This window comes from Nycticebus coucang, chromosome 6, assembly GCF_027406575.1.
Source record: "Nycticebus coucang isolate mNycCou1 chromosome 6, mNycCou1.pri, whole genome shotgun sequence".
NCBI lineage: Eukaryota > Metazoa > Chordata > Mammalia > Primates > Lorisidae > Nycticebus > Nycticebus coucang.
Window position 1 is genome coordinate 124644819 of NC_069785.1, and position 70953 is coordinate 124715771.

At 50.3% G+C, this 70953-nt stretch overlaps 1 protein-coding gene across 3 annotated transcripts; it reads right to left on the reverse strand.

Annotated features, from left to right (window-relative positions):
- Nucleotides 1-28410: 28410 nt before the first annotated feature.
- Nucleotides 28411-54758, reverse strand: TRIM29 (tripartite motif containing 29). 3 transcript variants are annotated; one of them, XM_053594970.1, is made up of 10 exons: nt 53789-54758; nt 45302-45397; nt 44496-44729; nt 43144-43342; nt 40140-40241; nt 37819-37911; nt 35697-35795; nt 34217-34315; nt 32758-32834; nt 28411-29589 (listed from the first exon to the last, which is right to left on the reverse strand). In XM_053594970.1, the coding sequence occupies exons 1-10, from the start codon at nt 54590-54592 to the stop codon at nt 29527-29529; spliced, it is 1866 nt and encodes a 621-aa protein (XP_053450945.1). In that variant the 5' UTR covers nt 54593-54758; the 3' UTR covers nt 28411-29526. The 3 variants fall into 3 exon arrangements, with proteins under 3 accessions (XP_053450945.1, XP_053450944.1, XP_053450946.1); XM_053594969.1 differs by having other exon boundaries at nt 34217-34318; XM_053594971.1 differs by lacking the exon at nt 34217-34315 and having other exon boundaries at nt 53789-54753.
- Between the last annotated feature and the right edge of the window lie 16195 nt (nt 54759-70953).

Below are 70953 nucleotides of genomic sequence, written 5' to 3' on the forward strand. Positions count from 1 at the left end.
GCCCAAGTGCAAAGGTTCATGCCTGTGATTCTAGTCCTTTGGGAAACCGAGATGGGAGGATTGCTTGAGGCCAGGAGTTCAAGACCGGGTTGGGCAATAGAGAGACTCCTGACTCTACAAAAAATAAAATCTCAGTATCACAAAAGACAAAGAAAGGCTGTGGAATGTTTCAGATTAAAGGAGGCTAAAGAGACAGGAAAACCAAATGTAACATCTGACCCTAGACTGAATCCTGAACTGAATGGGGAAATGCTATAAAGAGCATTGTTAGATTAAGCAAAAAATTTCAATATGGGTAATTATAACTATAATATGGACAACAGATTAAATACTGTATTGATGTAAATCTATAAAATTGATTATGGTACGAAAGAGAATATCTCTAGTCTTAGAAAATACATGCTCAAGTATTTAAGGATAAAGATACATGTAACTTACCCTAAATGGTTCAGGAAAAAAATGTATAAACAGTAAGTGTACATGTAGTATTTGTATATAGTCACAGGAGAGATGAGCAAGAATAATAATAAATAATAAATGAAGTAAACTATAAACAATAGATAAACCTCGGTGAAGTGTTTGAATGTTCTTGTACTATTTTTAGTTTTGCAATTTTTTGTTAAGTTTGAAGTTCTTTCCATATAAAATGCTTTAAAATTCCTATACACTTGTCTCTTACTCAACCATGTTCAGATGCATTGGTAGGACACTTTAGATTCTTCCAGCAACTCTATAAGATCAGCAGGGCAGGCATTGTTACAGCACACATTCTACGGATGAGAAAGTTAAGGCACAAAGATGCTGGATAACTTGCCAAGGATCACGTCCCAGCAAACAGAGCTTGGACCTTCTCCTCCAGAAACAAGGTTAAGCTTTCTACTGAGACAACTACATCTATTCTCCTAATCCTTTCAGAATTCACATGCAGTTCCTACTGGTAATCTCTCTAGAAGTTCGTGAGTTCCATAATTTGACTTGCATGAGTTTATTAGCTTTGGAAACCCCATTCAACAGTTTCTTCACCAATCCCCTTCCCGAATGTTGCTGCCCCAGAGTTACAGCTGTTCTTCCGTGCTGATCCAGCAGGGGTACGCACCTTCACTCACAGCTCTTTGCACATGTTATAGTTCTTCCCCACTCGCTTCTGTTTGTCTCCTGGAAGGACAGGGACCAAGTATTGTTCCTCTGACTCTGAGCCCTTAGCTCTGCATCTGACTCTGTGAATGTGTGATGACTCAATGACTATGGAGCTGAATAAAACCTCCTCTTATTTGACCTTAACTCACCTCAATCAAGTCTCAAAGTGAAGCTTTCATTGTGGAGTTGGAATTAAGTAGGATTGAAGTTAACACTGTCTGGTTCAGCACCTGTGGCTCAAGCAGCTAAGGTGCCAGCCACGTACACCTGAGCTGGCGGGTGCGAATCCAGCCCAGGCCCACCAAACAACAATGACGACTGCAACCAAAAAAAATAGCCAGGCATTGTGGAGGGCACCTGTAGTCCCAGCTACTTGGGAGGCAGAGGCAGGAGAATCTCTTGAGCCCAGGAGTTGGAGGTTGCTGTGAGCTGTGGTGCCACAGCACTCTACCCAGGGCGACAGCTTGAGGCTCTGTCTCAAAAAAAAAAAAAATGTTAACACTGTCCTGGATGACGTAAGTCTCTGTCTCCTTCTCTTTTTTCCAAAGCCTAAAAGATCAAGAGAACGTGCAGGTTGCAAGGAAGCAGCGTGGTATTTTTTCCTAATACAATAAGGAAGCGCTTCTTCTTGAAAGTGGTCTGGAGGGGGTGGGGAGCAATCTCCAACATAAAGGAAGCAACACATTGGGCCAAGTTTAGGGGATGGAATGGACAGAGGACTAGGGGGGGTGGGAGGGGGTTAGCAGGGACCTACTACTGAGTCAGAGGTTCCAGATCAATTCCAGGTTCAACCTTAAGGAATGTGAGCATTTTTGTGGCTCACCATGCCACATAGTTCGGTGATCACCTCCCCTGTGTCAGTAGGCTTTGTGCCCCCATTTCAGGAAACCTGATTCATCACGCTCAGGGGACAGAGGGCTATGATCTCTCCAGCATAGCTCTGTGCAAAGTATGAGAAAATGGAACTTCCGAATAAACCCCTGGATTTGAGGCAAGGCTGAAATCTTATTTGAAGGGATTTGCTTTCGATTTCATTTTTTTAAAAGCATTTTTAATAACAAGTCCATTCAATCAAAAAAGGGTATTTGACTGCTTGGAACAGCAGTGGGATCTCCCTCGATGTAATTTGGATCCTTTCCTAAACCCGCTTCGTTTGATTCTGCCAGCTCAGATCTCTGCTCTGTGGGTAACTCAGAAAGCCTTGTTGTCAGCGGTGTGGAAGAAATTCAGTTAGGAGTGTCCCTAAAGACCCCTCCAATCCCTTCCCTGCAAAACAGAGTAAATTCCCATTCTTTGGACAACACCACCAAGTGACATCACACAGACTCAGTGAATGTTGGAAGGGGAAGGACTGGAGGGTCACATGGGCTCAGTCCCTCTCAAGACATTGAGACTCTTACAGCCCATTGGCCGGCCCACTGATGGAGAATGGAACATTCTGTCTCTTAGAGTTGACTACCATCCTTCCTCCTTCTAGAGCAGGAGTCTAGACAAGGGTGATATGCCCCTGAGGTGCATCCCCAGAATTCCTGGGGTGGGGGATCACAGAAGCAGCCCTGAGGAGCATACTTAGGTCTGATGGGCAGGTCCTGGGACTCTCATTAAAACTCCCAAGAAAACCAGGGAGATGACAGGTGCTGCACATCTCTGGAGTTGGGGTGCTCCAAGAGGGCAGGGAAGACAGACTCAAGTCAGAGAGCTGAAGTCCCTGGAGCTTCAACAGATCTGAGATAAACACACGGATTCCTTCATTTCAGAAGGAGCTGCAATCTAAGCCTGCAAACACTCCCTGGAGGGAAGGAGAGAACAGCAGAGGCTGCTGCAGGAAAACAAAAATGGCGGTGGGGAGAGCCGCATCCCTGAAGCAGGCCCCTGCGTGGTGACACTAGGGTGGGCAGATGAGGCAAGGCTGGTACTTAACATTGCAAAAAGCCTGCCTTTCTATAACTTTGCTCATTGCTACAAATATGTGACACGTTCAGTTCAATGCTTTCCTAGAAATGTTTGAAGCCTAGTAGAGTTGAGGTAATCAGGTAATCACATTGACTATCTCCAGTACAGTGACAATGACAGATTGAGGACCTGATCTAAGCTGATGACATCTAAAATTCAGTACATTCTCAACACAGCAGCTAGAAGAATCCTATAAGATGCTATAGACTGTATCCATCTTCTGTTCAAACCTCCCTGTGGCTTCCCATTGCACTGAGAAAAGCTTAAAATGGCTGACAAGCCTGGCCTGGTCTGGCACCACTTACCTCTCATCCCCCTCAGCTGTCCCCCTCTCTCACTCCATTCCAGCCTTCAGGCCTCCCTCCACCAAGCCCCATCTTGCAGCATGCCAGACCCACCCATTTTGCATTCACTGTTCCTTCTGCCCAGATCTTTTCCCAGATTCCCCAAGTCTAGCCCTCACTCCCTAAGCTCTTTGGTGAAGCATCACCTTCTCAGAAACGTCCCCTCTGACTAGTCCCCACCCTCCCAACGTCCCTGCCCTAATACAGAACTTGTTATCAGCTGACTAATGGTTTAGATCTGCTTATTATCTGGTGGTCCCCTGCAGAAAATAAAACCCTTGCTAAGACTGGGATTTTTTGTCCTTTTCACCCACCCCTCACTCATGAAGACGTAGCATGGTGCCTGCTATGCAGTAAATTCTCCAGAAAGACTTGTTGGATGGATGAAGGTGAAGGAGTTGAAGACCACCAGCTCTCAGCTTGACTGATCCATGGGCCTGAGTCCCAAATGGAGCCCCTTTCGAACAGGGCTCCAGTTCCCAGTTTTGCATGGCTCTGACTGTCACACCTGCTTTCTGTCCTCTCCCACCGCCTGGCTCAACTTTGTCCCTTCCCATGAGACCAGGAGGGCCAAACACGTGGGCCTAACCTCTGCTCTTCCCAGAGCAGTGGATCCACCTGTCTCCATAACAACCTTCCTTGATTTGGAGACTCTTAATTAGCTCCCAGTCTCTCATAGCCTCTCTCGGGCCAAGCTATTCTAACATTTTAAAAAATACATGTTGTACTATTATTTTCAGGCAAATAGACAATCTGTATGATCAAAAAAGATGATCCTGTAGCCATAAGAAAAGCCACCTCCAATGGAAGGTGCAAGGGACCAGAAGACAGGATTTCTTCTCAGCCCTGGGCCTGCCTCCAAGCCTCAGACATGGGGCAGACTTGGCCCGAGGTCTCCTCCCAACCAATCACCATCATGCCAGAATGGGATGGGATTCCCAAACTGGGTGGGATTCCAGGCTGTTCCCTAATCAAAGGAAGGTATGCTTTCAGAACCACATGTGAGGACCCAAAAGGGACCAAATGGGACACCTGTCCCATTCTTCCAAGGCAATTCTTTCAAGGCTCACTGATGTTAACATCCGGAGCTAGCGTCTGAACAGCCCCACACAGACCCAAGTATTTCTCAGAGCAATCAAGCAAAACAGGAACCCCAGCCGTCTGGCTCTTGAAATTTTCAAGGAGGGGGCACCCCGCAGCTTGGAAGACACACATTAAGGCAGGTTTCACATTTACCCCAAGTTGTGGCAGCACTGGTAGGCCTTCCCTGGGATGGTCTGAGTGTGAACCAGGCAGATTCCCACCCGCTGCCTGCCCTCCTCTTAGCCAGTGGTCCCAGCAGTTCTGGAAGCCTGTAGGAGCGAGGGAGGCCTGCCTGGATGCCGAGGAGGGAGAGCAAATCCCGGCTGAGCTATGTTCCCAATCACTTTGGGCCAAATTCAGCTGAAATGAAACACTTTTCAAAAACAATTTCTGGGTAAGTGGTGGAGAAAATAAGAACACTCTGAACACGGCGGGCGGAGGGGGGAGAAAGGAGCAGTCACCCAAGTGCAGAGATGGGTATTGGCCCATGAGGCGGATGGAGCCAGGACGCAGCTCTTGTTCCTCACACACCTGCACACAGAGGCATTCGGCTGGGACAATGACTTCTGTGGGTTGTCATGACGATGAAATTGAAACTGGGATAAACAATAGCCACTCAGCCAGCAACCTAACCTCTGAGCTGACCTGTCATTTTGAGAGCAGTCGCCTGGGCCTCTTGCAGACATCAGGAGATGAGCATCTCTTGGGCCATTGATAACAGGTGGCTAAACACGAAGCTGGAAATCAACTGGGCCTTTTTTGTCCTTTCTTAAGCTAAACCAGGGCCTTGAGTAGCATCCTGTATAAGGTCTCCAGAGCCTGTATAAGCTCAACAAAGCACAAAAAGTTAATGCAATGGGCCCAAAGACACACAGCGTGTCAAGAAAAAAGGCTAAGAACTATTACCCCATCCTAAATGCAACATCTCTTGGAATCATTGCTCGCTCACTGGGGGTAGCACTTCTAAAGCTCAACAGGGCGTCTTGGCTTTCCTTACCAAATGGACCGAGGCAAAATTTAATTATTGTCTCTGTTAGAACTTGCAAATCCCCTTGCAGTTCTAAGGCAGATGCAAATGCACAGTTTCTGTGGACTCCAGTCCACCCTCCCTTCCATCCCTGGTTGCTTTAGACACATCTGCAGAAGCTGAGCACCTGGAAAGAGAATAGAATATGCCCCAAAGGGCTCACCATGACTTTAAAAAATAGTATTGTTATTTATATTTAATAGCAACTTCAGAAAAAGCAGCAGATCCGAGGGCACGTCAGAAATGTAAATGCTAACTGATTGCTATTCTTACAGAAACTTTGAATTCACAAGTTTAATCATCCACATTAGCATAATTTGGGCGACTTTAGTCCATAACCTTATCCTGGAGTTGATTATTTATGGCGCCCTGAACAGAAGTCGAAAATTAACTTTGATTTAATGTAACAATTCCATCCCCAATATAATTCATAATGCAGATAAGTTTGTCAAAAATAAATCAGACCGCTCACCCACCTCAGAGCGGGAAACCAAGAAAGGAATAGAAAGAGAATCCCTAATCTTTGGTTTCTGAGCTGCCTCTCCCTTCCCCTGCTCAGGTCTGCTTGTGTTCAGGGACTAGCTCAGAAAGAGACTGCAAGCTTTAGGGTGGAGAAGAATCTGTGGATCAGACAGGCCGGGAGAGGGCGAGGGTTCCCTTGGGATGGACCTCGTGCTTTTCGAGAGTTTTATCCAAGTAAGCAGCTTTGTAACAAGATGGAATGTAAAAGTTATCACAGGGAGCTGGTCCGATGGGAGAGTTGTGTGGAGAGCATGATATAATACATTCATCTTGCATGTGTTTGAAGTTTATCAGTTTACAGTTTGTGTGTACCTATGTTATTTCATTTAATCCTCACCATGATAGATAGGGCAGCTAGAAACTGAGTCCTGGGGAAACGAAGCAACTTGTCCCAAGGCTTGTAAAAGGCTGTAAATGGCCTAGGAAAGCAGAGTCCTTATGGACACCAACAAGGGCTTGGGGTGATGACGAGAGATAAACATTCCCAGAGAAGGCAGGAACAATTCTCAAGATGTCATCAGTTTCCCAATTTCCAGGAGCTCAGAAGTGGCATTTATTACCCCTGCAGGAAAAACTCAGAAAATATAAGTTCACACATAGGGCAAAAAGTGCCCTAAGGAATCTCTTCTAGAGGATGAGATCATAATCATCCTAGGATGGTGGTCAGACTTCACCACTACATGTAAATTTGCCTCTGCAATGTACCAAGTTGTCTGCCAAGGCAGAAATCTCTTTCCATTAGCAGTACCAAGGAGCCAGACTGGCACTGCTGTGGCACTCTTCCTCCCTGCTAGCTCTGTCTGGACTGTTGAAGCCACCCAGCCATGCCAAGTTGTAGTGGCAACAGGTTTGCCTGCCAGTAAACAACATCCTCTACCTCCTTCCCGTAAGCACCTACAGGCTGACAATGCCAATTCTCCCTTTTCTTTGCCAGGCGGAGCTAATGCTACTTCATCATGGGCAGCAGAGCAGTGTGCCAACAGCCAGAGCCTTGCCCAGTGGCTGGCAGGAAAGTGACCACACTCAGACTGTGCCATTTGGCTCATTGGCTTCTGCTCTGGAAAAAACTGGCTGAGAAGAAGTAAAAGCTGTTGGCATAACATAAAGTGTGGGTTCTCTCGGTCCCAAGTCAACAGGGATAATCATGAGCTAGCACATCTTCTGAGTGCATGTGTGTGTGTGTGTACACGCACACTCATGTGCACACAAGCACACATAGGCATCGTCACCTCAGTTACATATATTTTTTTTTTTGTAGAGACAGAGTCTCACTTTACTTTACCGCCTTCGGTAGAGTGCCATGATGTCACAGGACTCACAGCAACCTTTAGCTCTTGGGCTTCCACGATTCTCCTGCCTCATCTTCCCAAGCAGCTGGGACTACAGGCGCCCGCCACAACGCCCGGTTATTTTTTTTTTCTTTTTTTTTTTTGGTTGCAGTTCAGCAGGGGCTGGGTTTGAACCCATCACCCTTGGTATCACTGAGCCCCAGGCGCCACCCACAGTTACATATTTTTAACAGTTTTAAAATTAGAACAGAACCAGGCCAAAAGGTTCATTGTGAAAGAGAAAACACCAGGGCCTTGGATAAAATTATAACTGACCTTAGACTGTATCACCATGATACTGGAACAATAAATTGATTCATTCAATTAGAACAATCAATTGATCCAATTCAAATAAGCACCTGATCCCACCAATGGGAAAAAATGCCAGTTGTTAGAGTTTTTGTTGACCAGACACTCAAGGAGTTGACTGAACTGATGTTTTACCAACTAAAGGTCATGATACTAGATAGCAGTGACTTCCAACCTGTACACCATGGAACACCAGTGTGCCGTGAGAGGATCTTAGGTGTGCCGTAAACATTTATAAAAATCATTAATTAAATTATTTTGAAAGAAGTTCAGAGCACAGTTAGGTATATTCCATTTTTTACTCCTTTTTTAGGTCAACATAATTAAGTGTACTGTGGAAGTTTAACTATAGGTTCAAGTGTGCCGTAAGATAAAGAAGGTTGAAAAATCCTGCTATATAGATACAGCTTTTGACTCACCTCTTTCTGGATGTCTTTTTGCTGAAATAAAGGATATGGCATTCTGGTTTCTCCTGTTTCCATTTCTGGATATAAAATATTAATATCAATAACAGCACTAACAACAGTGGGTATGTGTGCCTGCGAAAACTTCCACTACAAGCCAAGCACTCTATTGTGGACTCCATACACGGTCTTTCAAATAATCCACAAACCAGTCTTATGAAATCAGTGTTGTTGTGGTCATCCTGACTTTAAATATAAAACTGAGGTTCAGAGCAGTTTAATAATCTTCCCAAGGTCCCCCAGCTAGTTAGTGACATATCCAAGGCCTACCGTGTTTTCCTCTTCTCTACACCTGCTCACATATATTGTCTCCCCAGCTAGAATGCAAACTCCATGACCCAGGGGACCTTGTCTATTTTGTTTGCTCCTGGATTACCACATCTAAACCAGCTCCAGTACAGAGGCACAAAAAAAGATTCTCAATAAATAACTGTTGAATGAATGAACAAATGAATGAAATCAGCCTCACCTTACCTGTGTCACCAAACCAAACAACCCTGACCTGAAGCTTCAACACAGACAGTATCCGAGGATAGGTATTGAGGTGTGGCACTCCCAGAGGACAAGGGTGGGGTGCGCCCACACTCCCTGCTGTTGTCAGGGACAGGATGGTGAGACTTTCCCCCACCGAATCAATACAGGTTTCCCATCAGTCACTTTTCTCCCTAACAGGCCCCTGTGCTGGAACACCCTGGGCCTCTCAGCACCTGCTGTCATGGCATAGGCATTCATACTCCATCTTGACAATCATCAGAGCTGGGCAGTGGATGGTCTTGGTGTCTCAACAATCCAGCTGGACAAGTTTCTACCTGAACTTTGGCTCTGTTAGTGACTGGGTGGAGGAGCCTGAAAAAGGATCTGGGTAAAGGAAAGTACTTTCACATTTCTGATTCCCAACCACACAGGGCAAGGAGAAAGGGAGTGCTGCTGCTGATGAAAAACATCACTGAGCACATACGTTCTTTAAATTTCTAGAAGCTCGAGTCTCCCATTCATCCTCTCGCTTTCAGGCATGTCTGCACATGACTCACCTAAGACAGACCTGCTCTTCTGTGGCTCAGAAGATGTGCTAGCTCATGATTATCCCTGTTGACTTGGGACCGAGAGAACCCACACACAAAGCTCCTGGGATATCACATCTGCTCTGCTAGATTCAGAACTGCAATCCATCCAGTGGGCAAAGCCCACCAGAATGCAGGAACTCAGCAGTCAGAGGATTCTTTCCTGGGCACAAGACACAAGCCCCAATTCTCAACCTGCCCTCTCAAATATATGTCTCGTTGCTACTGTTTGTCTCAAAGACCCTGGCCCTGTTCACCTCTTGTTCCTTGCTCCTCCTGCGAGGGACATGACAAACTATATAAATAAGAAGGTGAGCTGAACCTGTTCCTTAGCATGGATAGACACTTGCCAGGGGATAAGTATAGGAGTGAGTAGTAGCTTGCAAGATTAATACTTTGGGCTCACAAAATGCTTTTGGTTTGCCAAAGCATTTTCACACTTGAGACTTACCACTGTGTGATAAGGGATGCTGTTATAAGACCACATTACAGATAAGAAAACAAAGGCTGAGCCAAGGCCTCAATAGCCACCTTCCCTAGCTTCTCACTGGGGTTCTGGGTGCTAAGAGGGCATCTTGATAGAGCACTTGTGGAAGCTCTGGGAGGCTGGGATGGGCGAAGAGCCTACAGGGGTTCATTTCGTGTGCTTACTCGACTGGGCCTTGAGGTGTTTCTCCATGAGATTAGCATTTGAATGGGAAGACTGTACACAACAGATGGCACTCCCTGATGTGGGTGGCCCTCATCAGAACAGTTGTAGACCTAAATAGAACAAAAAGGCTGACCCTCCAAAAATAAGGAGGGAATTCCTGCTGCCTGGCTGCCTTCCGGCTGGGACGTGGGTATTCTCCTGTCTTGAACTGAAACATCAGCTTTTCCTGGGTCTCAGGACTGCTGACCTTAGGACAGAGCTGTGCCCTCATCTCTGCTGGGTCTCCAGCTAGCTGACTGCATATCGTGGGACTTGTCAACCTCCGTAATTGCATAAGCCAACTCCATAGACTACATCTTTTTCTTTATACACAAACGGATACACATCTTATTGGTTCTGTTTCTCTGGAGAACCTTGACCCCAGATGAGCTCTGAAGGGGAGACAAACTTGAGAGCTGGGCAGAGCCAAAACAAGCAGGCCTCTGGTCCTGGCATCCTACTCTACCACACCAACTCCTTGGAAGCTGCCATTTCTTCCACAAAGCATTTCTTCAGAGGTACCAGGCACTCTTGGGGTACGGGTAGCAGTGAACAGAATAGACAAAAAAATCAATAACAAGGAAATGAGGTAGTATATTATGAGTGAGAAATGCCATTAAAGACGAGAAAGTAGATTAGTATGAGGGGTCAGATGCATTGAGAGGGCAAAGGATAGGGTCGAGCAGGGAATGAAAGATCTCAGAAGGGACATGAGGTTTGCATGAAGATTGGAAGGAGGTGAGAGAGTGAGCCAAGCAGATATCTGGGGGGAAATCATCTCAGAGGGCACAGCCAGTGCAAAGGCCCCCAGAGGAAAGATGCCTGGTGTGTCCAAGGACCCACAAAGAGGCCAGTGTGGCTAGAGCAGTGGGAGTAAAGAAGGGAAGAGCCTCAGGAGGTGGGCAAGACATAGCTCGAGGCTGGGTCATATTTCTTGCTGAGGAGTGGCATGGTCGGATTTAGGCTTTAAAAGGATCCCCTCTGGCTAGATAGAAGCAGGGAGACCAGTTAGGAAGGTTTTGTCAAAATCCAGTCCAGACGTGCTGGTGGCCCCTGCCCAAGGTTGGTGTCATTGCTCAGATCCTGATAGAGTTATCCAAAGGGGGAGTCGCTCCCAGAGCTAAGCAAGCAAGTTACAGGGTCTTGGGCCCTTCTGCGTCTGTGCAGGGAAGTGCCCTGAGGACAACTTCTCCCTTAGGAGAAGGGAGAAATGCCCAGTCATAACTAGGAACAGTCTTGTTCCAGAGGGGTCTCAGGAGAATAATGAAAGATCATGTTCTAACGACTTCCCCAATATGTAGGGGAGTCATTAAGGACTGATGCCACCATACACATCTTAGAACTGGAACTGGAACCAGAAAGGAACAGGATAATGGCCTCTCTCATGAGTACTGTCAGTGGTGTGCTGGTAAAAGCGTAACAACTGTTTTCCAGAGAAAACATGAGTGTGTGAGTCTTTGTGTGTCTGTGTCTGTTTCTGTGTGGCATTTTACTGATAGAAAGAACAGGTGTCATATATTTTACAAATAACGACAAAATATATGACACCCTGTAAATTCCATATAAAGATCTAATTCTCACAAAATGTTTTAGTTGAGTTTTGCAGAACTCCTGTATTTGTAGCCAACCAATGGTTGCAACTAACAAACAAGTATGTTTCCCATACGAATGTTGGTTGATATTTTCATTTACATTAACCAGTAAAAAGAAAGCAAAACCATGACAATATTTGTTGGAATTTCCTTTGTTCATTAATGATGTGAGCAACTTTTGCTGTATCAGATAGTAAGTTTTTACTAATAAGAATTCTTACTATAAGAATTTGTCCATTTGGGGTGCTATTTACAATCCAAGGACTACAGATACAGCACACTTTCAAGTTTAATCTGCATTAAATGAACAGAACAATGAATGAAGTCCTGGTATATGTTATTTGCCAATTTATGTGTTGTGAATATTCCCACTCTGGCTCCTTGCAAGCCACTAAGCTGACATTATTGAATGTGGAGTTGGGAAGAAATGCTTAGTAGTAAACCATCTTGTAGAATTTCCAGCAGACAGATGCAATAGATAGAAATAAGCTCAAGAGTACAGGTAATAGTAAAATATTGTAAAATAATTAGGAAGTAATGAGTTTTGCGTATTTATTACCTCAGTGTTTAATATAACTTATTTAATTGTAGTTTATATAATTTAATTTTTTATAATGGCTGTGTTTATCAACAAACTCACAAAACCAGTGGAAGTTTAACATTACTCTGTGAGCTGATAGAAGCCAGTTCTAGTGCCCCCTATGAGTTCTGACAATTAAATTAATAAACTTGCCACCATGCATTTACATTGGCAGCACTATACAAACAATTAGGTAAGGTTTCATATCCTTGGTATATCAGTGTCTCATAGCTGTGTTCTTGTTGACATGTGACAGTGTCTTGTTGAGTGGTGTGCATTATTGTTGTATGTTTTTGTGTGCTGTTGCAAGAATGTCAGAGCTTGAGGGCAGTGCCTGTGGCTCAGTGGATAAGGTGCTGGCCCCATATACCAAGGGTGGTAGGTTCAAAGTCGGCCCCAGCCAAACTGCAACAACAACAATAAAAAAAAATAGCCAGGCATTGTGGCAGGCACCTGTAGTCCCAGCTGCTCATGAGGCTGAGGCAAGAGAATTGCCTAAGCCCAGGCATTGGAGGTTGCTGTGAGCTGTGTGACACCACAGCACTCTACCAAGGGGGATAAAGTGAGACTCTGTCTCTACAAAACAACAAAAAAAAGAATGTCAGACTTTGAATCAGAGCAAAATTTCTTGTTAGATTTGTCAAGAGTAGAAGTGAAATCAGGGACGTGTTAGTCCAAGTTTATGGGAAGAATGCCATGAAGAAAATGTCAGTGTACAAATGAATTAAACATTTTTCTGAAGGAAGAGACAGTGTCATCAATGAAGAGAGGTCAGGGTGGCCTATAATGAGCAGAACTGATAAAAACATTGCAAACATTCATCAAATTGCGTGTCAAAATTGTCAGCTGACTGTGAGAAGCATAACAGACCAAGTAAATGTTGATGGAGAAAAGTGAGGAAAATCTTAACTGAAAATCTTGGCATGAGAAAGGTGTGTGCAAAAATTATAGTTAAGGAACTCACCTACGAACAAAAGCAAAGGAGAGTCAAAGTTTGCCAAGACCTTTTGGAGAGGCAAAGGATGTTTTGGGTCATGTTATCAGTGGTGATGAAACATTCGTGTACCAACATGACTCTGAAACAAAGCATCAAAGTACGCAATGGAAGTCAGCCAATTCTCCATGATCAAAAAACTCCTGTCAGTTCAAATCAATAGTCAAAATAATGTTGCTAACCATTTTTGTTCTCAGAGGGATCGTTCATTATGAATTTGTACCAACTGGACAAACAATTAACCAAGTTTACTATTTGGCAGTGCTGAAAAGGCTGCATGAAAACGTTAGACAAAAATGACCTGAACTTTTCACCAACTCATGGCTCTTGCATCACAACAATGCACCAGCTCACATGGCACTGCCTGGAGGGAGCTTTTAGTTAGAACACAAAGAACTGTAGTGGAACACCCTCCCTACTCTTCTAGTCTGGCCCCCAAAGACTTTTTTCTTTACCCAAAGATAAAGGAAATATTGAAAGGAGGACATTTTGATGACATTCAACACATCAAGGGTAATATGACCACAACTCTGATGGCCATTCCATAAAGAGCTCGAAAACTGCTTTGAAGGGTGGACTAGACCCTGGTGTTGGTGCATAGCTTCCCAAGGGCAGTTCTTTGAAGGTGACTTTGAATATTGCTAAATAATATTTATCAATGAGGTACGTAGCACTTTTTCTAGGATAAGTTCGTGAATTTCATTGTCAAGTGTTGTATAGATCACTTTCAGGGAAATCGGCCATCTTCCCCACTTAGAGACTGGAAAGTTACCACTGCCAAAGAATGGGGAAACTGAGGCTCTAAGGGGTGAGGTGAGTTGTCCAAGGCAGCCAGTAGCTGGTGTCCTGGAGCAAGGGTGGCTTCAGGGTGTAGGGGTGCGGGATGGGGATCTGAGAGACCAGAGGAAGCAGTTTCATAGGAGGACAGTGGGGTGGGGTGGGGGGGTGAATAGAAGTTCCTGGGTGTGAGGAGTGGTCCATCCCACTCCTGCCACCATCTGCTGCCTCCACCCTGTCTGGACCAGCCTCTCAGAACAGGATCTTGGTGAATCTTCACAGAGAAGCAACCACCCCTGAGTGGCATAGGCTGTGGCTGATTAACAAATTAGCTACAAATCATGCACCAATCAACGTAAATAACAAGTTTGTCCACAGGATGGAAAATCTGCCAGTTCCAGCCTCCACAGCTGGGTTTGTCAAAGAGTCAGCGGGTGGAGCTCTGGCCACAGGGACTCAGATCAAGTCTCTGGGCCCCACTGCCCAATGGGCTAGTGTTTCATTGTCCCAGAAATTAGGGAGAGGCCAAGAGAGGGGCTGAGAGACAGGAGCTGGCCACCCAAAGATCCCTGCAGCCTCTCCCATTAAGTCCCAGAGATCTGTTCCTGGCTCCCCAAGTTCCTTCTCTAACCACCAGTGCCTTCAAAATACCTACTTGGCCCTCTGGCCAGGCCTACCCAGGTCCTGATGTAGAGGAAGGAACAGGATGTAGTCCGAACAGCCAGGGAAGCTGAGCAGTAGCCTTGAGTGTGGTCACTTTGAATTTGGCCCAGCTCGGAAGGCGAGGGTAGAGCAGGCCTCCTGAGGTTCCGGGTGCTGGAAGAGGTGAGGACAGCTGGAAAAGGTGGGAGAGCATAGCCAGGAACTAACCAGAGCCACAACTAAGCCACACCCCAGCTTCTGTGCCAGGAGGGAGAGCCGGCCCAGCCCAGAGCTGTCTTCTCTGAATCCATTAGCTGCGTGACCTTGAGTAAGTTAAAGAACGTCTCGGAGTTTCCATTCTATCCATGTTATAAAATGAGCTAATAGTACAATAAACCCTTGGGTTTTATAAATTTAATATTTTGCTACTTGTTTCCTGCTATTTGACGACCTGCCTATTTGCCGACACCACCCACCCAAAGGCTCTATCTGCCTCCCAGAAGCCCCTGGTCTGGTGCCTCACCAGTCTTGGGGAAAGCTTGGGAAGGAGAATCTAGTATCTGCTTCTGCCTGCTGACCCCCTGCACCCCCAGCCAGAAGCCCACGCCCAGGGGGACTTGGATCCTGGGTTGCTGTGACAAAGTACCAGGACCTCTACATGGGGTCTGTGTGGCCCTGCGAGGGCAGCTCTGCCCACAGACCTGGTGCCCAGGCATTAATGACCCTAGGTGTCTCGGAGTCCCAAGACCCAGGCTCAAATGCTGGTTCCACCACTGAACGGGTTACATGACCACAACAGGTGATGCATGGCCTTTCCACCCAGAATTGCCTTTTTCATACGGGCAGAAAGAGGACCTCGGGGACTCAGGGCAGATCACCTGAGCCCACAGGGTTGAGCGCCTCAACCACTGCCTTCCCCACCTTCCCCCAAGTTCCCCAGCTGCACTTGACAAGACAGCGTGAGATCCTCAGCCCCAGAAAGGAGCTGAAATTAGGCCCCGCTCAGCCTTGGGCAACTGGGAAGACAGAGCCGGTGGGAGGTGAGTGGCAGCAGGGAGAGGGGGAGGAGAAGACAGATAAAGGGGGTTGCAGACAGTGCGGGAAGGCAGAAAGGGATAGGGAGCGCTGACGCAGCACGTGCTGCTGCCATTCCTACCATAAATCACTCTCAGGGTGACCAGCAGCCTTGCCCAGGAGGGAGAAGAGCCAATCCCAGATTCTGAGCCCAGAACGTCACTTTTGGGGGTTGGGGCCTCGGAGCAGCTCTTTTGTTCCTGCTGGGGACCTCAGTCTGTCCCACTGCATAACAGGGAACTCTCTACCCTCCTCTGGAGCCCTGAGGTCCCGCGCAGAGGTGCATGGATTAGGAATGTTAATATTATTATTACATAATTACTGTTAATAAAAATACATCACACAGAACTCAGAAACATGCCTGCTCTGGGGTGTAATAACTAACGTTTATTTATGTGGCACCTCACAGCATGAATACCACACTGGTATATTTTTCTCATTTGATTCCCACAACGCAGTAATGCAGGTAAGGCAAAGATTTTTCCCCTTGTTTATTTTATAAACCAGGGATTACAGGTTCAAACAGGTAAAAAAGTCATCGTGGGCCAGGCAATGACTGGCTGGAGGGAGCTGCAGCCTGACCATTACCCCTTCCCAAAGGACCTGGGAATAGATCTAGGGACCCGGGAGGGTGGGATATCACAGGACTTTGGGGGCCAGGTTTGCCACCCAGCTGTGTGACCTCAGCTACCTCCTCAGGATAAAGGAGATCACACTACAAACAGTGCCACCTCTGAGGTTGTTGGCGTGCATGAAAAGAGATAATGGATGTAAAGGGCTTACAAACTCCTAGCAGTGAGTAAATACTCCATAGACACTGGCAATCGTCTCATCATCACTGAGGTTTGAGGAAAAGGACTTGCCCTGCTGTCTTGCCACCACTCTGGAGGCCACGAAGAAGACTTGGTGACCTCCCAGCTCTTCCCCTTTTCCCCCAGGGGCCCCCTCGCTGTGCAGCCTGTCAGCTTCCAGCCCCTGCCACTGACCTCACCCAAGTGTTAGCTGAGGGCCATCAGACGGGGACTATCCTGAGCTGAAGCTGAGTGGTAGCAGAGCCGGGCCTGGTGGGTTACAAGGCTCTGCTCTGGCCCAGGGAACTGACCTGGGCCCAAGACAGGTGCAGGACAGAGGATTTGCTTCTCACCAAAGCCACTATCTATGGGGAAGCTTGGGGCAGTTGAGGATCTGACACCGAACTCGGCCTCAGTAACAGCAGGTGGGTTAATGATAACCAGAGTGGGGGCTGAAGGTGGTTATCTGGGTGAAGTGTCCCCTCCCTTCCCTGTGGAGACCAGAACCAGCCCCAGGAGCAGGACCAGGAGGCAGAGCCACCCAAAAGCTGGGCTTTTCTCCTTCATGTGAACATTCCTGCAATAGGAGCCTCTCATCAGGCGGACAGTAGGGTACACATGGAGGTCACAAGAGCGTTTGGAGACTGCTCCCACCTCCCCAGAGCAGCCTTCCATGATGCTCCTCACCTGCTGCTATGAGCCCTCCGAGACCGGCCCACTCCCCTCCATGGCTGCCTGAACGCCTGGCCTCCCTGACATGCCACTGCCTGGTAACCCCCTCCAGGACCCTCTCAGCCCCTGTGCGGCAGGAGGGCGTCACATGCCCCTGGGAAGCATCAGCTCGCGTGCGGCCTCCTCCTGCATCCTCACCCCCCATTGGTGAGCAAGTCAGGTGACATTTGGAGGCTCTGAGGTCTCCCCTGTTAAGTGGTATGATTTAGCCTGGGTTCTGTGTTTTGATTTTGCCCAGCTGTGTCTGTGTGCATTCAGATTAATCCTGTTAGCTGGCAGGAATGGGGCTACCTGCTGCTTATCAAGAGTGCTTGTGCGATTCCTGTTTGATATGCAGCCACCTTCCTGGGCAGAGAAGCTCCCAGACCCTTCATCCAACAACGGCCTCAGGGAGAGGCAGAAGGCTCTGCTGAAGGGTCGTTCTGGTCACCACACTGGGCCTTGTGAAGGTGGTGTAGGGTCCAGCAGCCCACAGCCCCATCCACTGGCCTGCACCCCTCCCCCTCCCCAGGGCTCCGCTTCCATCAAAGGCCTTTGATCAGCTGTGCCTGGGAGTCTAGAAGGCTCCAGAATTGTGGGTGCAGTTGCTCTAAAGCCAGCAGAAGGCAGGCTGACTTTTTCACTTGCTTGAGTCATGTGGGTACCAGGTTGGAGGGAAGAAAAGTTACAGTCCTGGCCTGTCACAGTCAGCAGCAGGCCCTCAGGGGCGTCCCTGGACTCTCGGTTTTCTCCCCTGAAAGATGGGGCTATCTATGTGGAAGTTTGTCCTAAAGGCGAATGGAGGTCATTCGTTGGCAGTGCTTTGAGAGGTGCCCACGTGGGCTCGCAGTTATCAGGCACAAGGCAACAAGGATGGCACGGTGGCACACATTTGGAGAAAGTCACCAAGACACATGGCCTCTGTTTCTTCATCTGTGAAATGGGTATAATACCCCCCCTCATCTACTCACCGTTGCTGCAGAGACCAGGGCCAAGTGAGGTCAATTTTCACCCCCATCTGCACCTTCACCATGTGCTTTCAACTCAGTTTCTACTTTCATGCCAGGCACCCCAGTGAAGAAGTCCTCCTCATACCACTGACAGGAGCCTGAGGCCAGAGAGTTAGTGACCACTGCAGTCATCCCCAGCTCTACTGCCTCCAAACCTGTGCCCAGGAGGGACATTGGGTAGGTCAAGCTCTGTCCATTCACACACGATCACATGGTGGTGTGGCAGGCCACTGGAGAAGGGACACTCATCCTCCAGCCAGGCAGCACCCCCACCAGAGCTTGCCCCATCCCAACACTGATGAGCGCTCTCCTGCCAAGGCGATGGGTGCAGCCCCGGGGTTGGTGGTTCAGCCCTTTCCCCTCCCAAGAACACCTCTTCCCCAGGATTCTTCCACTTGGGAATGTTTTCCTGCGCAAGGTCACCAACCACTTCACCTGCACCCTGAGACTCCCCAGCCTCTACCTCTGCCCACACCTCACCCACCTTGCCCACACATCTCCTAGTTGCCTAGGCTGGCCTTGAACTCCTGGGCTCAAGCAATCCTCCTGCCTCCTGAATAGCTGGAGCTATAGGTGCCTGCCATCAGATTTTATTTTTCTTTTTTTTGAGAGAGAGAGGGTCTTGCTCTGTCATCCTTGGCTAGAATGCAGTGACATCATAACTCACTATAGCCTCAAACTCCTGAGGCTCCAGTGATCCTCCTGCCTCAGCCTCCCAAGTAGTGGGGACTACAGATGTATGCCACCATGCCCAGTTAATTTTTCTATTTTTGCTCAGTCTTGTCTCCAACTCCTGTTTTTAATGAATATATTTCTCTTTCTCTTTTTCTAAGCAGCTTAGTTGAGATATAATTCACATACCATATAATTTACCCCTTTTACCCCTTTACGGTGTACAATTCAGTGGTTTTTAGCATATCCATAAATATGTGAAACCATCGCCACAGCCAATTTTAGAACATTTTTTGAGACAGTCTTACTATGTCGCCCTCAGTAGAGTACTGTGGTATCACAGCTCACAGCAACCTCAAACTCTTGGGCTTAAGTAATTCTCTTACCTCAGCCTCCCAAGTAGCTGGGACTACAGGTGCCCACCACAACATCCGGCTATTTTTTGATTATAGTTGTCGTTGTTGTTTGGCAGGCCCAGGCTGGATTTGAACCCAACAGCTCCACTGACTGTGGCTGGCACCCTAGCTGCTGAACTACAGGCGTCGAGCCAATTTTAGAACATTTTCATCCTCTCAAAGAATCTCCTTCCCATTTAGCTATCATACCTCTGTTCTCCTAACCTACACGCCAATGCCTGACCCTAAGCAACCACCCTCTTTCTGTCTCTATAGTTTCCTTTATTCTGGACTTTCATATAAATGGAATCCTATACTGGCCTCTCGTGAACTTCTTTCACTGATAATGTTTGCACATGCGCCCAAGTCGCAGGTGGACGTACGTCCCTCTTTGCTGTGGCTGAGTTACACTGTATGGTGTGCCACATTCCCTTCACCCACCGGAGGACATCTGGGTTGTTTCCACTTTGAGGCTCTTATGAATAACATTGCTAGGATCATGTCTGCACAAGTTTTTGTGCAGATAGAGGCTCTCAATTCTGAGTATATTCCTAGGAGTAGAATTGCTGGGTCATGTTTAACTATTCGAGCAACTGCCAGACTGTTTTCCAAAGTGGCTGCACCATTTTATGTTACCACCAACTTTCTACGCGGGCTCCAAGTTCTCCGCGTCCTCACACTCTGGCGTCTGCCTTTTTGATCATCACCATCCTACTGAGTGTGAAGTGGAAATCCATAGCGGGTTTGATTTACATTTTCCGATGACTAATGATGTGAAACATCTTTTCATTTACTTTTTGGCCATTTGGGTGTTTTCCTCGGAGGAATGTATATTCAGGTCCTTTGCCCATTTTCTAATTGGGTTATTTGTCTTTTGTAATTATTGAACGAGTGTTCTTTACATATTCTAGGTACAAGTCCTTCAGCGCAGATTTGAATACCTAATGAGGCCAGCCTCATGTGCCAAGGGGAGGACCATGGCTCTAGAATTAGACTGAACTGGATTCTCCACTACCAAGCGTCTGTACTAAAAATTAGCCAGATGTCATGGCACACGCCGGTAGTCCCAGCCACTCAGAAGGCTGAGGCAGGAGGACCACTTGAACCTAGAAGTTTAGCGTTCCTGTGAGCTATGAAGATGCCACTGCATTTTAACCAGGGACAGAGCAAGACTCTGTCTTAAAAAAAAAAAAAAAGCCTGGTGCAGAGTCAGGGCAACTTGAGTTTCAATCCTGCCTCTGCAACTTACTTTACCACCCTGGCCTCAACTTGCATTTCTGTAAAATGGAGACAGTGATATTTACCTTACTGGCCAATGTGTCATAAGGCTTAAAAGGGTAATTCAAGTCAGTTCCAAAAAGTTAAACAATTCCATTTATGTGACTTTTTTTTTTTTTTTTGAGACAGAGTCTCACTTTATCACCCTCAGTAGCATGCTGTGGCATCATAGCTCACAGCAACCTCAAACTCCTGGGCTCAAGTGATCCTCTTGCCTCAGCCTCTGAAGTGGCTGGGACTACAAGCACCTGCCACAATGCCCAGCTATTTTTAGAGATGGGGTCTCTCTTTATCTCAGGCTGGTCTCGAAATCGTGAGCTCAGGCAATCCACCCATCTCGGCCTCCCAGAGTAATAGGATTACAGGCGTGAGCCACCTCACCCAGCCTATATGACATTCTTGAGATGACAAAATTGTAGAAATGGAGAACAGATTAAGGGTCATCAGCCATCAGGAGGGGAGAAGAGGATGACAGGAGGGATCCTTGCAGTGAGGGCACTGTCCGTATCTCGACCACATCGGTGTCAGTATTGTGGTCACAATCTAGTGCTACAGTTTTGCAAGGTGTTAACACTGGGAGAACTGGGTAAAGGGGACACGGCGTCTCTGTTATTTCTTACAACTGCACGTGACTCTACAATGAACAAAATAAAATGCTTAATTTTTTCAAAAGAGAGTTGCTGAAATAACGTCAGGTGTAGACGTTATTTCAGCAACTCTGAAACATTAGCTATTCTGGGTCCCCGTCCCCTGGCTTCCCCTATGAGCAGGTGCTGCCTGGGAATCAGCATCACATGACACCCACATGGCGACAGGGGCTGGGTAAGAAGAGCCCGACTCTGTGTTTGGCACATTTCATTTCTGTGCCCGCCCTGAGTGCTGAATAACTATGAGAGGGAGGGAAGGAAGGAACGAGCAAGGGAATGAATGAATGACTATTACTGCAAGAGAACTATTGGCCTCTCAGGAAATGAAATGGGCTTAAAGCAGCTGGGGATAGATGCGGGGACGATTTTGCTTTCTGAAATCGACCAGCTCAGGCCTCGCCTTGCCTCGTCCACTGTGACTGTGCTCCTTGTCAGGGGCAGGCTGCGTGCCTTCGAGGACAGCAGAGTGACGCACTTTAATTAGTGCAAGAGTAAATTACATCGGAGGAAGAGAGCCCGGACTTCTCCCGACGGCACGGGGAAAATGGAAGCCTAGCATTTTCAATTTAAGGTTTAGTTAGATAATGCCTATTGGTGCCAGTAGATTACAGAGTGGATATTAAATCCTGCAGGATTTGGAATCGGAGCATACAAGTGGAATTGTTAAATAGGGGAAGCAGCTGGAAGGAGCTGCCCGCTGTCCTCCACTAAGCAGAGGGCCTCTCTGAAGGAGCGTCCAGCCCGGTGCTGGGTCCTAATGTGCCCACTGATGGCTCCAGAGGGGTAGGTGATCACGGGGCTGGAATCACTTTCCTTTCCAGCTCCCTGAGCAAAGTCCTCCCATATTATGAATAGGAAAAGAAAGGTGCACCAAATATAGGTTTTAGCCATCAGAATAGATACCTACACTTCAGTCTCACCCAGCCCTCTCTCCACCCAGCCAACTCCTATGCTACCTTCAAAACAACTCACATATCTTTTTCCAGGAAACCCTTCCTAACTACTCACTTGGCCCAGAGGACACCAGGCTTCCCCTAGCATTGAGTTTACCATCGGTTATTATAATCACCAACTTGTTCTCTTCCTCACTTTTTGAAAGGGATAACTGTGACTTACTCTCCTAACCCTTGCTCCCAGGCACAAAGGCGTTCCCAATAAATGTACAGTGGAGATGGAGGTTTACATCATATTTGTATTTATTTTTTCCATAGTTGATGCATTTTGAACATGAGATACTTTCACAGTTTTCTAGACTCAAGTGGTACAAAGGGGTCCTCGAGGCCAGGCGCAGTGGCTCACACTGGTAATCTCAGCACTCTGGGAGGCCTGAGCTCACGAGTTCCAGACCAATGAGCCAGAGCAAGACCCTGTCTCTAAGAAAAAAGCCAGGCACCTGTAGTCCCAGCGACCTGGGACTTAATCTCTTAAGCCCAAGAGTTTGAGGTTGCTGTGAGCTGGGATGCCACAGCACTCTACCAAGAGTGACAAAGTGAGATTCAGTCTCAAAAAAAGAAAAAGGGGAGGGTCTTTGAGGGGAGGGTCTCTCCCGCCTTGTCTTGCAGCTCCCCACTCCTCTCTGGGGAGCCCAGTCTCCTGTGTACCCATCCAGGAGGCTTTATCCTCATGCAAGCAAATGTGGATGTGCCCTTCTCCTGTAACAAAATAGCGGCTGTTGTACGTATTATTTGCTCATCACTATCTTCGTTCCACAACCTTTCTTGGAGACCACTCTTATCAGCACACAGAGAAGGTCTTCATGTCCCCAGGTCCCGCTAAGGGAAGGGAAACCTGCAGGGAGGGGCTGCTGTTCCCTCTGATGAGTGTGTAGCGTTACAGCGTCTCTGTGGCACCCCCAGACCAGCAGTCTTGGGGTGGCTGAAAAGAGCAGCTTGAGAAGTGGGAGTGCAAATGCAGGACTTGGAAGCCTTGGGCTGAGCCCAAGAGACAACGATAGGGATGATCAGCCTTGCCTGGGGCCTGGAAGATGTCTCCGGCAGGCCCAGCCTGAAGGCTCAGTTGGGCTCAGTGGAGGAGGATAGAGAAGCTTATTAGTTTAAGCAGGATGAAATGTGTAAATTAATTACCCTGGCCACCCGTGCATGTAGCGGCTGGCCTGCGAGTTAGGAGGAAAAGCTTTAGCTTCCATCCCTCCTGCAGTGTGGCTCCCCTGCCAGATGTAGTCCGGAGGACCCGCAGCCATATGCCCATTCCTGAAGAAGAGACCCAGGGACTTAGGCTCGGGCTATGCCAGGGAACCAGCCCCAGGCAGTCTGGAGGAGATGAGCAGTGCCTCCCACAGATGGAGGTTGGACTCCACCACTGCCACCACCAAGGAGAGCAGGGTCAGAGGACTGCATACAAGGCAGGGCAATGGCCCCTGTTCTCACCATGTGCCCGGCACCATGGCCACCCTTTGCTTGCTTTCATTTAATCCTCACCAGAAAACCCATGCAGTCACTATTATTAGCCCCATTTGGCCGATGAGGAAACTGAGAATCGGGAAGAATGAACAACTTCTTCTGATGCGGCTGCTCCCTGGCGGAATCAAGACTCAGGTCCTACAAACTTTGCATTTCTCTGAGTTTGGTTCCATTGTCATGTTAAGACCCTCAGTGTCTCCCTCTGGGACACAGGCAAGGGGCGACTCTTGGGGGATCATGTCACCCCCAAGAGTCTTCCTTGCTTCTATCCCCACCTCACAGAGGAAATCCCTCCTCCTTAGCTCTTAGCAGCTGAGCCAGTCTCCCTTCCAGTGTGTGCACCCCCTACAGGCGAGACCTGTGCCCCCGCACCCCACCCACTGCAGTTTGGCTCCTCTGCCAGATGGAGCCCAGAGGACCCGCAGCCATGTGCCTACCCCGGAAGAAGATGATTCTCTGCTCTCAGCCATCTCCCACAGAGGGCGCCCTGCCCTCCTCTCCCTTGCAGAACTCACTGTCCAGGTCAGGTCCTGCTAGTCCCCCCCAGATCTCACCCACGGCTCAGCACAGCTGTCTGGTGCCCTGTGCTGTGTGCTGCGTGGTTTGAGTGCCATCTGAGTCAGCCCACAGGCCCGGTCATGCAAGTTCAACAGAGCACCAGCCCACACCTCTGTGCCCTCACGCCTCTATGCCCAGAGCTTCACCCAATGTAAGTGTCTGTGAGTGAGTGAAGGTCTCCCCCATCCACCCTTCTAGTCCTGCCTTGGCCCTCTCTCACTGGGGCCTGGACAATAGTCCAATGCTGGGTTCACATCACGCAGTCCAGTTTCTCCTCCAGGCAGGTCCACACCTGAGCCAACAAAGACCCACCCTCCTACGCCCCCTTATCCCCCTGGTATAGGGACAGTCCTCAGACTGGCTCTCAGGATTCCACCTTCCACTGCCAGTGCAGCCTTCTGCAAGGCGGCAATCAGTAACCAGGTTTTCAGCCCCACTGAGGGTCTTAACACAACAATAGAACCAAACTCAGAGAAATGCAGAGTTTGCTATCCAGGACCAACCAAGAGGCCAGCAGGAAACACATTATATATCCATCTGGGATTAATTTCTCGATAACAAGGAGCCCAGCCAAAGACCTCCCCTCCCTCCCTCACCTGCCTCCCTGTCCTCCCAAGCATGACCCGGAGAGCCTCCCCAGGGGAAGGGGTCCTCCCGCCCACTGGTAGACCCTCTTGCAAGAGGGTCTCTTGGCCCCAAAGGTCCCAGCATCCACCCCTTCCCCCTCCCCTTGCCTCTGCTTAGCCTGAGCCTTGGCACGGTGATGAATTAGGAACCAGGAGTTGGCACATCCACCCAGCAATTAGACTTTATCTCCCTTGTTTATGTGGCTGAACAAGGGTTCATTTTCAAACTTAATAGTCAATACTCAGAAAGATAAAACTGCCTGGGTCACTCTTGGGAGATGATTTGAGGGTTTGGCGGGAAAACAGGAGGAGACAGCAGCTGGGACCAGCCTCAGCCTCCCAGCACCTGCCCCCGTGGACAGCTGTTCCTGGGCCCCAGTGTAAACCCTTCTGACCTCCCGGCGTGGTCCATAGGAGGAATGCACACATTTCCACATCACGGGTGGGAAGTCCAAAGGCAACAGAAGGCGAGGGCTCTGCAGTCTGCAGCCCCTCAGGTTCCCCTCACCTGGGGTATCAAGGACTCTGGTTCCACTGCCAGCAGGCAGCCTTAGATAGAGCCCTTCAGGGGCTGCAGACTGGAACCTTTTGTCCCCGCCCAGCCCCCTCCTAAGGCCAGCCACCCGCAGATGGAGCCAAAGGCAGTGCCCACCACATGGGGCAGGGGGGCTCACCCCAGCCCCCACCCCGCAGCCTCTAGGCCAGCTTGGGCAAGGTCTGGTGGGGGAGCAGCAAGCCGGGGTCACACATTTTTTAGGACAGAAAAGTCCATTAGCTAATGGGAAGGAGGGGAGAAAGGGGCTCACCAGTTCCAACTCCAGCCCGCACTGGAGCAGGCGGCTGTGCCATTAACTGCGGTGAAATACTGTCACCTGCTGGTTAAATTAAGAACTTCAGGGACCCTGGTGTGGGTTCTGGGGCTGTGTCTTCCCACCAGGTACAGAAGACTAGAAAGGCCTGGAAAACCAGCTTCCTCCCATGTTGGGATGCTATCACCTTATTGCCTTTCTATTGCTGTTAATTGCATAATAATAATAATATCATACTCTCTCAATTATTGAGCGCCTGAAATGCCAGGCACATTGCAGAGTTTTCCTGTTGCTCCCAACAGTCCTTTAAAATATTGTCCCCACTGAAGCTCAGATGGGTGGGCACGGTGCCCAGGTTATACCGCCTGGAGGGTGGTTCAGCCAGAATTCCAACCACATGGCCTGGTTCCAGCTCTGCGCTGCCCTTGGAAGCCCATACCTCACCTCCCCATTTCATGAAATGCCCCAGCTCCCCTCTTGATTTTCCACCACTTTTTACCTGGCAACTGCTTCTTACCACCAATGCCTGTCCACATGCGAGGTACTGTTCTAGAACAAAATGGAACAACCCTGGATATCACAGACTGCACATGCCAGGGGGTCTTGAGGCTGAGAGCAGAGCTCACAGGCCTCTGAAGCTTCAGCCTTTCTCTCTTCTGGAAGGGGAAGGCTTCTCAGATAGGGACCCAAGGCCCTGCAGTCAGGCAGGAAAGGAGAGATAGCAGGGCTGGGCAAAGGGAGCCTCAGGGATTTGGGAGCCTGACATGCCTTTCTCTCACCCAGGCCTAATTGTGGCACCCCAACTTGGGACCAAGCTCATTTTTCCAGTCTTACCAGGCATGGTGGCTCACATCTGTAATCCCAGCAATTTGGGAGGCCAAGGTGGGAGGATTGCTTGAAGCTAAGAGTTTGAGACCAGCCTGAGCAAAAGTGAGACCTCATCTCTACAAAAATGAAAAATAAATGTCAGATAATGGCAGAGTCCCAGCTATTCCTGATGCAGAGGCGGGAGGATCACTTGAGCCCAGGAGTTTGAGATTGCACTGAGCTGTGATCATGCCCCTGGGATCCAGCCTGGGTGACAAAGTGAGACCTTGTCTCAACAACAACAAAAAATTTCCAGTTCCTCTATCCCTTCTTGCTCTGGTCTTCACAGACTACTGGAGCTGGGAGAACCCCAGAAATGATCCAGATAAAACACCCCTTTTTTTAGATGGGAAAGATCAGGTCCAGAGAGGACAAGCAGTTTGCCCAGATGACACAGGTAAGTGTCACAGCGAGGATGGGGGTCAGGTCTCCTACCCACCCAGCCAGAGCTCCCTGCTAAGACCCAGCACTGCCTTCCTCCTCCCCAGTCTGCAAGTGGGCAGCCAACATCCCACTGCAAATTGCCTAATGCCGGACTTGGATGAGGACAGAGAACAGGAGAGCCAGGGTCAGGACATTGCCCAGGGTCTGAAAGGAACATGGAGTAGAAATGGAATCTTGCTTTCTCCTTTCTCTCCTGCTCCAGGGAGACTTGGGGCCTGCAGTAGTCCTCCCACATTCACTCATGCTGGGGAGAGAGGCATTCTCAAGGACTGGGAAGAAAGGATTTCCCTGATCGCTTTATAATCACAGCTCTAATGATAATGGAACTGGTGGGGATTGATGAGGGGAGGGCAATGCTCAGCAATGTCCCTGCCCAGGTCCCAGCAGAGGGCCCAGGGCAGCCTGCCACTGCCATCTACTTGGCAGTCCATCTTGCTGGCCTCCAGGCTGCAGGAGGCATATCTTGGTCAGGCTCAGGCCTAGGCCAGGCAGGGAATTCAGCCAAGTCCCTTCTTCTGGAGCTGGTGGAGTTAGGGCCAGAGAACTGGAAGCCCTGCATGGCCATGGCCTTTTTCAGAGAGTCTGGGTATTGCTGCAACCTAGGAATATGGCCCTCCTGACCATCAAGACCACAATGACTGCAGGTCCCAGAGAAGTCAGAGAGACTGCTGGACACTGGTGCCCACAGAGGTGGACCAGCTCCCAGAACAGGGCTGTGGGGAGCAGCAGCCAACCCCGGGGACACTGCAGTCTCAACTATCAGGGAGGGCACTGAGGAGGCCCAAGCATGCTGCTCTGACCTGCAGCGGTCTCTTTTCCGGACAGTGCGTGGAGGTCTTCCACACACGCACTCCGCCCTTCTCCTTCCTTCCCCTTGTTCCCCCTTTCTCCTGCATATTATTCTTCCCATTTCTCCATCCCTTTCTGAGTCCCAGGAACCCCCTCCTGGGAAGCCTGGACACTGGCAGGGCCCCTAATCCCACCCCCAACCTGGCCCTGCGGAGTGGGGAGAGGGAAGAGTGTTGCCCACCATGACGGACCACAGCCAGTCCCATTCAGGGACTTTTCCAGAGTTGGGGGGAGCAGGGTGACAAAGGGCAGTGAAAACAGAGGGGCCTGGGTGTCCCTGCCACACCAGGAAAGAGTGTGGGTGTTTCGGACACTCTTCCCCCTCTACCACCACCAGGCTTCCTCCTGGTGTGATTCCCTCCACATTTCTCTGGGTTCCCAAGAACTAGAAGTCCTCATCTCCTTCCTCCACCCCCCAAACCCAGGTGCTGCCTTCAAGAGCCTGGCCCTCCTGCCACCTTTGCTACAGGCTCTGTCACTGGGAAAGCCCTCGGGTCTGCAGCTTCCACGCCAGCCTGCGCTGGGGATGCCCCGGCTCAGGGCAGTCAGTGTGCCCCCCAGCCCCACCTGTGTTCACTGTTAACCAAGGCCCAGGCCCCTGCACTGCACCCTCAGCAGCTGGGGAAGGAGCCACATCTTTGAGAGGAAAGAAGGAAGATGACTGGACAGTCATCAGAGAGAAAAGGTCTGTCCAGGAGAATGTGGCCAGTCCCTTTGGGGACACTCAGGGAAACACTTATTCAATACAACAGAAGTGACTTGTAAATGGTTTATTTGGGGGGGGAACCCAAGCTGAATGTCTCCCTTCCCCACCCTGTAGGCTGGCCCCCTCCCATAGCCCCTACATAAGCTCTGGGGTGGTGGGTGAGAGAGAAGGGATGACCCTACCCCACTGCTCCTGGATGGGCCTCCTCCCCAAGGCCTGGGCCCTGTGACATGCAACCTGCAGGGTCGTCAGAGGGAAGGGGCAGACCCTGACAGGGCAGTGGGTAGGAGTGAGGGGCCCTGCGTAAGGCACCCTTGTCAATAGCTCTTGCTGCAACCAGGGCAGCCGCGCCTTCCATTCCAGGAGAAATCATGAAATCCTATAGGTCAGTGGCAATTCCTTTGTGTGGCCAGGCCAGTGGCTATTTTCATGGGTGGGTTATGTAATGTCAAGGGAATTACCTGTCCTGGCAGGTGGAGAGAGAAATATCTTGGCTAGAATCACCCTGCCAACCAGGGGAAACCCCCTTCCGAGGACCTCAGACTCCAAATGAATGCAATGGAGACCCATGGCCCGGCACAGGGTGATGCCAAGACCCTGACAGTTTTCCATCTGTTGTGGCCAAGGACTTCAGGCTCTGCCAGGCTGGGCATGGGTATGTAGGGCTAGCAAAGGCACATAGGGCCAGGCTTCTCTAGACAGGGCCAGTCTGCTGGGAAGCAGGAGGCGAGGCCCACCACCTCTTGACCACATCAGGGGAAGGGGAATGACAGAAATAGTCAAGGGCCTAGAGACAGCAGGGCATGTGAGAGAGAGGCAGGCTGAGGCCACCTGGGTCCTTACTGCTATCCCTGTGTGTGCAGCCCAAGAGGAGGAGGGTGGCAGATCAGGGGAGACCCCACCTATCCTGCCCCAGCCAGGGGATGGCCTCTGAATGCAGGAACTGTGGTGACATCAGGAGTCACCTGGCAGGAAAGGGCGTGGGTGGAGTGTAGCCCACGGGGAAGCGAGGGCAGCCAGGACTGCCATGGGAGGCCAGGGAGGACTGGGGAAGGCAGGGGCAAAGGTGCTCTCCCTCACGCAGATGAGCACAGTAGCTTAGGAGACAAGAGCAGCAAGGCCAGGAGGAAGGGGGTGTGGTGACTCATTCCCTCCTTTCTGGAGCTCACGGGGCCTCGTTGGACCCCATCCCGTTGCCTTTGTTGACGTAGAATGGCCGGTGGTGAGACTGTGAGGAAACAAGAGGGGTCAGGGAGGCTGGGTGGCAGGCGAGCCCACTAGCCAGACCCACCCACCCCCCACTACCTCCAGCCAGGTCCAAACCCAACCATTCTGAGGACCTTGTGGCTTGACCCATAAGAACTCTCTCTCCTGAGATCAGGGAGTGGTCCCTGACATCAAAATCTCCAGGTTCAAATCCTAATCAGAGTTCATTCCCATTAATTGGTGGTGACCTTGAACCTCGGCTTGCCATCAAATTGGCTGAACTTTTTCTCCACAGCCCATGAAGGCCCTCCCAGCACCACCATGGCTACCATTTATGTCTACAGAGCTTCACAGCACTGTGTCAAGTGCTTTATATGGAGGGACTCATTTAATTTTTACAACCACCCAATAAAACGGATTACTATTATCATATGCATTTTATAGCTGAGCAAACCAAGGCACAGAGAGGCTAGGCAACTTGCCCAAGGTCTCTCAGCTGGCAAGTAGAGGAGCTGGAATTCAAGGCCCAGAGGTCTGGCACAAGTCCGCCCCCACCCCCACACATCTCTGCATCACTCCTCGAGTGGAGAAAGCTTCAAGTGTTTGCTTCTGCTCTGTCTGCACAGTCCTCTCTGAGGGAAGGGTGCACAGAGGCTAAATAGCTGCCCCAGCTCAATGCAGTCCCAGGCTTCTACCTCACCCCCCCCAGTCAGTACTCAGGGGCAGAGCCCAGTGGCAATTCTCCAAGCCCCCTCATACCCCCGTGATTTCATGAAATCAGAACCCCTATCTCCCCCAGTCACTTCATGGGGGTCCTGAGATGGCAGCCCTCCAGACTGAAATGGAAGAGCAAATTTTAGCTGCTCCTTGCCCATGTGAGTGCTGTCGTCTCCTAGAGGAACTCGAGGAATAGATTTGTCCCTGAACTGAGGCAGAGACTGAGTCCACCCCATGCCCCACTGATCCCAGTACAGGAGACACCCCCCATGCACACACCCCAAGGGTATCCTGGCCCCTACCCTTGACCCGCCTTTCAGGAACTTGCAGGTCCTGTCATAGCCTTGCCTGCGTCTGTCCACAGTGGGAGAGGGGCCTGTGGAGTAAGTGCCAGGGCTGACAGTCCTTAGTGCAGACCTTGATTAAGCCGCCCATTAAACAAAGGAAAACCCTGAGACTCAGGAAGGGAAAAGAACACAGACAAGTCACACAGTGACTCGGTGGCAGAGCAGGCCCTGGAATCAGGTCTCCTGCCCTCCAGGTGCCAGCCTGGAGCCTAAAGCAGCCAGCCCACGGGGCAAAGCAAATAGACCTGAAAGTGGCTGTGCCTTTCTTTCTGGAAGGTCAGGTTCATAACGTGGACCACAGATCAGGGAATCAGGGGCTGCCTGGTTAGGAGCCTGGAGTGGTGGGTGAACAGGAACATGTCCAGTGACTCCCAGCAGGTGCTCTCCCACCCTGTCCCCTTCCTAGCTAATAGCACATGAGAGCTGGAAGGGCTATGAAATCATCCGGGTCATCCAATTTATGTTACAGAAGGGGAAACTGAGGCACATAGGACTCAAGGTCGCACAGCAAGTTAGAGGGCTGAGGCCAGGTGTCCTGATTCCCAGGCCAGCCTCTCTGCATAGTGCCACCTGCCTCCTGGCAGGGGTCTCAAGGTGCAATGAGCCTTTTCTGCAAGGACCGAGGTTCTGGGAGGGTGGGAAAGCATGTGATAGGGAGGGGGAGGGCCAAGTCTAGGAACAGAAACCTTTTTTCTCTCCATATCTGCTTTTTGCTGTTGCAATGCCCCTGGGCCCAGCTCCAAATTACATACACGATCACTTAGTTCCCATCACCAGCAAATTAAAGATTCTCTCCAATTAAACCAGCCCTAGTCACTCTTTTTGGTCCAGAGCAAATAACCTCCCTATGCTCTGACCTCCAAATGTAAAGACAGCAGGAGCTGGGGCTCTAGACCCTGTTCCCGCAGAGCCTCTGATGCCACATGCACACACACCAGGACAGCCGACCAGCCCTCAGCAAGGCCTAGCAGAGGCCTTCAGGAGGGAGATGCTTGGAGGGTTAGAGACTTAGCATATGAAGGACAGTCCCTGATCACTGAGGTCTTGACTGGCGCCCAGGCACATCAGGGCTAATGGGCACTGGAGATCCTGATAGCACCCACACTATAAAAAACAAGAAACTGGTTAGGAGCAGTGGCTCACACCAGTAATTCTAACACTCTGGGAGGCTGAGAAAGGAGGATCGCTTGAGTTCAGGAGTTCAAGACCAGCCTGAGAAAGTGTGAGACTCCATCTCTACTAAGGATAGAAAAAATTAGCCAGGCATAGGAGTGTGCACCTGTAGTCTCAGCTGCTCAGGAGGCTGACACAGGAAGATGGTGCAAGCCCAGGAGTTTGAGGTTGCTATGAGCTATGATGATACCACAACACTCTATCCCAGGTGACAGAGCAAGACTGTTTCACACACAAAAAAAAAGGCAAGAAATAAGAGTCCCAAAGGGAGACTTCACTCTAAAACCCATGGTCAGCACAGCAGAGGGCCTGGACTCCAAGGCCGTACTTCCCACTGTGCTACTTTTCTAATGCCTCTGACTTAAGGTCATCAGATACTGAACCCTAAATACACCCTAACTTATCCCAATGGCCTTTATGCTGTCAGAACTGTGTAATCGCCCCAAAGAGGTGGGACCCATACCTACAATATCTGTCCCCTCAACTGAGTGTTCTACAATCCCAGAGCCAGCAGGGAGCAAGCTGTCATTCCATAAGCATAGACACCCAACAATCATTTTCCAAATAAACAAACCAGGGTCTCCCACTTCACAGGTTAGAAAACTGAGGCCTAGGGCGGCACCTGTGGCTCAAGGAGTAGGGTGCCGGTCCCATATGCTGGAGGTGGCGGGTTCAAACCCAGCCCCAGCCAAAAACCAAAAAAAAAAAAAAAAAAGAAAAAAAGAAAAAGAAAACTGAGGCCTAGACAGTGTATGCTTGGCCAGGTCCCCTGCCTGCTGGCCCTGGGTCTCTACTGCCCTTGGCTATCTGCAGGTGCTCAATCTACTGCTGCCTCCTCCACCCCGTGGCTCAGAGGCAATCACGTGCCCACAGGCCCTGGGAACATGAAGAGGAGTTTCCCCTTGGGACCTTCCTTTTGTGCCCAGGCAGGCTCTCCCAGGTGGGTCACTCACCAGCAAAGTCTGCTTGCCAGATTTCCAAGTCTGGGGCTGGGCCTTGGGGGTCTGGCTTCGCATGAGGGAGGGATATCCTGGAAAGACAAGAGGCTCCAGTCAGCAGGAGCATGGGCTGGCAGACCAGGGCCCCCAGGGCCCGAACAGCACAGCTGCCTTCCCCAAAGTGACCATCAAGCGTCATTCAGCCCATTACCAAATTCAGCCACCTGAAGAGGAAGCAGCCAGACAGGAGGAAGGGGAGCCAGCCAGGTGGGCTGAGCCGGGCAGCAGGGGAGCGTCACCCCCAGATCCACGTCAGCATCACACTGCTCCCCAAGGATTTCCATCCACCCCGAAGTTCATGCCACAGACCCCTCCCTGGAGCCCAGGAAGCCACCTCCTAAGCCCACCGTGCTAGGATTTCCCAGGGGGAGGAGCACATTCTGACCCCCCAGTGCTGACTGCACGCTGCTTCCCACTTGCTACTGAGCCCCACTTGTGCCCAGCACTGTGCCGGGACCTTTGCACATCTCCTCATTTAGCCCAGGTCCCATTTCTGTGAGCTCAGCAGTTTGCCTGCATTGCACAGCATACAAACAGCCGTCAGAATTCAAAACCAGGCTTTGCCAGACTCTAAAACCCATATTCACATTCATTCTGACCAGCTCTGTTGCTCTCCATTAACCAGAGACTAAGGCCCACAGAGGGGCAGTAATTTTCCAGTATGGCCACTTGCCCAGAGTTAAGACAGCCTGCCCAAGAAGCCCAGAGCGGATGGTGCTGTCTGAGCTTGGTTGCGAAGGTGCAAGCCACCCTTCCTGGCCCCTCCTCTCAGCCCTGGGGGCTCTATAAGGAGCTCTGGCCTGCAGAACAGTGAAAAGCATTCTTGGTGTCAGCCATCAGCCTGCAGGGACAGGCAGAGACCCGGACTCAGAGGAGCTCAAGAAATTAACAGGATCTGTCCTGAGCCAGACCTCTGTCCAGTGAGACTGCGGCCTGTCTTGGGGAAACCCTGTCCTGCCCTGGTCTAAGTGAGATCTGCAGCACTATCAGGCTGCCCTGCCCAGAGTGGCCCTGAGAAAGAGACTTGGGAAGAGGCGGAGCCGAGAACCAGATCTCTTCTGCAGCTGGGCCTGGGGCACCTTTGGAAAGATATGGTCCCATGGGTCCTGAGAGGAGATTGAGAGAGACAGGTTCAGGCCTCACTTCTCAGTTCCCAGAAAGAAAATCCCATGCCAGCCATGAGAGAGATGAGGATGGGGATGGGTGGGGTGGCCCGTACACCAGCCCTGTGCAGCAGGCAGCAGTCCAGCTGGAGAGTGAGCTTGGGATGGAGGGTGGGGCGCACACCCCTCTTCCAGGGAGCTCTGGGGAGGAGGGACCAGGACACCTCAGAAGTGGCAGAGAGCCCCCACAGGATGTCCCACCTGCCCCGCTGAGGGAGAGGGAGGGAGGGGGATGGAAATTGGGCAGATACCGGGATTATTTTTAAACAGTCCACTGCGATCCAGTGGTTTGGAAAACTCTGCAGTGGCCTGTCCCAAGATGGTGAACTGATAGGGGGTTTTCCCAGGGCCTGCTGGGAGAGAGAGAGGCATTAGCGGCATGTTGCTGGTTCCAGGAGGGGCCGGAGGGGCTCCTGCCTCACTCTGGGCTGTGGCTCCTGCAGCCATCACCCAGCCCCTGGAACCAGCCTGGCAGCCTTGCGCATGCTCTGCCTCCAAGAGCGGGTGCATGAGGCAAAGTCCACACAGCCGGGGCTGCCCTCCCACACAGATCGGCCCTGTCCAGAGCCCTGTCTAAGGCCATTTCCAGCCAGCCTGGGGAGCTGGGCTCTGCCTCCCAGGCCAAGTGTGTTCATTAAGTGGCTCTCTTGCTGCAGTGCCTTAGACAGCAGAGTCTAGCAGGCTGAGGAGGAAATACTGGGACATGTGAGGGCTCCAAATCACACTGGAGGGTGGCCGCCTCTCCATCCAGGCTGGACCAGAGAGCAGGGAAGGCAAGTCCTGAAGCTCGCCAGGCCCGTCCCAAGGGTAGGATGTCCCTGGGGTGCTACTCATATTAGAGCTGGCCCCTCTGCTCATATTCCCTTCTCCTCTCTCTTATTAAGAGCTCCAAGAATCCCTGCTCAGGTATGGTCTGGGACACCAGGCTAGAAGGGACAGCTGAGTGATACAGCCACTTCCGAGGCCACTTCATGGGGTTTAACTGCCCTGAAAGCCTCTTTCCCTCTCCCTCTCCCAGCCCCACCCAACCTGCTCATTATTCTTCGGGGCCAGATGTTGGGGTGCCAAGAGACAGTGACTCCCACCACAGCCACCAGAGCTGTCTCTGGGATCTTACAGGAGAGACTTAGAGGCCTGGGATCTATTGCCAGGATCCAGTTCAACCCTGCCTCCCCCAGGATGACCCCAACCCCAGGGGACAGGAGGCACTGACCCCTCAGCTTTGCCAAAGAGTGCTGCCCACAGCAGGCAGGTGGGGACAGGGGAAGGGGGTGCCTTACAAGACATCTTGTCCTGCCTTTCCCAAAGGGGCTTCTGCAGGACTGGCCCTGGGGGCATCAGAGCACTACATGGCCACGGGGCCCTGGAGTCAACCGGCACTGGGAGTCACCAGCTGAACAGAGGTAAATGGACTCTGTGAAGAAGGGAGACAGAAGCACCCCAGGGCTCTCAGAGGTGGGGGTACAGTGGGCGTGGCATGTTGCACCTGTCTGAGCAAAGACCTCTCTCGACGCATCATTAGCAACCAAGTATGAAGAAGGCCTGAGAAACCCTGACTGGCCCAGCCCCCATCCTAGCCCTGGTACACAGCAAAGGCTGTGATGACCTCACTGCTCTCAGGCCCGGGCTCTCTTCTCTTCCTGGTGAGGGAGGAACTGACCAGAGTGGGAGCAGAGACCAAAGCAGGGGCCTCTGCAGAGGAAAACCAAGGGGGCAAGGGGGAGCGCTCACCTTTCAGGGAGAAGGAGGAGCTGCCTTGGACGGCAGGCAGGTCATTGTCAGAGCTCTGGATGGTGGAGGAGTATTCCCAGACCCGGGAGGTGTAGTTACCTAGCAGGGCAGAGAAGGGGCATCAGACCCTGGCAGCCAGGCTTGAGAGGGCAGGGTCCAGGATGTTTCCAATTCCATAGCTCTTCCTCTCCAGCCCCAGCCACATCTCGAGCTAATATGCCCCTGTGTCCCTGGAGACACCTCCCTAATCGTCTTGCCATCAAAATTCTTTCTAACATATAAAAAGCAGTCATGTCTCTGTCCTACCTAAAGGCCACTATCTTTAGCATAAGGGGCAAAGTCTTAACGTGACCACCTTACCCCACCATCCCCACTCACTTCCTGACTTCCCTGTCCCGCCCTCCATCCCTCAACACCCCAGCCAGCCCGAGCCCTCAGTGTCCAGGACACCATCTTCCCTCCCACCCCAGGCTCTGTGTCCAGACCAGGTCCTCTGCCTACAACATTCCTCCTGCTTCCCACCCTGGCAAATTCACATATTGGGTCTTCAAGTGTCAACTTACACGTCACCTCCCCCAAGTCCACCTGTGCCTTGGCCCCATCACCCTACACCCCAGTCTCCAAGTGGCAGTTGTGTGTTTAATTGTCTGCCCGCCCAGTGGGGTCTGGCCCAGCAGCACACCCAGGGACTGGCACAGAGCCTGGTTCCTAGAAGGTGCTCCTAGAAGGCACCTAGAAAGCTGATGGATAAATGCGTGAACAATGAACAAATAATTACAAACATCCTCAAACTTCAAGACAGAGGCAGCTGATCAAACTCCTGAAATTCTGTTTGCCCAGTTGAATAGGCTAACAGACGTCCAGGCACAAGTGTGCCTTGTAGTCCAGGGGAAGGAGGGGGTGCAAGTGGGGCAGGAGTCAGGCCCTCTGGATGATATGCCCTTCTCCAGCACCCCAAGGCCTGAAGCGTGAGAGGCCTCCTCAACCAAACTCGCTCCGTAGAAGCAGCCACCAGGCCCAGCAGTCCTCTCCCAGGGCTGTCTACAGGGAGGGCTGGGGGCTGGCCTTTGGGTTCAGGGGTCAAAGATGGGTGGGGCTGGCCACGTGACCCAGTGCTGAGCCCTCCCACAGGGGTGTCAGGAAGCTTCTGGGGCAGGGCCCTCAGTGAGGTATCCACCCAAGGCTCAGAGGTCAGAGGCCAGCCCTTTCAGTCACACATTCCTTCACTCTCTTTTCAACATCTGTCCCTGGAGCCCCTCCTATCCTTGAGCCTTGGGGTTGTAGCAGCAAACAAGACAGACACAGCCCTGTCATGATGCAGCTCACATCTACTGCATGTGACGAGGGGGGATGAATTTGGTCACAGCCATGAGTCCAGTTCTGGACATGGAAGCCAGGCATTGCCCTGTCCATCGGGCACCCAGCCCTGTGGTCTCCGTGTGCCTTGTCCGAAGGCACTGAAGGGTCCTCCCAATGCTGTGTCTGGGACAGGAGCACTGGGGATGTGGCTGGCATGCACCCAGGACCCTCGGGACAGAGCCAGAACTCATCAAGCATGTGGCCCTCCCCTTGGGCACAGTGGTCCCCTCAGAGCACTGGGCAAAGGGAGCCCCTGCACTCAGCAGCTCCCCTGGGGAGCCATGTCTCCCCCATTTCACCTCTTCAAGGTCTTAAGGTGTCACTCACTAACCTCTTGTGGCGACAACACCTCCTAAGGTTCCAGGGATAGCACCATTTCGTATCATGCCTTCCTTTCCCTTTGTGGCTAAACTAACTTGTATTAAAGACTTTCAAGGAAGAAGTATGCAAATCTGCAAAGATCCTCATGCCATAACAGGTAACAGCTCACCCCCAGTTTCCCCAGAATCACCCTTCAGGGATAAGAAGACTCAGGGATTCCCAGGGATTCAAGGCAACTGGCTACTTTCTCTGTAGCCTAACAAACAACATCCTGCGTGTGCCCATGTACACACACAGACACACACCAACTTCACGCTCATAGGACCCCTCTCAATCCGTGTCTGGGGCCCCCACACTCATCTTACTTACACTGGGGAGCCCAGCCCTGGCCCCAATGCCCCTCCCCCACCTGCATAGCTTCCACGGGGCCCCACCTACCAACCTTTGGTGCCATAGAGATTGCTGAAGTTCTTCTGGTTGGTCTCCTTGGAGAAGCGGCCAGGGGATGAGGGCTGGTACGATGTCCGGGCCCCACCTGTAAGGCAGAGGAAAAGGGCCCGTCATGGCAGGAAGGGGGTCTGGCTCAGCATGAGACCTGAGCCTCCAACTGAGGGGTCTTGGTGCAGGAGTCCCTGCCCCCACACAGCTCCCCAGTGCCTGTCACAGGCCCTAGGTTCCTCTGGTAAGAGAGGTTCTTTGAGTCTAGCATAAGGTAATCACTTAATTTACCACCCAAACTAAGATACTTTTAAGAGTAGGGGGGCTCTATTAGTAATCATGCTGAGAGCATCAGCTATAAACCCACATGGACTTGGAAAGATTAAGATTTATGGTCACCTAGTTGGGGGCTTTGAGGGTCACCAGCAGGCAGGAAAAGCCAGCCCTACTGTGAATGAGACCCCAGAGGTTGAGAAGGGGGTGCGTGGGAGGCAGAGAAGGCATGGTAACTGTGGGGCCAGGGGCAATGGGCTTGGCCGAGTAAGGGAGGAGCCACATGAAGTGGCCTGATGAGTCAGGCCGGAGACCATGTCCCAGGTGCTGGTACGTACCCCCAGGGGGATTGGAGCCTACCCACCCACCCGGGCTCCACAGTGGCCTTGTGAGGAAGGCAGAGGGGGACCAGACCCCACTTAACAGATGGAGACTATGAGCTCCCCACACGTGTTGGGGTCCCCTGTTGCCTCTTCCCCTCTGCCGAGCCCTCAGACTACACCATGCCCCCAAGTCCTGTCGGCTGCCCAGCACCCGAAGGTCCCTCCTGGAACTCAAAGTGCCCACAGTTCCTCTTCCCATGGCCCCCGCCCATCACAGTCGCACCCCCTGGGAAGGAGTCCCAGCCACTGCCCATCCCTATCTTCTCCAAACTCCCAGACTCGGGCCCTGGTGATTTCCTAGTGTTTCCCAACCTCCTTGACAACTCTCCTCGGCCCTGGCCTGGCCTCTGCCCTGATCCTGGGAGCTCCCCAAGGGCAGATTCCTCCTCCCTCCCGTCTGCAGCACAGGCTGCGCTCACAGAGCCTGGGGCAGGGGGACCAGGGGAGCCTGTTTCTCCCACCACAAACGTCATGTCATGGACTGACTCATAGCAACAGGGCTGACAGGTCTCCTGGCATTTGAGTTCCACCTCCCTTTTCAGATAGGGACGCTGTGGCCAGACAGGGCAATGGCCAGCCCAGGGTCCCCCCATCCTGGACTCTTGGGGGCATATCTTGGCAGGTCCTCCTCCCCACCCGCCTGCTGTGCTGCTCCCTTCCCATAGCCTGTAGGGGGCCCACACTCAGCCCTGACCCTTCTGCAGAGCCAGGAGGCAAGCAGGGTCTCGGTGCCACATCAGGGGAGAGGGGCACAGGACTGGGCCAGGGTGAGGCAGGGGTGAGAAGATTAGTTAGCACAGCTCATCCTCTCATCCAGACCAAAGGGACAGCACCCTGGGACAGCACAGGCTGGCAGGGCCAGGCCCACAGCAGGAATGCTGGAGGGGGTAGAACCCAACTCCGAGAAGCCCAGGGGTTGTTTTCAAATTGGGTGGAGCAGCGGAGGCTCTCCTCCGATGAGCTCATCTCTCCACCCCACCAGCCCATTCTGTGTGTGTGTGTGTGTGAGAGAGAGAGAGAGAAAGAGAGAGAGAGAGAGAGAGAGAGAGAATTATTGCTTAGGCCCTGAGCCTTCCCTCTCCTGCACCTGTGCCTTCCCTGTGTCCGCGCCCCCGGCCCCTCTGCCCCTCATGTACAGGCACACACGCCCCTTCTGCCCACCCTTATGTAACGGGCATCGTTGTGGTTTGCTGCTGGTGCCCAAGAATGTGACAGGCCACCACAGGGCAAGGACAGGTCGGCACTGGTCTGCACCTCACCCAGTTTTCACCCTGCAAGTTGGGACTGCCTGGGAGGGGTCTGAAGGCCCAGGTGGCACGGAGAGGACTCTCAGAAGAAGAGGCTTATCCTTCCCTGTCCCGGAGGAACAGAATTATTCTAGGGCAGTGGTTCTCAACCTGTGGGTCGTGACCCACAGGAACTGTATTAAAGGGCTGGGGCATTAGGAAGTTGAGAACCACTATTCTAGGGGGAGGCAGCTTCCCCGCAGAGCTCAAGACCCACAAAAATCTGAGCAAAAGCAACACACAGCTTTAGCCTGCAGAGGGGAGCCTGGAGATCTCTGGAAGGACAGAGAAGCAAGGGTGGGGACTTGAGGTCTCCCATGGGCTCTGAGGGCCTCTTGTGGCAGGGGGGGACACAGGCCTGGGGCAAGGAGGCTCAGCCTTACCCTTGGGCGTCAGGTACATTGAGTATCTCTTCATGGGGTCCGGCGCACTCCACTCACTCCCGTAGCTGCTTGTGTAGTTGTTCATGTAGCGATGGTCACCACCTAGCAAGGAGAGAGGGTGGGGCAGCAGAGGGACAGGTGAGGAAGAGGACCTGGCTCCCTGGGCACACCCCAGGCCTGGCTGAGTCACCCACAGCCTACCCCTCTGTCCAGGGAAAGTCTAGGTTCTGCAAAGCGATGAACACTGCCCAGCATCCGCTGTGTTCCTGAGCTCTTGTGGGGGTGTCTGTAGGGAACCAGCCACCCTCTTGGACAGACCCTTTGTTAGATCACACACACGTACTCTACAGTTTATAGTGTACTGTTGCATTCCCTTTCTCTTTCCCCTTCCCCTTCCTTCCTTCCTTCTTATTGATGAATATAAGGGTACATACGATTGGGTTACATTGTTTGCATTTGTTAGGTAGCATCTGAGTCATTTCTTATTTGATCTGTACATTAGCTCATGGGCAGGCACGAACATCCCCAAGTGACAGATAAGGAAACTGAGGCTCGGGAGGTAACTGGAGCAACTTGCCCAATGCCACATGTCCACAGGGCAGAGTTGCATCTTGAGCCCTGACTCCCCTCTTCTAGACTCAGTTCTAGCCACTGATGGCATCTTAAGGTGGGGAAACAAGGTCCCAGAGATCCAGGTGGCTGTGCAGGGTGAGCTGCTGGGGGGGGGGGAGGGAGGCACCCACCTGCAGACCCCCAGCTCAGATCTGCTTTAATGCTTAACTTCCCCCCGCCACCTCCACGCTGTTCCTTTCTCCTATGAATTCCTTGTCTTGTGCTTCTCTGTCCTTCCCTCTCCTTCTCCCTGGGCATGAAGAAGATGAGTGGCTCAGATCCTCACCCCCGTCTTCACTGTGCCTAGTAGGATCCCAGCACACAGCAGATATGGAAAGAATAAGGAAATGCCCTCAGGCCGGGTGCAGAGTCTCATGCCTCTAATCCTAGCACTCTGAGAGGCTGAGCAGGAAGATCTCAGGAGTTTGAGACCAGCCCGAGCAAGAGGAAGACCCCGTCTCTACTAAAAAAATAGAAAAACTAGCCAGGTGTTGTGGTGGGCACCTGTAGTCCCAGCTACGCGGGAGGCTGGAGTAAGAGGATCACTTGAGCCCATGAGTTTGAGTTTGCTGTGAGCTCTGATGATGCCACGGCATTCTACCCAGAGCAACAGAGTGAGACTCCATCTCAAAAATAGAGAAAGAACACCACCCTCCTCAGTGTTATCCCCACCCTCACCCCCACTGAGCCCAGGGTGGAGCAGCCTGGGCCTTTGAGGATGGGGATAAGACCCTGGTCTGGTGGGCAGGCTAGCACCAGAGAGGAGTGGATGGTCACTCCAAGGTCTGACTCACTGGCCACCCATCCCCGGCCTCCTACAGCAGACACACTCCCAACAACCAGGCAGCAGCTACAAAATACAACGCAGAGGCAGAGGAGCCTCCCCCAGAGGCCTCGGGCACAGGTGCGGGCAGCTGAATCAGCAGCACCCATCCCTGCTCCTGGCTGTCACTCAATGCACACCTTGTACAGGATGCAGGCACACCTGCACAGAAGCCAGGGCCAGCACCATTGTGACCTAGAAATGGGACAGGGAGTCATGGGGAGGCTGAATGATTCCCTCAAGGCTCATGGGCCACCCCACCCCAGTCAGGGCCATCCTTCTGGGTCCAGGCAGACCTTACTTGAGGGGTGTGTAGCCCAGCGACAGTGATTACCACACTCCTCAACCTCACGGCTACAGCCACTAGCAACAGCAGCAGCTTCTCAGATGAGAAATCATGGGCGACTGAACCGCAGAGTGTTAGACCCCTGCGAACTTCCTACCTAGCCGTGCCCCTTGAAAGGAGGCTTCTCTAAGCCTCAGCCTTCTCTTCTACTAAATGCAATACACCCCGCAGGGAAAATAAGGTGATGGCCAGAAGGAGCTCAGCGCAATGCCCAGTATCCAGGGAGCACTCAACCATCATCAGCCGCCACCATAACCATTAGTGTCACCTATTGTCATTAGGAGAATTTCAAGATCTGAGTGCAGTTTGAAGCCAAATGATTGTCTTGCTAAAATGGTTTATCTGTCCTTGGATATGATTGAATGTCCCCCACGTTTCACAGGAACACTGTAATGCCACTATCACTAAGGTACACAGTGATACCAACCCTTCTGCACACACCTTCCCCTTCTTCACCCCAAAGAATCATGTGTTCCATCTGGAGACCAGGAGGGGATCATTTTCTTTGGGGTGTTTAGGGCTGGAAATCATTAACAAGACTATATTCTCAAGGCCCTGGGCTGCTGGGTGGGGCCTGGGAGAAAGTGCCCAGGCTTCAGGCCCCAAAGGGACTCAGTAGAAAAGGACATTGTAACAAGGTAGTTTCTCAGGTTTGGAAACTTTCTGTAAGATGATTCAGTTGACCCCTGCAGGGACAGCATGACTCAGAAGAAAAGCTGACTTCGGGGAGCTGGTAAGTCACAGAGAAGCTGTATCCCACTGTCCCCAGCCCAGCCCGCCAGGCCAAGTCCAGCCTCTGGCTCAGCCCTGCTCTCAGCACAACCAGGGTGACAGGCAAGTTCTCCCTCCAAGCATGGTTGTAGTTCTCGTTCACATCTGCTGGAGTCTGCAAAACCACCAGTTCACAGTCTGGCCCGTACAAGGAGCAGCGTCCATACAGCTGTTGGTTGGGCTTGACAATCAGATGTAGATCTGAGTTTGGTGGATGACCCACAGAGAAGAGGCATTTGTGGAGCCAGGGCCCAGGGACTCCCTGCTCAGAAGGCCCCTTGCAATAGGTACATAACTTTGGAAGCAAGTTCAAAGGGGAGCAGAATCCATGACCCTTAGGTGGAGTGGGGTTTAGGTGGGTGGGAACAATGAGGGGCCAGCCAGCTGAATGTCAGCATGCACCAGGCAGCAGGAACTGACCTGGGAGACAGACACCATGGCCTTGAACCTACCATTCTCCATGTGGTTCCTCTCGATGAAGTTACGACTCAGGTCCGCCTTGCACATCTTCTCAACATGGCGCATGCACACATTGAGGAGGTCATCCTTGAAGTTGCCCAGGGACTGTCCCAGGCCCTCCCCCTCCAGCAGGACATGATAGGTGGGAAGCGGTGGCGGAAGAGAGTAATTGCTCATCAATGCACCAAATTCCTACCGAGAAAGGAAAGAAGCCATTACCGTCCTGGTCTTTATGAGCTATGAGGACCCTTCTCTACAGGCGGTTCTCATGGTCCAGCTGGTAGACTCAGCGCTGGGTGCCAGAAGAGCTGGATTCTAGGCCGACTCTGCTATTAACTAGCCCCACACTTTTCCTCACCAGACATTAGTTTCTTCTCTGTAAGGTGAAAGATTCAATTGAAGTATCCTAGATGCCAACATCCTGATGGCACTAGCATTTGGATATGTGACTCCACAGTTCCCACGTCTAAGACAGGTCCATCATGTCTACATCAGAAGGGATTATGAGAGGGACACAAGCTGGGAAGACTTTAGGAGTAAAAGCATTAAATAAATGGTGTTACCACTGATGGCTGGGTCAATCATGGTAGCATTCCCATCTTCAGGTGCCACACTCAATCCTACCTGGACACCTTTGCACTTCTCACTTCCCTTGCCCCTCAGTGGGGAATGATTCCTCATTCTCAAATCCTAACCAGCCTTCAAGACCCAGTTCTAACTCCTTCTCCTCCTCCACAAAGCTATCTGTTTTCTCCAGCCTGCTTGTCCTTCTCTGAGCATCGCAGGCACTTATCTCCCAAGCCATATGCTTTATCATTTAATTACACACTTTTCTATATTGCTCTCTAATTGTACATGTCTTATCTTCTCAGCTGCATTGCAGTTGCTTGGGGGCAGAAACCATGTCTTTTACTTCTGTATTTGCCACAGCACCTATTAGAGTATTGGGCACATGGTAGAATCCGAAACACTGTAGCAGATGGAAGGATGGAAGAATGAATAGACAAACAGACCAGATCAAAGATAACAAGTATGCAGCAGACACCTGCCACTTCCCTTATGCCCCAAGCAGGCATCATTAATCAATCACAGAACTCGTTCCCACTGAACTTGGAGCACTGCTAGTCCATGTCAGTTGAAGTCAGTACAAGGTGATATTTGCATGCCATCTTGACAGTAAGATAGGAAAATGGATTGTTTGGAAGAATTAAAAGGACATACGGAATGAAGCTTGAATGGATGGTTGTTTGGATGGTGGATGAATGTATAGGTGGTTAGACAAATGATGGATGAGTATTTGGGAAGATGGATGGGAGGGATTGAGTGGTGGAGGAGTCACTTTTACCTGCAGAAACAGCACAGAGTCGCTGATGTTGTGCAGCTGCTCCCGGGTCTGCTTGTCCTCTTGCAGCACCTTGGCCCTCTCATCCAGAGCATCCACAATCACCTTCACTTGGTGCACAGCGTCCTGCTCCCGCTGCTCCAGCGCAGCCCTCACCTCCTCCTTCTGCTTCTCCAGGTCCCGCACCAGGTCCCGGAAGTTCTGCTCCAGGACGGCCTTCTCGCTGGTGGTGAAGCTCTAGGCCCAGAGTCAAGGGAAGGAGAAAGGAGAATTTAGTAATGAAAAAAGTCTCCCTAGTGGGGTGCATCTTTATGTTCCAGCACAGGATCAGAGCATTCCTCCTGTCCCAACCCGGGATGCCTACCTGGCTAAGAATCTCACTCAAAAGCACCACTGAGGAATGCCACCTACTAATGGAGATGGCTGGGTTCTTTACAGCACACCCTTCTTTATCCACCGGGGCTTCTTCCTCTGCATGACATGAGCTAGCCCTCCATGGCTGAGTGACTCCCTGTGGGCCTGGGAGTTCTCCCATGAGTCAGGGTATGTCCCCAAAACCCCGGCGAGAGCCCAGCATCATTCAGAAAGTGAACAGTTGGCTGTTTATGTAGCTAAGATCCAGAGTCAAAGATTTCAGATTGTGATTTACAACTACTCAAACCATGGCAGGTGTACGTTTAGCCACGCTGGCATAAGTAAGCAGAAACGGCACGTGTTTGGCAGCTGGGTAATCTATTGGGCAGAGTAGACGCGGAGGATATTGGAAGACACGTTACAGGGCAGAGCTGGGGTCTTTACTGGCTGCTCACCTTGATTCGGTCCCTCTCCTTCTGCCACTTCTCAGCTTCATCCTCAATCTCAATGATCTTGAGCTGCAGCTGCTCCTTTTGCAGTGACAGCTCTGTCTGTAGAGAAAGGGCCCAGATTAGAGAAGGAGATAGAGAGAACCAGAAACCCAGGGAGTGCATCCACCCAGGGAGCAAACTCTCAGACAGGGCTCATCACTCATCCCTCAGCCCTTCATTCAGCAAATATTTATCAAGACCTCAGCTCTGCCAGGCACCATGCCAGTCATCAAGGATCCAGCAATGAGTCAAACACCACCTCGCTGCACCCTCAGGCCACCAGGGCCAAACATCCTAGCCACGGCTTTATAAGGGCTAACCCTCTGCCTAGCTCCTCTACCCAACGTAAGCAGCAGAAAAGCTTATTTGTAGGGTTCTTGCTCCTTTCAGTGGACCAGGAGCCATTGGGGAGAAAAAGGGAAGGGAATCTGACCAGGCTCGGCCCAGCCCAGGGAGTGTCTCATGACAGTAACAGTGTACACTGTTTCTATGGCATGACGTGGGGCCTGTGCTGCAAGCAGGAGCCAGGGTTGCCACTGGCAAGGACTCTGTCTGGGCAAGCTCAGCTATAAACCTGTTTATGAGAAAGGGAATGCATTCTGCAGTTTTGGGCAAGACAGGGACTTTTACCCAGCATCTCTGGGGGAAAAGGCTAGAGAATGAGGCCAAAGGTAGAGAGGCTGGGAAGGGGGGGGTCTCTGGGGACCTCTGCTCAGGGGAAGATGCAGACTGTCGGGGTCTGGGGTGAGGTGGGAAGAGGTGCTATCAGGAGGGTGCTGGGACTTTAGCTCTCATAGCTCTACCTGCCTTCTACTCGGGGAAATGCCCTTCTCTGAAAAGCAGCTATAACAGAGACGAGAGGGGTGGCATGAAGCTACAGCCAATCCCATCCAACAAGCCAAGAGGCAGCTCTTTTGTTCAGTTGATCTTCCGACCATTCCAGCTTGGAAGACAGCTGGGTGATCTCCACCTGACAGACAGGAAGACCAATGCACCCAAGAAAGCCATGGATTGCTCACACTCTCACCGCCACAGCTGGGTTTTGAATGCAGAGTCCCACCCCTTTCTCTGGCTGTCTCCTTGAGGAACCCAAAAGAATGTCCAGGGTGAGGAAGCCACAAACCACTAGAAATGTGAGCTCTGTCTGAAATGAGTCATGAGCCGCTGGGCTCAGAGCCGCACCACACGGCATACCTCTGAATGCCCCACCAGGTGGAGGGTACCACTGGTGCCTGCTATAGGCACCCAGGGAAGTGGAGCCAATGTAGATAGGGCTCCTGGGCTGTCTGGGAAAAGGTGAGTCAATCACGAGGCAGGAGCCACAGAACTCCCCAGCGTCCTTGATCCCATGGTCTGCCCCACCACTACCACCATTATGCTCCTGGGCTCTCCAGGCAATGAGACTCTAACTTGTTCTAAGTAAGCATCGCACCCACCCCCAGCAACAGGCTGGAAATCCCATAGCATGGAAAATGCTGTCACCAGAGATGGAAAAAGGCTGTCAAGAGGAGAGGACTCTAAGGAGATGAATATGGGGGTTTGGCCTAGTCTGTGGACAAGGCCAGGGGTAAGTGGGCCAAGGAGAGCAAAGAGAGGAAGACCCACTACTGATGGAAGACTTGACCCTCACACTCTGAGGATGCAGAGCCCAGGAGCCCAGAAACAAAAGTTGGCAGGTCCAGCAGCCCCAAAGGGCCCTGAGGAGCTGGACACGGTCGATGGATCTGAGCTGCAAGGAAGAGGCCAAGAGGTTGGACAATGAGTCCATCCCAGGCAACTTCCCCACTCCTGGAGAGCTCCCAAGTGAGGCCTGAGGTCAAGGGGACAGTGGGAGGCCTTTGACCCACTGAAGCTGAGACCTCCTGATCCGGCTCGGGTATGGAGGGGTTGGCACCTCAGTTTCTTGCCCCCACCTCACCACCCCAGAACAAGGCTTAATGAGGAGGAAAGACAAGAAGTTCATTCCCTCCCTCCCTCAGGCCTGCCATGAATCGGGAGAGGAAGCCTTCCCTGAAATGAGCAATGGGGGTCAGGAAAGAGCTCACCCCAGCCCAGGATAGGGAATCTAGTAGTTGGAAACTGCACAGACAGACATCCTTCACCAGCTCCTTCATGTCTCACGCCTCCCTAGCTCCATCTGTTTCATGGAGGTGGGGAGAGGCCATCCCAGGGAGACTGTGGGGTGGATTGGGATCAGGGAGGGAAGCTCCCAGAAGGAAATCAGCACACAGTGAGCACCGACTGAACAGCGGTCCCATTGTCCACAGACCAGTACTGTGCTAGGTCCTTTCACTAGCACCATGCCCAGAGGAGTGAGTGCAGAGTGGTGGGCAGGTCAGCCGGGCATAGGCAAGCTTAGAGAGCGGGCAGGTATGATCAGGGGAGGCCCTGGCAGTGATCAGAGGTGATGACAGTGTGTGTCGTTGGCTTGGGATCCAGATGTAGTGTGTGTGCTGTCTCAACACAGAGTGAAGAGAGAGAAGGGCATGGGGCATGGGGAGGTTAAGACTCTAGGCTGAGGATGCAAAATAGAGCTCAGCTCGTCACCAAGTGAAGAGTAGAGAAAGTGGGGGGACAGGGTGGAGGTCGGAAAGGGGTAAGGGTGGGCTAACCACCTGCAAGTGGGAGAAGGCTTGACCAAAGGTGAAGGCCAAGGAGCCAAATGCCTGCAGCAAGCAGAAGCATGCAGGGGACCTGCTGAGGGCTGTATGTCTGGGGCCACAGGTGAGGAAAGGTCTCCCCAGGTGAGCTGGGGAGATTTGCCGGCCAGGAGGGAAGAATGATGGATTGAGTGTGGGAGTGCAGAATCCAGCAGGGCTCAGAACAAATGACAGGTCTAGGCCAAGGGCAGAGGGAGGCCAGGCTCCTGTGAGTCCATTCTGTAAGCAAGGGAAGAGGGCAGTGGGGCTGGTTGAGGTATGGAGAGGGGAGCCAGAGGTGTTGGCAGGTAAGCTGGGAACCTGTGAGGGTTAGAAGTGGAGACAAGTTGTCTGCAGCAGTGGGCGGAAGAATCATCCAGGGTGGAAGAGAGACTCGGCCTCCTGTTTCTCTGGGACACTAAGGAAATCAGACACAGGCTGAGAAGGGACCTTGCACACCTCACAAGACCAGACTTGCAGGACAGGGCAGGCTCTTGGGAGGGACATTGCGGTGGGGGGCGGGGGGGAACTCCATGAAGCTCTGGGATGAGTCCTACCCTGCAGTTTGGGGTGAGACCTCTAGGGATGCTGCTTTTGACAATTTTTTCCTGTACAAGAAGTAATAGATCATGAGAAGACTTTGGGCTGTTCTTCAGCACTGGGAGGAGGGAAGGTAACTTGGATCACTGAGCATCTACCACGTGCAGGAATTTTCTCCTTTAATCTGCAAAGCCCCCTGTGGAGGTAAGCAGCATTGTCCCCACTTTGCGGATGTGGAAACCAAGGCCTAGGGAAACTACATAGCCTGCCTGAGTTCGCACATTTAGAAAGCAATGAGGCCGAGTTGCAACTACAGGACTCAGAAGCGATTACATGGCCTGAAGAGGCAGTGACTCTAGACTAGCCTCTGTGTTTTCTGAGACGTCGCTATTCCCTCCCCTTCAAGCCTGCTAACCCCTCTCAGGCTCTCTCCCTGCCGCGCAGGTGGTGCAATTTCACCTCTTTCCTGAGGCCCCCCTTTTCCTCCCAGTGCCCTCTCCATGGCCTCCCAAGGCCCCAGTTTCCTACCCCCCTTTCTCTATCCTCCCTTGGAATGTGGTTGGAGCCCCTGATGTGTGACAAGGCCTCAGCTCCCTACAGCCCCACCCCTGCCCACACCTCCCTCCTGACGTCCTCCTGCTTCCTGCTCATTCCCTCACTCTGCCCAGGCCTGTCCCTCAATGACTCCTTTGTTTCCGTCTCCCACACTCGTCTGGTGATGCCGGGGATGGGCCCTGCCTGGGCCACCCAGCCATGAAATCCTTCAGCTTTGGGTGACCAGAAGTTTCTCTGAAAGCAGATGGTGGCTCAGCAGCTGGCCTTGCCTTTGCCTGGACAGGACCTTCAGACACAGAAACACCTGAGCACTCACCTGGACAGGTGCACCTGCATGGCCTCCAGGGAAGGGGAGATCGGCCCTGATCGGCCCCTCATCTGGATTAACCACATGGGCTGTCAGCTGTGACATTTGCCAAATGAGCCAGTTAATTGCCGAATTTGTACTCTCAGACAAATGGTAATTATCTGGATAAGAATCTGAAATGCTGGATAGATTTCTCCATTTCCACCCAGATGTCAAACAGCCCAGTGTCACTCTGCACGACTGGGGTTTACTGATCCTTCTGCTTCTCACAGCCTCGGAGCAGGGAGGGCAAGATAAAAGAGGAAAGCATCCCCCTGGCTGTCTCCAGATCAAGAGCCACCGCCCCTCCCTGGGCTTCTGTTTCCACATGATAAAATTGGACTAGATTTGTGATTCCCACTTGGCTACATGTTAGAATCCCCAAGGAAGTCCGGGCATGGTGGCTCACGCCTATAATCCCAGTACTCTGGAAGGCCGAGGCAGTTGGACTGCCTGAGTTCAGGAGTTTGAGACCAGCCTGAGCTAGAGCAAGACCCTGTCTCTAAACATAGCTGGGCATTGTGGTGGGCGCCTGTAGTCCCAGCTACTTGGGAGGCTGAGGCAAGAGGATCGCTTGAGCCCAAGAGTCTGTGGTTACTGTGAGCAATCCTACGGAAACAGAAAGTTTTAAAATGGTGGAGAAGATTTCCAGCTATGCCACTCTCAAGTACTGTAACTTGTATAACTCTCTTGGCATCTGTGAGCCTGTTTCTTCACCTGTAAAATTAGGTGCAGTCACTCTCAGCCCATAGGACTGCTGTGAGGAGTGACCACGCAAGTGCCAAGCCCAGCACCTGGCCCACAGGTGTGCTGTGTGGAGACTGGGCTACTCCCACCTGTCGCCTTCCTTCCCTGCTTCCTGTCTCCAAATCTCTTTTAGTTTCCCTCTCAGCACCCAGAAAGGTCACCCCACCTCCTTTCTCACCCATTCCATTGCATAGTCCCCTCCAGGACACCTCTGGCCTTTAGCCTACCCTCCTTCCCAAACCCCAGTCACTGCTGCCTGCCCAAAGAGTGCTCCTACCCAGAACAGCACAGCTCAGAAACCCAAGAACTAGAGGCTGCCTGTGCCCAGCAGCCTGGTGGCTCAGCCTTCATGAAAGAATTGGGCAGTTAAATGAAAAACAAAACCAGGGGGCATGGTGAGAAACGTAAACTGAGTCCAATGATGGAGTTGAGAAAGGATGAGGCGCTGTGGCTGAGACCCTCGGGGCGACACTCAAGGCTGAGTGTCCTCCACATTTGCCTTGTCGTGCTATCACCCCAGAGCCCAGGCCAGACCCACGACAGGGCAGGGCCACCCCAGAGCAGGCAGCTGTCCTTCTGAGAGGGGTCCTAATATCCTGGGGCACTACAGCAAGAGAGGCTTGGGCTGGACAGAAATAAGGGCCATGAGACGCAGAAGGGCTGTACACAATCGTTTTAATTTCACCCGCCTAACCTAGCCTGGGAAATGGCCAGAGGCAGGAGGGTTGACAGGAGGCCATCTAGGGAAGCCCTTGTGACATCTGAGTAGAATTGGAAACATTCTGACCCACGGGCCACCAGAGGAAGGGATGGTCATGTTGCCACACCAAATCATGACCTTTTTCTAACATGGATTCTGCCTGGAGTCTGTAGTTAGAGCTGAGGCCCAGGAGATGAGCACCACGGCCATGGGTGCTCATCTCAGACAGGGCTAAGGTGACCTCAGCAGGCCTTCACCAGCAGGCCCGCAGAACAGGTTCTGCGTGGGGCTCCTTGCAAAAAGCTATGTGTGAGTTGATGTTTGGGTCTGCAGGAGATGCTTCCAAAGGATGCCAGGACTGGTAATGCTTGTTCATATTGGCCATCGACCCACTAACCTTCCTCTGTGCTGAGGTCCCCCACATCTGACATTCTGGGAGAGCCAGGCCTAGACCAACTGCTCAGGCCCAGCACAGAGCCTTGGCTGCGTGGCCCTCCTCCTCCCTGCCTACCCTGAGTGCCCGCATAAGCACTGGGTGCCTGATGCTCTCACCATTAAAGTCACCCTGGTGGAGCTTCATTTTCTCCTAAAACACACGTATCCCAAATCCCACTTTCTTGGGGCACTTTCCCTAATACGCTCTCAAACATTGGAAGAGGACTTAGGGAGCTTCTTGCTCAAACAAGAACCTTAAACAGGTCCCTTGCTTCCTCTGGGCCTGTGCCCCATCTGCGAGGTGCGGGAGGACTGCCAATACCCCCCATCCTCTGGGACTGGCTTATTCCCAGCTGCTTCTGTGTAACTGGCAGGTGCTCCCAGGCTTGTTTGTACACCTGAGCTCTGCCTCCTGACCTACATCACGGGGCCTGAAGGGCAAGACTATCTGTGAGTCCTACAGCAGCTTCCATTCCAGAACGTGAACTCTGAGCTCCTGCTGCCTCCAGACAGGGCTGCCTAGGACCCTCCTGCCCACCAGAATCACCTCTTCCAGGGGCATTTGGGCTTTTCTTAAGTGGAGATACCCTTGATTCAGATAAAATTTGGAGCCAAATGCTACATAGAGCACAGCTCAATAAGAGCATGCCTTGTTTGCAGTCAAGGTGGACACTGGAGCCTCTGACCTCTTGGCTCCTCTTTGCTCCCTGCCCCACCCTTAGGCCTTAAAGGTATTTCCAAGAATCCTGGGGCTCTGTGAGTAATTTGAAAACCAACAATCTAACCCCCCACCCGTTGGTTTCGCATATAGGGAAACTGAGGCAGAGAGAATAGAAGAGACTTGTCCATAACCTTACAGCTAGTTAGAAGCAAATACCAGGTCTGGAACTCTGTCACATGCCCTAAAACCCGTTCTGAAGCTCTGCAAGTTACTGGCTGCCATGGATGAAGATGGTTGCCCCTTGGTCTGTTTTGACTTCCCAAGTAAGCTCCAGAGGAGTGGATTTCATGGCCTCTGCCAGTCTGTATCACCCAGTAGGAAGCTTGGAGCTGGGTGGGGGTGGGAGGTTGGAAGAAGCTAGGAACACCTCCCTGGCCAAATGATTCTTCTGGAAAGATTCTGTTCCTATCTCTAACTTATCCCTCCCCGACCAGGGTTGTGGGCAAAAGGTACAGGGAGAGAGTAATCAACAAGTTCATGGTCAAAAAGGCTGGGTAGGGAGGGACCCCTGTGCTGCCCCGTTCTGAAGGGTGCAGAAGCCCTTGAGGAAAGCTGAGTCCCCTGCATTGGAGGTCTGGAAGGTTTGCCCCAGGGCGGTGGCCCACAGCAGAGAGCTGTGTTGCTGCAGGGGCCAGCAGGCCTAGCATCTGTGGGGCAAACAGCAGCAGCCACAGCTGGGCCCTTACCCCAAATCACCGTCCCCAGGGGCGCTACATCCACAAGCCTCCAGTTGCCTCTGCTCCTCCTAGTAGAAGTACAGGCAGAATCAGTGACTCGAACTCAGCAAACACACTTACTATCACGTATGCAGATGTATACCAACATCCACAGACGCACACCAGAGGCACACAGACACAGATGCTTCTCAACTTACAGTTACTTCCTGAGAATCCCGTCATAAACTGAAAATGTCATAGGTTGAACTGCATTAATACACCTCACCTACCAAACAGCTAAGCCTACCTTCAACATGCTCAGAACACGTACATTAGCCTAGGTTTGGCAAATTAATCTCCTACAAAGCCCATTTTATAACAAAGAGCTGAATGTCTCATGTAACTTACTGGATAACTGTACTGTACTCAAAATGCATTGTGTTCACATCATCGTGGGTCGAGGACTGTCTGTACATTTCTGCCCCATCCACACACCAACTCCCACCCTCACCATGGGTGTCCATCTACAGGCATAGGCACGTCCACGTGCAATCAATCACACATGCAACGCACAGAGCCCAGCCGAGGCAAGGACGAAGGAGACCGAGAGGGACTCGATCCAACAAGCAGCCACTGAACCACAAATGCGAACCGCAAAGCCGGCAGAAAGGACATTTCCATGGCCCCCCAAATTCCTGCCTCCTGGTATCTTCTCTCCCCCACAAACCATCCCCCAGGGGCCAGTCTGCTCAGGTAAGAAGAATTCTCTCTCTCCCTTAAAGGAAAAAAGAAGAGACTCTGCAGCCAGCGCAGAGCCCAGGAGGAAGCTGTGTGCTGTTGGGTGTTATGCCCTGATGTTAATTAAACTTATCTTACAACTTGGTCAAACCCACCATCTTTTCTGAGCCTCTATTAAATGCTCATCTAAGAAATGAGACTTTAGGAGCCTGAGGAGCCACCTCTGACCCCCAGTCTGGAAGAAGGTTTTCTGAGAGAGCCAAGGGTAGCAGAGACGTTAGCCCCCCACACTAGGGAAGCCCCACAGAGGCGATCCAGGTGGAGGGGGTGGGCGAGGGAGCGAGGCTGGGGCGCCCGGGGCCCCCGTGCATCACCTCCTTCTCGGCCTTGGCCTCCTCCACGGTCACGGTGCTGTGATTCTTGTGCTCCTGGAACATGCAGAGGTAGCAGATGCAGGTCTGGTCGGTCTGGCAGAAGAGCTCCATCGTCTTCCCGTGCAGGGGGCACTTGCGGGCCTCGAAGTCCCGGATGGGCTCGAGCAGCTGGTGGTCGCGGAAGGCGGCGCCCTCCAGGTGGGGCTTGAGGTGCAGCTCGCAGAAGGAGGCCTGGCACACCAGGCAGGACTTGACGGCCTTCTGCTTGTTGCCGATGCAGGAGTCACACAGCACCTCCTCGGAGCCCGGCTTGGAGCGCGGGAAGAGACCGGAGTCCACCCTGGGGTAGCTGCTCCGCCGGGCCTCCCCCGGCTCTACGATGGACACCGTGGGCTTCCTGGGCTCCGAGAAGATGGACTTGCGCAGCTCCCCCTTTTCAGCGAAGGAGACCGGCGGCTTCTTGGAGGCCCCCAGCTGGAGCCCCGCGTACGGGGACCTCTTGCCCTCCGCCGAGTCCATGCTGAAGTAGCTGGAGCTCTTTTCGTCCATGGACTCGACAAACTGGATAATGGGCCGGCGCCACTCGTTGCCCGAGAACAGCGCGCTCTTCCCTTCCCCTGCCTTCAGGCCGGGACCCAGGCTCTTGCCCTCGGCTGGGTCCGGGCAGTGCCCGTTGGTGGTCTTGGCATCCTTGACATCCGCCTTGGTCCCATTCTCCAGGCTGCCGTTGGGGGCCGATGGGCTCCGGGCATCCCTGGCCTCTGCGCTGGACCCGTTGCTCCTGGAGGCATCTGCAGCGTCCATTGTGGGTCGCTTGGCGGGTCTGCTTTGGGCTCACTGGGGCTACAGGGTGGGTGACCGCTCCAGCGGGCGTCTCAGCGGGGAGTGGGACAGGCAGCCACAGGGCCCAGAGACACACCTGTGGGGAGACGTGGGGGAGGAGGATGAGGGAGGGAGGGAGGAGCAGGCACAGGCCTGACACAACGGGCCAGGAGAAGCAGGCGGCCCCAACAGCCGCAGAGCAGCTAATTACACAGGGAGCCACGCCCTGCACATTCATGCCTAACCTGATTTTTTAAAGAAGTGTTTTTTTTTCTCCCCCAGCTTAATTATTTTCCACAACTCAGCAACCAGTCCAGCTACTTCCATCTGACGCACTTGCTCCTGGTCAGGGAAGTGGGGGCCTCCATCCTCACAGGTGGGCAGGCTTGAGCTGAGTGGCCCCGGGGCAGGAGGTGAGGTGTCCACAGAGGCCCAGGGGACAGAGGACTATTAATTGGGTCACACAAGCCAAATAGCCTTGTAATTTGCAGGCCTGGATTTCAGAGGACAGATTCTCCACCCTGGGACAGGCAGCTGCTTCTCTAACCTTAAAAGGAAGGACAGGTTCAGTTTGATTTGGATTTAGGACTTGGAGTGACATGGCTACTTGCCAACTCCCAGGCACTTTCCTGGTACTTTACACATATGAGCTCATTTGAGCCTCGCTATAACCTGTTTTTTAAAAAAAAATATCCCTTTTTAATAAATGAGAAAACTGAGGCTCTAGGTAAGGGAACTCACTGGCCTAAGTCAAGTGGTCAAGCTGGGTGAACCCAAAGGCTTTGAGGTTCCAAAGTCCCTGCTTCAACTAGGGTGTCATAAAGCCACCCAAACATCTCACCAGAAGGCTTCTGAAAGGCTTTCCTATCCTAGTGGTCCTAACAAGATGCACATAGATCTTGTTTATATCAGGACCTGCTTAGATCCAAAGGACCAGGGGACTCCAAGCAAAGCAGGCCAGGGAGACTTGCACCTGTCCCCACAGTATGTTTGCTGTGTGACTCTGAAAACATCTCCCTGTCCTCTCTGGACCAGGTCATAGGTAATACCATCCAAAAAGAGGCCAGTGAAGTGTGGGACTCACAATCTCAGAAGTAAGCGGTTCACATGTGACTATCAAGTAAACACAGACCTCAGGAAGAAGAGCAAGAAAAACAACTCCACCCTCCCCCTCTCCCTGATTCTCTGCAGGAATACTGGGGACCCTCAGCTCCTGTAGGACAGGCCCTGCAGGCACCTCTGGACCATGGGACTGTGACCCCCTGCCCAGGTCCCGGGAAGCCAGCACTCCCCAACCGGGTAAAGGGCTGTGCCTCTCCCACACCAGGCTAGACAGGGCAGACCAGACAGAGTAAAGCTGGTGTGGCAGCTTCTGGGCTGGGCAGAAGGCAGTGGGTTTCAGGCTAGGTCAAGCTTCGCAAGCCCCTGCCCCTTTGGCTCGCCAGGCTGAGCAGCTAATCCTTTGCAATAACAGCCCCTGGGAACAAGGGCAGAGACAAGCCTGGCTCACAAAGCAGCTGAGTTTTAAGAGGAGGTATGTGGGGGTGGTGTTCGGTGTGGAGAATGTTGGCTTGAAGATGGGGATTCCCTCTCACCTGAGGCCTCTCACCTCCCTCCTCTCTCATCTGAGGCCCCAGAAGGCCCAGGGAACCCCATCTCAGAAAGCCTATCTCAGTGGGCTCTTGCCTGAGACCTGAGGGGAATAGGAGAGGGAGAGAGAGGAGCACTGTCCTGTCTGCTGGATGGGAACATGCCACTCTCTCTTTCTCCCTGAGAGGACAAGAAGGAACAGAAGAAACCATCGGGCTCTGGCTACAGATCCAACACCCATGCTGGCTAGGCCTGGCCCTTACTGAGTTCATGCACCCACCCTCCAGAAATCTGGGGAAAGATTCTGAACCGTAGGCATAGGCTGACACAGAAAAGATGCTCAGAAGGCATTTGTGGGTGAGTGGATGAACAGACAAATGAATGAACAGATAGAGGGATGGATGGAGGGATGAAACAAAAGAGAAAATGGATGAATAGACAGATGAGAGGGGTGTTGATAATGGATAGGTGGGTGGAGGGATAGATGGACGGATGACTGAACAGAGAATTGGATTAAAGAATTGAAAAGAGAAGGGAGGGAGAAGGAAGAAAAGTGGGAAGGGGAAGAAAGCGAAGAGTGAGGAAGGAAGGAATGGATAGGCAGTGAGTAGGTGAGGGAGTGGATTGCAAGCGTGTGCTGATAAAAGTTTAGCAACTGACTCTTTCAAGGTGAAAAAGCACTGGTTTGTAGGATTTGCCAATTTCTCCCACCCTATCACCAATATGAAGTGCTCTGGGAAGAGCAGCACACAGCTCTCCAGAGCCAGCAGGAGCCTGGAGGAGAGGGGATGACCGAGATGGAAGCCTAGATTGTAGGAGGGAGGACACGAAGAGGGGTGCTGGCGAGTGCCACGCTCAGCTGTCCTACAGAAAGAAACTACAGGTGCAAGTGCTTCAAGGCAGCTGGGAAGAAGAGGCCCATTTCTCTCTTCCGGGAGGCTTTCCTTCCAACCCAAGCCCATGGGAAAACTGCCTACCCCCAATTCTTGGAACTTCTCTCTCCTACTCAGAAGACATTTAGCTCAGACCACTGGATGTTGTTAATTATTCATTTCTTCACGCGTATTCATTGAACAACCTACTGTGGGCCGGGCACTAAGTAAGGGACCGATCCTATAAATGTGAATGAGTCCCAGATCTTGCCACTGGGGAGCCCACAGTCCAATGGGAGAGATCCATTAGTAAATTATTTGAATTTGGCATGAACAGTGAATGAGAGAAGTATGTGTGAGCAGCTCAGGCCGCCCAGAGGAGGGAGAACCCCGGGTTTGCTGAGAGAGGCCATCTCTCCAACCAGGCAGAGCACAGCTCCATCTCCATGTACAGGAGCATCCTCCCTGGCCAGGCAGAGATGGTGTTTGACTTGTCTCAGCCAATATTTACTCAGTGGGATTCTCAGTGGGTGTTGTTTGACTGGTTTTTTGGTTCTCCTAGGCCAGGTTGCAGGGCCTCTCCTTCCCTGAGGGGCTGCTCCATTCAGATGCCTGGTGGGAAGTAGAGTCTCCTTGGGGTCCCCACCATCCAAGGGCTAAAATGACCTGCTTAGGGGAAGAAAACAAAAATACAATTGTCCTTCCTTCCCCAGCTGATCCAAGCCCTATCTCACAACCCCTGTCCCCAGTATCCCTCCAGGAGCTAAACCAGAATGGTGAGGATACCCCCTAAGAGCTCCCCCAGGTCCCTACCACTTGTGCCCCTAAGGGCCTGACTTCACAAAACCCAATCTGCTGGGGTCCTGACCCCTCCAGTCCCAAATCTGGTTGCACAAGTTCCATAAAAGAACATTTCCTGATGGCCCTTAGAATCTATATGTCATAGACAAATGGGTAAAAAGCACCCATATGCCATGATATTCACCATTATGGCTGAAGAAGGGCCCTGAAACAGAAGGCTGCTTTTATTTTTAAAGGCCTTGTAAAGAAGGGATCCCGTGAACCTCCTTCCTCCATCTTACCCTGTTCTCCTTCTGGTCTAGCTTAAAGCCTTCCTGCTGGAACATTTCTCCCTATCCCAGATGGTGGTGGACTCACTGCCAGCTCTTGTCTAATTCCTTGTCCGGGTTGGCAGGATCCTTATGGAGCGGAGGTGACTTTCCACCTCTCCCCTCTTGGCTTTCTCAGACCAGGCATGCCTGCCAGCCGGCCACCACCAAGCCCCACCTCCCACACCTAGCGTACCAGTCCACCCCAAGCCTCTTCCCAGGCTTCTTCTATGAGGCATCTCAAAGCCATTCTCCTCCTGGAAGCCTCCCTTGATTCAGTAGGTGGAGCAGCTTCACCCACTTACTGCCGTGGCCTGGTAGCACCTGATTCTGTCACCAGTCTTCCTGAGATGATAGAGGAAACCCCTTAAAAGGAGAAAACTCCTCAGGGTTCTTTGGAATCCCAATGTTGGTGGAATCTTAAGGTTAGGAGGGTACGATCAGCTGGTTCCTTACTCTGCCTCTGGGTGAGACTATCTCTAGAAAGTCTTTTTATGTATCTTATAAAGAACTATATATCCTTTAAAAGACCTTCAAGGAAAAAGATTTCACAGCCTCCCTCAGCCATTCATCCTAAGTTTTAGGACTATTAGCTGGAGGAAGTTCTCCTCTGAGTCTAACTTAAATACTCTATAAATGAAAGTTTACTGTGCAGTTGGAGTTGAGGAATTGAGCCTCTGGCCCTGCAAAGGACAAGCCAAGAGGTAATTGTGTCTGTGAGGGGAGGGTTCTGCTCCACTCTTAATGCTTACAGGGCTCTTTTGAGTTCTTGGCAACTTTTTCCTTTTGGTGCAAGAAGGGTGTGGTGATTTAAAACTGTATAGCAATAACATTTCTGAAGTCTAATTTTCTCATGTCTGTTCTCCTAATACTTCCTGAAATTGGAAGGATTTAGATTAGATATTAAAAAGAACTCTCTAGATTGGGAAGTACTATTCCTGCTCTCGTAAATTCTTTCCTTGGAAGAACTTCTCAAATAGGACTGATTTCTGCCTGCCTGGATTGTTTCAGGCACCTGGTGGGAGGGCAAGGGAAGAGAAAAAAACACACATTCGCAGCCCCTTCCGGAGGACCAGGCACATTTGCAGCGCCGGTCTGGGGGATCAGGCACAGTCCCAGCCCCGGCAGCCAGAGAAGAATAAGGCATCATCCTCACCTTCATGGGCCCTTAGCTGATTGGACCCTTCATGATTCAAGCAACAGTCCTCTTGCTTTTGCTCCAAGGACTACCCTTGGCTCTTCCGAAGTCTTCTGGCCCCTGAGAAGACACTGGGTCCTGACTATAGTTCTTAAGTAAGCAGAAGTAAAGCAGGGCGTCCCTAGGGGAGGGAGGTCGGGTCTGGGTCTGGCACCAACTGATCTATATCTCCTGCCTGGTGAACAAGTCCCCAGCCCCCTGCCACAGCACCTTCCCAACACCAGCTGAGGACTCTGGAAAAGGCCCCTGAGTCAGGCTGACTCCACCCATGAAGGATGCTGTGAGCACTGGTTGAATATGTCACTGGACTAAGCCGGGGCACCGGCTTATTTAACCAAACGTTAATCCAGGTGTTGCCCTGAGAGAAAGTCACCTATAGTCGATTGACCTTAAATAAAGGAGATTATCCTCAATAATGTAGGTGTGCCTCAACTGGTCCAGGTGAACACCTTAAGGGTTAGAAGCTGGAGTTTCCCAAAGAAATCTGCCTCAAGACTGCAGTGTTGGGTGGCGCCTGTGGCTCACAGGAGTAGGGCGCCGGCCCCATATACAGGAGGTGGCGGGTTCAGACCCAGCCCTGGCCAAAAACTGCAAAAAAAAACCAAAAGACTGCAGTGTTACTCCTGCCTGAGTTTCTAGCCCACCAGCCTGCCCTCTGGATTTAGGACCTGTCAGCTCCCACAATCACATGAGCCAATTCCTGGAAATAAATCTCTTCATATAAATACATACCCCATTGATTCTGTTTCTCTGTGGGATCCCGACTGATTCCTGCCATAGCCCAGGTCTGGCTCCCTGGGACTTAGGCAGAGATTCTCAGTGGGACAGAAGCTTTCCCCAGGGCCTGTGTGGACTGGCTGGCTGTGGGTGCAGCCAGAGCTGCGGTGGGGAGCCCGGGACTTTATTGATGTGTGAATTTGGGCAAGTTACTTAATCTCTCTGAGCCAGCTTCCTTCCCTAAAAAATGAGGCTGAGCCTAGCTGCTCCGCTGAAGGAATAAGGAAGGTGGTGATTGTAAAAATGCTGAGACGCAAGGCTCACAACCAGTGCTCAATTGCTTTCAGGAAAAAATGAGCAGGGTTATTCTCTGCTGGGGAAGGAATGGAGAAGGGCATGGTCTGGATGAGGCTTTCACTCTCTGCTCTTGGCTCTCCTCCATGTCGGCTCCCAGATACCTTCCAGCTCTGAAATTCTATGATTACAGGGTTGCATCCTAAAATACAGAGCAGGACAGTGGAAATAATTAAAGACTTAGAAAACAAGACCTGGGAGGAAAGGGTTAATGGTGCTGGGATTATTTAGCCTGGAGAAGGGGTGGTTTAATTAACCCTAGGGAGGGTTATTTGGATGGAGGCACTGGTCAGCTTCTGTCCATTCCTCTACAGAGAGGGAACCAACCAGCCGTCAGCTAGCGGGACTGGAGTTAGACAGCTGGGTGTCTGCCTGCTCAAACAGCATCTACTTTTTACAGGACTTGTGTCTGTGAGAAGGTTATTTATGATAGGAAACTGATCGGATGACCTCTGCGTTTTCTCTGTGCTCTTTCAATTCTAGAAATTAATTTCCCCAGAATTGCAAAAGATAGACTGAAATGGGAAAAAAGGGAGGGGGCAAATTGGATAGGGATGGGGCTATCCCAGCAGCACCCCCTGGCCCTCCCCCAGGTACAGCGGAGGTCAGCCAGCAGGCCCAGATGTTACCAGGGGTCAATCAGAGAGAAGCTTCAGCTGGGCTTGCCTATCAGACACCAGCAATGCCTTCGTTCCCATTCCTTTCATGCTCATTGAACATGAACCTGCCCTGGCTCAGGCAGTGCTATCAACTCAAGAAGCCATCAGCTGTCATGCTTTCTCCCAAGAAACATGCAGGCTCCGCCACTTCTCTCCCAGACCCCTGAGCTTCTTTCCCATTTTCATCATCATTGTCACCCTCACAATAATATCCCTAGCTACTAATTTTTGTTGAGGGCATACTCTCTGCCAACCACCTCATACAGATTGTCCCTAATTTTACAACTCTCATATGTGGTACATGGTACAGGTAAGGAAATAAAGGCTCAGAGAGGTAGAGTAACTTGCCCAGGGCCACACAGCAGAGCCAGGACTCAGCCCTGTTCCATCCATCCATGCTATCTGGACTTCACTACCAATTCGTGAGATAACATTATCCCCAACTTGCTGATGAAGAACCTAAGATTGAGAAGTTGAGCAACTTGCCCTCAGTCACACAACTGTTAGTCAATGAAGCCAGATCTCCCAACTCCAAAACCTGAACACGTCCCTTACTAAATGACAGTGGTGAGGGGCACCACCCTGTCTGCAGCTTTCTCATCCCCTGCGTGGAACGGTTGCTCACCTGTTCATCAGAGGGACCGAACAGAAGAGTAACAAGAAATAGCACTATTATCATTATTCACAAAGCATTGTCCTCTAACAGGTACTGTGCTAGACCCTTAACACAGTTATCTCCATCAGTCCTCCCAGGAGGGTGTATGGTGGGTGTTTTATTCCCCCCATTTTAAATATGAGAAAACTGAGACAGAGAGTTTGAGTAACTTGCCCAAGGTCACAAGGTTAATTCACTTAACCCTACATAATCTGACTCCCAAACTCTCCCTCTAATCCCTTCAACTATGCTGTTACTTTTTCCCTTCTGAGTCAAGCATGCTAAGTGACTTTAAAGTCTAGCAGCGACCTTTGTTGTGTCTCTAAGAATTATTTCCTTGTCGACTCCTGGATGGTCCCCCACAGACCCTTTCACCGCCCCATGGCAGCTTCTGAACCCCCACTGGCCTCTTGAGCTGAGGAATTGGGGAGACCCCCACCCCAGGAAGAGGCTGTGAGCTAAGAATCTGCTCCCCTGTCTCTGGCAAGGTCTGGCTGCCTGTCAGTGGCCTTACCTGGAGACATGGCCGGGCCCAGGGCCAGAGGCAGGGCTGAACCCAGAGTGCTGCTGGACAGGCAACAAGGGCAGGGGCGGACCAACTCCACAGAGGTGGGGAAGGAGATGAGGCCAACTCTGCCTGAGTCACTGCCCAGCCTGAGGCTGCTAGGGAGGGAGGACTGAGGGAGAAAAGAACAAAGTAAGAGGGGCCTCTGCCACCACCCAGCATCATCCTGCGGGGTCCTGTGTGCTTCAGAAGAGGAGTCCCCTGATCTGGGCAGAGCCGGGGAGGGGTGTGCAGAGAGGCTGGGTGTGGCAGCTTCTGGCAGGGGAGCTATTGGGTTCTAAGGCCTCACCTCTTGGCTGGACCCCCCCTCACACCCAAAGTCAATCCAGACTGAACTATCAGAAGTTGCCAGAAAGCCCAGCCCAGGAGTCCTCAGCCTGGGGCCATCTCACTTGCTGCGCCGGTGCCTCCACCCTCTGTGGGTCTTAGCTTGGTTGGCATTTCCTCTGAGAATTTCTTCTTGACCTCCCCAGCCCAATTCAAGCTGAGGGACCCCTCCCTATGTCCCTGCAACTTCCCCCAGTTCCCCAGGGTCTGCCCTTCTCATACAGCACTGGATCATCCATTTTGCCACTTCTACCAGCAGGCCATAATTCCAGGACATCTTTGGGCTGCAGAGTCTAATACAGTGCCCAGCAAACAGTGGGTGCTCATCAAATACCTGTTAAGCTCATGGATGGTTAAAACAGAACAAAAGTGAGAGCAGACTGTAGGCATCTTGTGGGAACTGTCCCAAAGCTAGGATTTCTGGAGCAGCGCCAGGCACTTAGCTAGTTCTTGGCAGAAACAACTCAGGGTGCCAGGCTGGGATGCTGACTGGGTGGTGAAGCAGTGACCTAGGTCTATGGGGAGGTGACTTTAAGGAGGTGACCTCAGGGTAGCGAGGGTGAGGGGAACCAGGGCAGCTCCAGCAGGGATACAGACCATGCTGCAGAGTGTGCACCCAGCTCAAATTTCCCTCGAATCTGAGAGTTTCCCCAGGAGCCAGGTGGAGGAGACATGTTGAGACAAGGGCAGCCTGTCCATCCTGTTATAGATGTGCCAGCTCTTAGGCGGCAATCCAGCAAGTGCCCTGCCCAGCTCCACCTTGGAGAGCTATGGATGGACAAAGGGCAGTGGAAGGGAGCCCGGAGGACAAAGGAGGGCGCCAGGCAGGTGGGAAAGAGAAATTAGAAGGGAGCAACAGGGAAAAATGCAGAAAGGCTGCAGAGAGAGCCACAGTGAATAGAGGAGAGAGACGGAGGCAGAGCCTGTCAAAATACACTTCACAGCCTACAAAACCCTTTCCCCAACATTGTCTCACGTGAACACACAACAGCCCCATGAGGTGTAATTATCCTTTTCTCCCCTTTTATTTTATTTCACTTTTTATTCAGAAAACTTCAAAAATACAAAGTAAACATAAGGGTATGACAAAGTAAATCCCCATGTAACTATCACCCTGCTTCCACAACAATCACACGGTGCCATTCGCCTTTCACTGTGTTTTCACCCACTCAATTTTGGTTATTTCTTGACATTACTATTTTGTAAGGAAATCTACACACATTAAAATGTACAAATTTAACTGCACAACGTTGATCGGCGTTCACATCTCAGTAACCCACCTCCCTATCGTAATAAGGTATGTCACCATCTCACTGGAAAATTCTTTCACATTCCTTCCCAGTCGGCCCCACACTGACCTCCAGCCCCAACTGATCTAATTTCTAATGTAGAACTTTACTTGAGTAGAATCATACCATATGGACTCCTGAGTGCCTTGGTGCTTTTTCTCCATGTAATGTCTTTGAGATTCATCCATCCTGATGTACAGATCAGCTGCTTCCTTTAAATTGCTGACTAGGATTTCACTGTATGAACACATCAGAATTTGTCTAGTGTTTTTCCTGCTGATGAGCACTGGGGTTGTTTCAGCATGTGACTAATGTGTATAAAGCTTTTTTGAAAATTTTTTCTATGGACATGTTTTCATTTCTCTTAGCTAAACACCTCCAAGTGGAATCACCACATCAAACAGTAGTAGGTGTTATGTTTTTTTTTTTTATTGTTGGGGATTCATTGAAGGTGTATGTTTTTAACTTTCTGTAAGAAACAGTCAAGCCTTTTTCCCTTTGCACTACTGTGCACCCCCACCAGCAATGCAGATGCGTTCCAGTTGCTCCACAGTCTGGTCAACATCTAATTATTGTCAGACTTTTAAAATTGAGCCATTCTGCTGGTGAGAATGTAAACTAATACGTCCGTTCTGGAAAGAAGTTTGGAGAACACTTAGGGAACTAGAAGCAGGCCTGCCATTTGATCCTGCAATTCCTCTACTAAGTATATATCTAGACAACCAAAAATCACTTTACAGCAAAGACATTTGCACAAGAATGTTTATTGCAGCCCAATTCATAATCGCCAAGTCATGGAAGCGGCCCAAGTGCCCATCAACCCATGAATGGATTAACAAATTGTGGTACATGTATACCATGGAATACTATGCAGCCATAAAAAAGATGGAGACTTTACCTCTTTTATGTTTACATGGATGGAGCTGGAACATATTCTTCTTAGGAAAGTATCACAAGAATGGGAAAAAAAATACCCAATGTCCTCGATCCTATTATGAAAACAATATAGAATCACCCACACTTTCATACGAAAGATATAACACAATTATAGCCCAAAAAGAAGGAGAAAAGAGATGGGTGAGGGGAGGAGAGGGGGGTGAACAGGTGGCAGGAGGGTCATCAGTGGGACCCCACCTACTATGCGTATTGCAAGGGTACATGTCAAATATATTAATAGCAGAGTATAAATGTCTAAACACAACAATTAAATAAGTGGGGTGAACGCTATGGTAACCAGTTTGATGTAAACATTCCAAATGGTATATTGTACCCCATAAATGCAATCATGTACACAGTTATGATCTAATAAAAAAAGGTAATGACAATTTTAAAAATAAATAAATAAAACTGACCCATTCTAGTAGGGGTATAGTGATATCTCACTGTGGCTGAGCTTTGTACTTCTTTTTGTATTTTGAGACAGAGTTTCACTTTGTCACCCTCCATAGAGTGCTGTAGCATCACAGCTCACAGCAACTTCCAACTCTTGGGCTTAGGTGATTCTCTTGCCTCAGCTTCCTGAGTAGCTGGGACTACAGGCACCAGCCACAACGCCCAGCTATTTTTTGTTGCAGTTTGGCCAGGGCCAGGTTTGAACCCGCCACCCTTGGTATCTGGGGCCGGCGTCCTACCCACTGAGCCACAGGCACAGCCCAAGCTTTGTGCTTAATGACTGATGGTGTCCACCAATGTTTCGTGTGCTTGTTGGTGCTGTGTAACTTCTTTTGTGAAGTATCTGTTCAAGTCTTTTGTCCATTTTAACAGGATTGCTTGTCTTTTCACTATTCAATCACTATTCAATTCAATACCTTTGTGTATTCTAGTAACATGTCTTCTAGAAGATACGTTTTTTCTGAATATTTTTTTAAAATCTGTAGCTTGCCTGTTGATTTTTTGAATGGTGCCCTTTTGTCAGATTTATTAAGGCATAATTTATATAAAATTCACCAATTTTAAGTGTACCAATCAGTGAGTTTTTGACAAATGTATACAGTCATGTAATCACCTTGAAAAGCATGATATAAAATATTTCCATCACTCCAAAAAGTTTCCTGGCACACTCTTTTAGTGAATCCCCCTACCCCACTCCCCCTATCCCCTAAAAAGCAGTGATCTGCTTTCTGGCACTATAGTATACCTTTTCTAGAATTTCATATTAGTGGAAACTTGCAGTATGTAATCTTTTATGTCTGGTTTCTGTCATTTAGCATAATGTTTGCGAGATTCATCCATCAGTAGTTCTATCTTAATGTTAAATTTTAGTCCATTGTAAAGATAATTTATTCCTTCACCACTTAATAGACGTCTGGTGTTTGTTTTAGTTTGGGGCTGTCATCGATGGTGCTGCTATGAATAATTACATAAATGACTCTGTGTGTTTATTTTCATTTCTCCTGGGTAAATACCTAGAAGTAGATTTGTTGGATCTTATCAAAACAATATGTGTAACTTTATCAGTAACTGTCAAACTGTTTTTCATAGTGCGTGTGCTATTTTGCATTCTCCACAACAAACTGTAAGACTTCCATTTGCTCCTCATCCTGCCAATATACTGTGTAATCCTGTGGTCTCCAACCCCTAGGCTGCAGACTACTAGTATCTTATTTTTTGCAGTTTTTGGCCGGGGCTGGGTTTGAACCCACCACCTCTAGCATATGGGGCCAGCGCCCCACTCCTTTGAGCCACAGGCACTGCCCCTGCAAACCACTAGTATCATGCCTGTCCATGGCCTGTTAGGGACTGAGCTGCACAGCTGGAGGTGGGAGACCAGCAAACAAAGCTTCCTATGTCACTGTCTGCCCAGATGGGACCATCTAATTGCAGGAAAACAATCTCAGGGCTCCCACTGGTTTTGCATTATGGTGAGTTGCATAATTATTTCATTATATATTACAATGTAATAATAATAGAAATAAGTGCACAATAAATGTAATGCACTTGAATCATCCTGAAACTATGCCCCTCCCCGGTCCATGGAAAAACTGTCTTCCAAGAAACCAGTCCCTGGTACCAAAAAGGTTGGAGACTGCTGGTGGAATCAGTCTTTTAAAATTTTAGCCAGGCTCGGCGCCTGTAGCTAAGAGGCTAGGGCGCCAGCCACATACACCAGAGATGGCGGGTTCAAATCCAGCCCGGGCCTGCTAAACAAGAACGACAACCACCACCAAAAAATAGCCCAGCATTGTGGCGGGCGCCTATAGTCCCAGCTACCTGGGAGGCTGAGGCAAAATAATCGCGTTAAGTCCAAGAGTTTGAGGTTGCTGTGAGCTGTGACATCACGGCACTGTACCGAGGGTGACAAAGTGAGACTCTGTCTCAAAAAAATAAATAAATAAATAAAATTTTAACCATCTTAGTGGCTTTGCCACTTTTAAGCCTCAAAAATATTCTCCTGTGTTTGCTAAAAAAACCTAATTTTAGCTGCTATACTTAGATCTAACTCTAAATTTCTAATAACTAATGTAAGGTTACAGGGTTAAGTTTCATTTTTTTCTGAATAAAGATATCAAATTTTTTTCAGCACCATTTGTTAAAAGGTTTCCTCTATTGAATTGCTTTAGCACCTCTTCTAAAACCAACTGTGTTAGTACAATTCTATTTCTAGAATCTCTACTGTGTTTCATTGATCTACTTGTCTACCTATATGTCAAAACAACACCTTTTTTTTTTTTTTTTTTGAAACAAAGTCTCTCTCTATTGCCTAGGCTAGAGTGCTGTGGTGTCAAACTACTACCTCAGCCTCCCAAGAAGCCATGAACACAGATGCACACCATGATGCCCGGATAATTTTTCTATTTTTAGTAGGGAAAGGATCGTGCTCTTGCTCAGGCCTGTTTTGAACTCCTGGGCTCAAAGGATCCTCCTGCTTTGGCCTCTCAGAGTGTTAAGATTATAAGTATGGGCCACTGCACCCAGCCTACAACACCGTCTTGATTGCTGTAGTTTGTTGTTGTTGTTGTTGTTGTGACAGTCTCACTTTGTTACCCTCGGTAGAGTGCCATGGCATCATAGCTCACAGCAACCTCAAACTCTTGGGCTCAAGCCATTCTCTTGCCTCCACCTCCCAAGTAGCTGGGACTACAGGCACCCACCACAATGTCTTGCTCTTTTTAGAGATGAGATGTTGCGAACCTGTGAGCTCAGGCAATCCACTCATCTCGGCCTCCCAAGTGCTGGGATTATAGGTGTGAGCCACCCTGCCCACCGATTGCTGTAGTTTTATAGTATGTCTTAAAATAATCTAGAATAAATTCTTCAGTTTTGGGGCGGCGCCTGTGGCTCAGTGAGTAGGGTGCCGGCCTCATATACCGAGGGTGGTGGGTTCAAACCCAGCCCCGGCCAAACTGCAACAAAAAAATAGCCGGGTGTTGTGGCGGGCACCTGTAGTCCCAGCTGCTCAGGAGGCTGAGGCAAGAGAATCGCCTAAACCCAGGAGTTGGAGGTTGCTGTGAGCTGTGATGCCATGGCACTCTACCAAGGGTGATAAAGTGAAACTCTGTCTCTAAAAAAAAATAAAATAAAATAAATAAATTCTTCATTTTTGTTTTTCTTTTTCAAGATAAAGTTGATCTCTTGTACTTTCATATATTTTCATAATAAGCCTATAAAACGCTAATGGTAAGGCCTTCTAGAGTTACAATTAGAATTACATTAAATCTATAGATTAATTTGGCAAAAATTACATCTTATCAATGTTGAGTCTTCCCACTCATGGCTTCTCTCGATCCTTTCATTTAGGTCTTCTTTAATTTCACCCAGCAACATTCTGTCATTTTCAGTACACAGGTCCTGCATATCTTTTGTTAAAGACTTTCCTAAAAGTTTTGTTATTTATAATGCTATTATAATTGGAATCTTTCCTTTTCTAATTGCTAGTATGTAGAATAAAGGGTGGCCATGAAGTTCATGTTAGTTAGTTAGATTAGTTCTTAATCTATAGATTTAATGTAATTCTACTCATAACTCTAGAAGGCCTTACCATTAGCATTTTGTAGGCTTATTATGAAGTTCATGGCCACCCTGTATATTGACCTTGTATCCTATACCCTTGCTAGATCCACTTATTAGTTCTAGTAAGGTTTTTGTTCACATAAATTGTCATGTTATATGAGAACATACTGTTTTATTTCTTCCTTTCCAGTTTTTATGTCTGTCTTTTTTTCTTGTCTTGTTCCAATGCCTATGATCTCCAGTGCAATGTTAAATAGAAGTAGTAAAAGGAAACATCCTGACCTTCTTTTTTCATTTATGGGGAAAGTATTAGATCTTTCACCAGTAAGGATGATTTTGGCTGTAGATTTTTCATAGATACCCTTCATTGGATTGAGAAAGTCTCTCATTTTCTCATTATGAATGAGTGGGATTTTATCAAATGCTTTTTGTGATTATTGAGATAATAATATGAATTTCCTCCTTTATTCTATAAAAGAGATGAATTACAATAATTGATTTACAAATGTAAATTATAAATTTAGTCAGCTGTATTATCTCTTTTGCATATTGTTGGATTCGGTTTAAAATTAGACTTGGCGCCTGTAGCACAGTGGTTACGACGCCGCCACATACACCGAGGGTGGCAGGTTCAAACCCGGACAGGGCCAACTAAACAACTGCAACCAAAATATAGCTGGGCATTGTGGTGGGCACCTGTAGTTCCAACTGCTTGGGAGGCTAAGGCAAGAGAATCGCTTAAGCCCAAGAGTTGGAGGTTGCTGTGAGCTGTGACGCCACAGCACTCTACCAGGGGCGACATACTAAGACTCTGCCTCAATAAATAAATAAATTAATTAAATAATACAGTTTTGAATAACTTAAAGGTCAAAGAAAAAACTAAAAGGGAAATTTAAAAATATTTTGAACTAAATAAAATGAAAATACAGCATATCAAAATGTTATTTAATTTCCAAATACCTCACTAATTTCTAATTTAATCCCATTTTGGTCAGAAAACATACTCTATAACTTTGAAATTTTAAAATTTATCAAATCTTGTTATTTTACCAAGCATATGATCCATCTTGGTGAATGTTTCATGTACACGCAGTGGGGAAATGAGTATTTGGCAGTTGTTATGTGTAATATTCTATAAATACCAATTCAGTCAAGGAAGTCAATAGTCTCATTCAAATCTTTCATATTCTAACTGAATGTTTGTCTAATTAAGCTATCAATTACTGAGATAAAATATGCAAGGCTGTGAATTTGTCTATTTCTCTATTTTGTTCTGTCAGTTTTTACTTTGTATATTTTGAAACTAGTATTAGATTTAATACACGTTATAATAATTATTAGATGTTAGCACATATTTATAATTATTTGTGCTTCCTTAATGTATTAAACTTTTCATCATTATGAAATATCTCTATTTCTGGTCATATTTTTTGTCTTGAAGTCTATTTTGTCTAATGTTCTTATAGTAACTCCAGCTTTCCAATGAATCATGTTTGAATAGTTTATTAGTCAGGGTTCTACCAGAGAAACAGAACCTACTGAAGATCTGACAATCTATATGATATAAATATATGTACCTATCCATACATATACCTCATAGATAAACGCACGTAACTATATTTAAAGGGACAGGGAGAAAACTTCAAGGAATTGACTTATATAATCATGGAGGCTAGTAAATCCAAAATTTGTGGAGTAGGGCAGACTGGCGGGCTCAGAAATCTCCAGCAGAAGCTGAGACTGTAGTCCAGAAGCAGAATTTCTTCTTTCTCTGGGAAATCTCAATTTTGTTCTTAAGGCCTTTCACTGATTGGACAAGACTCACCTGGATTATGGAGGATAATCTCCCTTCCTTTAATATACAATATACACTTACAATATAATCTCCCTTACTTTAATATACAATAAACACTAATCCAGGCAACCCCTGGATAGGGTTTCATTGAGCAACTGGGTACTATAGCTCAGCCAAATTACTACATAAAACTAACCATCACAACAAAAAACTAACCAACTGCAACAAAAAAGTAGCCGGGCGTTGTGGCAGGCACCTGTAAT

What these genes read in the sequence shown, in the direction of transcription:
- TRIM29 (XM_053594969.1), bottom strand. Translation starts at nt 54,592, where the DNA reads ATGGACGCTGCAGATGCCTCCAGGAGCAACGGGTCCAGCGCAGAGGCC. An exon ending in AGGCCAAGGCCGAGAAGGAG is followed by an intron (nt 45,398 to 53,788) that starts GTGATGCACGGG and finishes CTTTCTCTACAG; the next exon opens with ACAGAGCTGTCACTGCAAAA. An exon ending in GAGGAACCACATGGAGAATG is followed by an intron (nt 40,242 to 43,143) that starts GTAGGTTCAAGG and finishes TCTCCTTGCTAG; the next exon opens with GTGGTGACCATCGCTACATG.